At 44.1% G+C, this 70,493-nt stretch overlaps 3 protein-coding genes and 1 pseudogene across 5 annotated transcripts; 2 read left to right on the forward strand and 2 right to left on the reverse strand.

Moving 5' to 3' along the window:
* Nucleotides 1-10,064: 10,064 nt before the first annotated feature.
* GARIN1B (golgi associated RAB2 interactor 1B) lies at nucleotides 10,065-24,796 on the forward strand. 2 transcript variants are annotated; one of them, XM_066366160.1, is made up of 7 exons: nucleotides 10,065-10,310; nucleotides 11,382-11,566; nucleotides 13,320-13,572; nucleotides 16,551-16,672; nucleotides 19,896-19,939; nucleotides 22,792-22,959; nucleotides 23,700-24,796. In XM_066366160.1, exons 1-7 carry the CDS (start codon nucleotides 10,065-10,067, stop codon nucleotides 23,711-23,713), a joined length of 1,032 nt encoding a protein of 343 aa, XP_066222257.1. In that variant the 3' UTR covers nucleotides 23,714-24,796. The 2 variants fall into 2 exon arrangements, with proteins under 2 accessions (XP_066222257.1, XP_066222258.1); XM_066366161.1 differs by having other exon boundaries at nucleotides 19,902-19,939.
* Nucleotides 24,797-28,855: 4,059 nt separating this feature from the next.
* Nucleotides 28,856-29,838, reverse strand: LOC136392169 (Y-box-binding protein 1 pseudogene; annotated as a pseudogene).
* Nucleotides 29,839-32,806: 2,968 nt separating this feature from the next.
* Nucleotides 32,807-58,923, forward strand: CALU (calumenin). 2 transcript variants are annotated; one of them, XM_066362612.1, is made up of 7 exons: nucleotides 32,807-32,915; nucleotides 43,693-43,924; nucleotides 49,295-49,488; nucleotides 52,927-53,093; nucleotides 54,088-54,148; nucleotides 54,883-55,082; nucleotides 56,554-58,923. In XM_066362612.1, exons 2-7 carry the CDS (start codon nucleotides 43,704-43,706, stop codon nucleotides 56,656-56,658), a joined length of 948 nt encoding a protein of 315 aa, XP_066218709.1. In that variant the 5' UTR covers nucleotides 32,807-32,915; nucleotides 43,693-43,703; the 3' UTR covers nucleotides 56,659-58,923. The 2 variants fall into 2 exon arrangements, with proteins under 2 accessions (XP_066218709.1, XP_066218710.1); XM_066362613.1 differs by lacking the exon at nucleotides 49,295-49,488 and adding an exon at nucleotides 49,562-49,755.
* A 2,101-nt stretch (nucleotides 58,924-61,024) lies between these two features.
* Nucleotides 61,025-64,151, reverse strand: OPN1SW (opsin 1, short wave sensitive). Its single transcript, XM_066366162.1, has 5 exons — nucleotides 63,797-64,151; nucleotides 63,365-63,533; nucleotides 62,851-63,016; nucleotides 62,183-62,422; nucleotides 61,025-61,215 (listed from the first exon to the last, which is right to left on the reverse strand). Exons 1-5 carry the CDS (start codon nucleotides 64,149-64,151, stop codon nucleotides 61,096-61,098), a joined length of 1,050 nt encoding a protein of 349 aa, XP_066222259.1. The 3' UTR covers nucleotides 61,025-61,095.
* Nucleotides 64,152-70,493: the final 6,342 nt, after the last annotated feature.

Raw genomic sequence — 70,493 nt, forward strand, 5'->3', positions numbered from 1 at the left:
AGAATATGATATCAGAAGAGGGAAACAACCACAGAGGCTGATAAAGCTTCATAAAATTAATATTTAGAATGAAATCTAACTATAAATATTAAGGCTAAGGCCACTTATAGGAGCTGTAGTTTGAAACAACCAGACATATAACAATCTGGGAATATTCCAAAAAGGGGCAATTTGGGTTTTGCTCTGTCTCTGATTCCTGCCTGACTTAGGTTTAGTCAATTTCCCCATGAAGATTTAGGTTTTTAATTAAAATATCACTAAAATTTTAATTATCCCCAAACAAAACAGTTTTTGAGTATTAATAGCTGCAATAGTAACCAGAAACCTACCATGTGTCCAGGACAAAGAAATAGTCATAGATATTTTATTCTGAATTGCTTTTAAAGACTCCCTAAAATCTCCACAAAGTCTTCCACAAGGATGGAAAGGAATTTCTGTCACATCCATCCCTCCCCTCACTGCCATCGAAGGGCCGTATTTAGACACAAGAATAATGTGGCCACTAGAGGTATGGGATTGTTACACACGCATGCTCGGGACATGCCATTTGTAAATGCTTTGCATTTTTTAACGTGTCTTCATATCTACAATTTAATGTGATTCTCCTAAGTGTGCGAGAGAGCTGTTGTTATGACCTATACTTCTGAAAACCCTGAGAAAGAAGATACCTACTAAAAAGGGCTTCCAGTGACTAGCAGACTGGTGCAACCAGAGGGGCTTGGCCCTAGGGCTGTGACACAGCCATGTTGTGTCACAATTGAGCTGTTTTGCACTGAATAAAGTTTCCTTTTTATTGCACCCCAAACTAGGGGTTCCTGTTGGTGGTGAATTAGCGCCAACAACCTTTGCTTGATACCTCACAGATGAGAAAAGTAAAATCCAGAACAACTTTGCATGGGCCGGAGGGCAATGCCATCGGGGCCTCTTCTCACAGAAGTCCGTCCCCATTGTGTTCATTCCTGTCGGCCATCAACACTAACACTTGATTGCAGGCTCTGCCCAGCCAAATTGGTAAACCAAGGGTCCCAATGCAGTCTCCGAGATCTGATTCTTTCACAAGCCTGAGTAAGCAGAGCAGTTAGCTGCCACCAGGTGGCGCCACACAGCAACTGGACAGCCAATGAACGTATTGACTACACCACCCAGGCCCTGGCTGAGCCAGCTAACCCCAGGGATTTTAATTAACTTCATAAAGTGCCACACCACCCCGATTGACTATTTGGTACCCCACTTATCAATGTATAGTGGAATTTTATTGTTTCTGACTAGCCGATTCAATAAACTTTAAGAGGATTTTTTGTTACTGTATTCTGAGTACAAGCTTGATTAGATTTCATTATGACTTCTAACAGTCATGCAAAAGCACATATATTGGAATATATCTTTTTATTATACTCCTTTCCCTTTATAACAGAGTTGGGCAACCTACTGACTCTTAACATGTATAGGTGGGTTATAATCACTGAATTTTATTTCAAAATTGTAAAAGAGGTGTTACAACATATTTGTCATGAAAAATTGAGACCCACTATATTGCAGTATTGACCTCCTGAATACTGCCCTCTGGACTTTGATGGGACATTTTAGCCTCCTTTGCCAAAAGTATGTCCACTGTCTCCTACTCCTGCCTCACACGGGACTGCTCCTGGAGGCTCCTTTGCACCTTCTCCTTAGCTCTCAAGGAAGCAGGTCCCAGAGAACATCACCTGTGCCCCAATACAATGCCCAAGTGCCTTTTTCCAGGGTTGTCATGAGACGTCAGTGAGATGAAAAAGGTAAAAGGTGACCATGGTTAATGGGATGCTTCTGTTAAACTGCCTCTTCAGCCTGGCCAGGTGGTGGTGCAGTAGACAGAGCTTCAGGCTGGGATGCTGAGGACCCAGGTTCAAAACCCCAAGGTTGCCTTGGGCGTGAGCTCACCAGCTTTAGCCCAAGGTTGCTGGCTTGAGCAAGGGGCCACTCGCTTTGTTGTAGCCCCTTGGTCAAGGCACATATGAACAAGCAAGCAATGAACAACAATGCAGCAATGAAAAATTGACGCTTGTCGTTGCAACCTGTTTTTTGTTGCAACCAACACTTCAGTTGTTCATTGATTGCTTCCTCATATGGGCCTTGACCGTGGGGCTACAGCAGACCGAGTAACCCCTTGCTCAAGCCAGCGACCTTGGGTCCAAGCTGGTGAGCTTTGCTCAAACCAGATGAGCCCATGCTCAAGCTGGCAATCTTGGGGGTCTCGAACCTGGGTCCTCCGCATCCCAGTCCGATGCTCTATCCACTGCGCCACTGCCTGGTCAGGCTGACACTTCTCATCTCTCTCACTTCCTGTCTATCTGTCCCTCTCTCTGTTTCTGTCATAAATAAATAAATAAATAAATAAATAAATAAATAAATAAATAAATAACAGCCCTGGCCAGTTGGATCAGTGGTAGAGCATTGGCCTGGCGTGTGGGAGTCCCGGGTTGGATTCCCAGCCAGGGCAAACAGGAGAAGTGACCATCTGCTTCTCCACATTTTTCCCTCTCCTTTCTCTCTCTCTCTTCCCCTCCCATATTGGAGCAAAGTTGGCCTGGGTGCTGAGAACGGCTCCATGGCCTCTGCCTCAGGCGCTAGAATGGCTCCGATTGCAGCAGAGCAACACCCCAGAGGGTTCGAGCATCGCCCCCTGGTGGGCGTGCCTGGTGGATCCCGGTTGGGCGCATGCAGGAGTCCGTCTGTCTGCCTCCCCTCCTCTCACTGAATAAAAAAAAAAATAATAGTTGGAGTTGTTGGAGAAATTTTGTTCGGAAAAATACAAAAAATAAAAATAAAAATAAAAAACAAACTGCCTCTCAAAATTAGCTGGGTTTGTATTTGTTACTTTAGTTAAATATGTGTCATAAATTTTTGTAGGCAATTTGAAAGAGTTTGATCAAAGCGGTTTCACGTACTAAATGAACGTTTTGATGAGAAGTCTTTTAGAGATCCTGATGCCCTGTTTATCATTAGGGAAGGTTATTCCTGGAGATGAGTACTGAGGTTTAGCTAGCTCTTCCCCTGGTAAGAGAACGAAAGCTTGGAGGTGGTCTTTTTGTAACAATCTGGAACGGAAGAAAGGCAGGCTGAGTGTGGGGAGGGGTGCCTCAAAAGATGTGGTTAAAGAAGTGTTAAGCAAGGTTAATCATCCAGGGAAGGGTGAAGAATGCAACAGAAGTTAACATGAGCAGAAGGAGTATTGAGAGGTAATAAAGATCCTGCAAGATTATTTTTTTTAAAAATGGAAAAGAAAGATTATTCTGTATTTACCGTGGATGCCAGAGGGTGTCTCTGTGACATAACCTCTTTGCAAAGGCTGATGATTATCTACCAATAGCCTTCATCCTTAAATAATAAATAGAATTCCAAAGTTTGGATTGGTTCATGGCCACCCAGCTAAAAGCTACAGTGCCCAGCTTCTTTTGTTGCTGGGTGTGGTCATGTGACTGAATTCTGACCAATAGGATGTGAACAAAGAATGATTATGCCATTTCCAGGCCACGCCCCTTAAAAGGAATGCGTGTGCAGTCGCCTTCCCTTTCCCCTTCTCACTAGGCAGGTTACAAACATGATGGCAGGAGCTGGAACAGCCACCTTGGAACCCAGAGGTAGAAGCCATATGTTGAGAATGGCAGAGACACTACCAGCTCTGGACTACTATGTAAGGGAGAATCAAACTTCTGCTTTGTTTAAGTCACAGTATTTTGGGGTCTTTTGACAACCTGGACTATATTCTGAGTAATATAGCTTCATGCTATACCTATACCTAGAACACAATACTTCTGCATGTGTTCTTATTTCAAATTTTATGTATTATGCTTTCCTTTTTAAAATTTAAATTGTTAGCTAGTGGCTCATCTAATTTTCCTTTTTTCAAAAAACCAGCTTATAGATTTATTTATTCTCATGTAATTAGAGTTTTAAAATAAAGATAATTTTTGCTAACTTCACCATTGAGTAAATTTCTAGCCATTTATGGAATTATTGGGTCATATCCTTTCCCCAGCAACATTCTTTCTACATTGTTCTATTGTCTTATATGCCATCTACAACTGCTGAAAAGGAGTCTGAAGCCAGTCTCATTTTATTATTCCCCTTGGTAGATTGTCTGCTTCTTCTAGCTGGATGTCTGTAGTAAGGGGCTTATTATCATAAGAGTTTGGAACTTTCTAAGACCTATTCTGGTCTCAGTGGCTTCTTTGCTCAGTTGACCTGGATTCCTGTTCATTTGCAAAATTGTGTCTTTTTGTTTCAGAAATGGTTTTTTTCTTTTATGTGTTTGATTACTTTTTCAATTCCATTTGTTTCCTCTTCATCAGGGACTCTACCTATCTGTTCGAGCAACATAAATGTCTTACGTTCCTTCCAGTCCCTACATCACTCTGCCCTTCTTCACTGTGTTCTGTGTGATAGGCTCAAGCCCGTTACCCATGTCACTGACTCAGTTTTCTATCATGTCTACTTTATTTCCTATGAATTCTAATGTTGCTTTTAGATATTTCATGGGTTTTTCTTCTATTTCTTTCCTTATCTTCCCAAATCTCTTTTCATCTAATTTTAGTATCTTTGATTTGTTTGTTTGTTTCATAGGGTTCTATATTGTATTTAATTTTTTTTTTGTATTTAATTTTCTTGAAGGGACACAAAAGACTCTTTTTAAAGACTTTATTAGCTGACCAGGTAGTGGTGCAGTGGATAGAGCGTCAAACTAGGATGCGGAGGACACAGGTTGGAGACCCCGAGGTCGCCAGCTTGAGAGCGGGCTCATCTGGCTTGAGCAAAAAGCTCACCAGCTTGGACCCAAAGTCGCTGGCTCAAGCAAGGGGTTACTCGATCTGCTGAAGGCCCACTGTCAAGGCACATATGAGAAAGCAATCAATGAACAACTAAGGTGTCGCAACAAAAAACTGATGATTGATGCTTCTCATCTCTCTCTTCGTTCCTGTCTGTCTGTCTCTATCTATCCCTCTCTCTGACTCTCTCTGTCCCTGTAGAAAAAACGAGAAGACTTTATTATACCTTATTTTTCTCTCCATAAGACACACTTTTTTCCCTCCAAAAGTGGAGGGAAAAATGCCCATGCGTCTTATGGAGCAAAAAATACAGTATTTTATTAAATATTTTAACACACCATTTGGTTCAGAATATTTTTTTCTTATTTTCCTTCTTAAAACCCTAGGTGTGTCTTATGATCAGGTGCGTCTTATGAAGCGAAAAATATGGCATTTCCTGAATTTATTTTTTTTATCTGATATGAATTTTTATATGTATTTTCCTAAGTGACATTCTTTGGGATCCCATGGTAGCTTCATACTAAGAAATCGTGATTATTTTAATTCAAAAATAATCACTTGTATCCAGCAGCCCTATAGATATAATTTCTGTTTCACAGGAAATATAGGTGCTAAAGAAGCAAACTAAATACCACAAGGAATCAGCCAGAAAAATCTGGAAGGTGGGACATTCTGTAGGACAACTGACTCAATCACTTCTACTAGTAAGTGTCCTAAAAAAGGAACTGTACTAGATCAAAATAAACATGGGGGAATACATAGTCCTGGGTTGGGTGTTGATTTGGATAAAGCATGTACAGGAATAATTGGAGCCCTATCCAGTTGGCTCAGTGGTAGAGTGTTGGCCCAGCATGTGGACGTCCCAGGTTCAATTCCCAGTCAGGGCACACAGGAGGAGCACCCATCTGCTTCTTTGCTCCTCCCCCTCTTTTTTCTCTCTCTCTCTCCCTCTCTCCCCCTCCTACAACCATGGCTCTGTTGAAGCAAGTTGGCCCCAGGTGCTGAGGATGGCTCCATGGCCTTCTCCTCAGGCACTAAGAAGAGCTTCATTGCTCAGCAATGCCCCAGATGGGCAGAGCATCACCCCCTAGTGGGCTTGCTGGGTGAATTCCCCTCAGGGTGCATGCAGGAGTCAGTCTCTCTGCCTCCCCTCCTCTCACTGAATAAAAAATAAAAATAATAGTTGGAGTTGTTGGAGAAATTTTGATATGGCCTGGAATTCAGAGGAGATGAAATGGAAGTACACCAAAACACAACGGTAAAGAATGTTGGCCGAATAAAACAGGTTATAAAATGTTATAAAACATTTTTTAGAGTATGATCTCATTTTGGTAATACACATAGGTGGTTGTTACAGTGATATTTTCTGGGAGGTAAGAATATGATGTTTGTTTTCTTATTCTTTTTAATTAATTAATTTTTTTAGAGAGAAAGAGTCAAGAAGGGAGAGAGAGAGGAATGAGAAAGTTGCGGCATGTTAGTTCTTCATTGATTGCTTCTCATACGTGCCTTGATCAGGGGGCTCAAGCCAAGTTAGTGACCCCTTGCTCAAGCCAGTGGCCTTAGGCTCAAGCCAGCAACCTTGGGATCATTTTGATGATCTTGTATTCAAGCCAGTGACCCCGCACTCAAGCTGATGAGCCATTGCTTAAGCTGGTGATGTCAGGGTTTCAAAACTAGAACTTTAGCATTCCAGGTCAACAGCTGAGGATGGCTCCATGGCCTCACTTTAGGTGCTAAAATAGCTTGGTTGCCAAGCAATGGAGCAACAGCCCCAGATGGGCAGAGCACTCTGGTAGGGAGCTTGCTGGGTGGATCCCAGTCGGGGTACATGTGGAAGTCTGTTTCTCTGCCTCCCCACTTCTCACTTTAGAAAAATAAAAAATTAAAATAAAAAAATTTTATTATATTTTTAAGTTTATTTATTAATTCGAGAGAGAGAGAGAGAGACATTGATTTGTTGATCCACTTACTTATACATTCATTTGTTGACTCTTATATGTGCCCTTACCGGGGATCAAACCCACAACTTTTGTGTATTGGGATGATGCTCTAACCAACTGAGATACCAAGCCAGGGCTTTAAATTTTATTCTTTTATGTTACAGTATTTTTTATTGTGGTAAAATATACATCATAAAAAAGGTACTATAGTAACCATTTTTAGGTTTACAGTTCAGTGGCATTACATACATTCACACTGTTGTGCAACCATCATTACAACCCATTTCCGGGACTTTGGCTTCTTTCCAAACCAAAGCTATGCCTGTTAAACAACTCTCAATTCTTCCTTCCCTCTTGTCTTTTTTTAAAAAAATAATCAATTTATTTATTTATTTAATTTATTTATTATTTTTGTATTTTTCTGAAGTGAGAAGGGGGTGCAGACACAGACTTCCACGTGCACCCGACTGGGATCCACCCGGCATGCCCACCAGGGGGCAATGCTCTGCCCATGTGGGGTGTTGCTCTGCTGCAACCTGAGCCACCCTAGCGCCTGAGGCAGAGGCCATGGAGCCATCCTCAGTGCCTGGGCCAACTTTGCTCCAATGGAGCCTTGGCTGCAGGAGGGGAAGAGAGAGATAGAAAGAAAGTAGAGGAGAAACAGATGGGCGCTTCTCCTGTGTGCCCTGGCCGGGAATCGAACCCAGCTTCCACATGCCAGGCCGATGCTCTACTGCTGAGCCAACTGGCCAGGCTTGTCTTTTCATTTTTAAAAGTCTCTAAAATTGTACAAGCTTTAAACACAAAACCTGGGTCCAGTCCCAATTGACGACCCTCAGATATGCTGCTCACTCCTGAGCAATCCTTGGAAATGATACCTGAGTTTCCCAAAGTGACTTTAGCTTCAAACCAACTGACAATCAACACAGTTTAGGAGACTGTCACCAAAATGTTCATCAACCAAATGTGCAAAAGACAAGAATTGTGGCAGCATCAACATCACTGAATTACATGGGAAGACAAAGGCAGTGAGTTTCTCATATTATTGGAATATATAGTTATACAACTTTCACCAGAAGCTAAACTTTTGTCATTCTTAGGGTCCTAATTTCTCATAACTTAACCATAATTTCTTTACTGCTTAGTATTATTGATAAATAGTACCATCATTTCCTGTAAAATTGGTCCAGAAGATTAGATAATAGTTTTATGTAATTGTATCAGCTAGTTTTAAGCCTGGCTTAATATAACAGAAAACCCTAATTTATTTCTCTCATACTTAAAAGAAGTCAGGAGGCACACATTCAGACTAGTATGCTACTCTTGTGATCATCAAAGAACTGGAGCCCTTCTCCCTTGCTATGCTACCATCCTTAGCATCCTGCTTCATGACCCAAAGGGCTGCTCAAGCTCCAGCCATCAAGTCTGCATTCCAGTCAAAAGGAAAAAGCAAGGAGTGAAAGAGAGCATTCCTCCATCCTATAATAGTTCCTCACAGAAATTGCACCTAACACTTGAGCCTACATCTTTTTTTGCCAGAACATAGTCATGTGTATTCATTGCCATCATATTTGTACTGTGCGTTTCTGGGGTAATGTAAACCACAGGATGTGGTCTCTCACCCCCTCTTTAGAGAATGTTAGCATGGAGGGCATTTTTCCCACATGGTAAACATGAGGAATGTGGGTGCAGAAGTTGCTTTACCAACCAGGGAGCTGTTACAGGTGCTCGAGCAGGAGCACAATAGAAATGACCAGGTGAGCCGTGACTGGGTAGCTCAGTTGGTTAGAGTGTCATCCTGATACACCAAGGCTGCAGGTTCAATCCCTGGTCAGGGCACATACAAGTACCAACCAATAAATGCATAAATAAGTAGAACAACAAGTCAATGTTTCTCTCTCATTCTAAAATTAATAATTTTTTTTTTTTTTTTTTTTTTAACGGAGGCAGAGATAGACAGGGACAGACAGACAGGACTGGAGAGAGATGAGAAGCATCAATCATTAGTTTTTCGTTGCGCGTTGCGACTTCTTAGTTGTTCATTGATTGCTTTCTCATATGTGCCTTGACCGCGGGCCTTCAGCAGACCGAGTAACCCCTCGCTGGAGCCAGCAACCCTGGGTCCAAGCTGGTGAGCTTTTTGCTCAAGCCAGATGAGCCCATGCTCAAGCTGGCGACCTTGGGGTCTCGAACCTGGGTCCTTCTGCATCCCAGTCCGACGCTCTATCCACTGCGCCACCACCTGGTCAGGCTAATAAATATTTTTAAATAAAAAGAAAACAGAAAAAGCAACAACCAGATGAGGGGGGCTGATGGACTCAGATGACCCCTGACCTCATGACCTTTCAGCCTTCTACCTGACTTAATATTGAAATACCAAAATAAATCTTCAAGCTTGTCCATTGCATATATTTGTTGTCAAATTGTTTTTTTAAATTGATCACATTTGACCTTGATGGTCAATACATTAATGAACTCTGAAATGTTGTCTAAATCAGGGTACAATTTCTCCCTGAAATGGACTTGAATAGTGGTCAGTCGGCTTGGTTCTTGGCCCCTGCTCTAGCCACCCCGGGACTTGGATTCTTTCTTCCTCTGGCTCAGGAATGAGGACACTGTCACTCTGAAAGAGGGAATGGCTTGCTGATCCAGCAGAGCTGCTTGTCGGGGTTCTATTCGTCCCAGCTGGCACCACCACTAAGCCAGCCTCTGGGTAAGAAACCAATTATTCTACCGCTCCTTCAGTTTGACCTCCTGAGGGACATAGGCCTGTGGAAGTAACCAGCCGGCAGTAGCAGACAGAGGGGCACCTATAACTCCTTCCATAACCAGAAAAAGCTATTGCAGATACACCAGGGTGTGTGGGGGCCACATTGTGCAAAGCATGGGAAGGCTGGGTTTTAAATAAACAGTCCTGAAAACTCTTTGGCAAGTGGGTTGCATTAAAAGGGAGCATTGAAAGGCAGGGAAGGTATTTTCCTCTTAGCAGCAGAAGGAGCTTCCCAACTGCCTTCTTTTCTTGCTTTCTGCCTGGCTCCCACCTTCTCAGAAAGTTCTGGGGGAGCCATGTCCTTGGGGTCCAAGGAGGGCTAGAGAATGTCAAGGCACAAACTAGCCAGCAAAGCACCCTAGAGGAAAAGGGAGGCCCCTCTGCATTTCCCTTTCCTGCAGTCTTGTCCTGGTTTTTCATGACGTCATCCATTCATCATTGTGAGCTGATTGGCAGTCCCAGGCTTTGGGCAGCTGCCTAAGGCCAAAAGAGCAGAGAGAGAGATCCCAGGACAAATGTGCAGCAAGCCCCTGAGCATGTACGGAAATGTGGCCATCAGTTCCACCTAGAAAGACTTGGTGGAAATCGAAGACAGTAAAAGTCACAAGATCTTATCCAACTTTTTCTTCCCTGGATGCCTGGGAAGAATTCAGGGGCCTCTTGCCTGTGGATGGAGAACCAAACCCTGGAGTGGACCTGGGTGTGGAGGAGGGGCTGCTCTGCCAGATGGTTCATTCTCCAGAATTCAACCTGTTTCCTGACTCCGTGGTGTTTGAAAGCAACTTTGTCCAGGTACTCCGGAGTCACTCCGCTAGCGTCCCTTGACTCTTCTAAACCTGTTCCCAAGATGTGACCAGCTCCTGTCCCTGGAACGGGATGGAGTGCAGTGAGAGCAGAGGCAAGGAATGGTCACAGCCACCCCCATTTGACCGTGGCTTTGCAGAGCCCCAGGCATGGCTTCTCCTGCAGTAGTTGTCACCCCCAGTGAGAGAGGCCAGGTGCTCTCAGCTCTGAGTGGAGGACCAGGTATTAGAATCCAATTCACTTCCTCCTCCAAGCTGTCAGCCCAAAGCGGACGATCAGAGAGGCAGTGAAACTAGACGCCCTTTGAGGGTTTGGAACAGAAATGCCGATTTGTGAGAAAGCAGAAGCTGGACCCCCAAAGAGATCTGGGCACAGTGCAGTCCACTGCTTTCTCATCAGGGGGTATCACTGTGCAAGTGACCTGGATACCCTGAACCGCAGTGTCTTCTGATGTGAAAGGCGTTGGGCTGACAGGAGGATTATACGCAATCATGGGAGGCAAAGACCTTAGTACAGGGGCCTCCAGTGCATTCTTATGCCCCGGCCCGGGCTCACAGACCTCAGGAGTTGCAAGGGACCTTGCAGTGCAAGGGCCCCTCAAAGAAGGGTGAAAGGGTGTTTTTCTAAGAAAAGCCAGGAAACAGTCTAGGGAGGATTCACGGAAATGTGACACATGCCAGGGAACTCCTGGGTCATAGTTCATGTGGGCAGCTGCTAACAGTGGGTAGTGTAAATACTCTGACAGTTGTTAACCAATCTAAGTTAAAACTGTGGTTCGTGGCTATGATTTTCCCTTCCAAAACCAGGGGACACTTACCAGTGTCCGGAGATATTTTTTGGTTGTCACAGCTTGGCCGGGGTAGAGGGCAGCGCTATTGGCATCTTGAGTAAAGGGCAAGGATGCTGCTAAACTTCTTAGAAGGCACAGGACAGCCCCCAGCCCAACAAAGAATTACCCTGCCCGCAGTGTGAATATTGCCAAAGGTGAGAACCTCTCAGCTGAAGCCATGCTGCTGCTTCTGCCAAATGCTCAGGCTCTGCCCATGGGCTGTTTTGCAGGTTAAAAGGGGCAGGAACTGGATTGACATCTACAAAGCCTCCTACACCATGGCCCTTGGGGTGACCTCCTCTGTGCCCTGCCTGCCCCTTCCCAACATCCTCCTCATGGCCAGAGTCAGATGGTGCCAGGGGCAGAGCCAGACATGGAACAGACCATCTAGAGCCCCAAACATCATCCTGAAGAGGTAAGCAGCACCCATGGGAATGCAGGGCTAGCGGGGGGAGCGTGTGTATGTGTGCACGTGTGTGTGTGTGTGTGTGTGTGTGTGTATGTGTGTTTTAATTGATTTTGTTAGAGAGAGAGAGAAACATCAATTTGTTGTTCCATTTATACATTCTTGTGCATGCTCTGACCTGGGAACGAACCCACAATCTTGGTATATCGAGACAATGCTGCTCTTAACCTGGCCAACGCAAAGGCTGATTTGTGACTAAACTCAAGGTGGGAGAAAGCAGAGAAGTCATCAGCAGTGACATTAATCTTTTTAGACAACAGTAACCTGAGGCAGGGGGCACACTGGAAGCATCTTGGTCATGTGGGGTGAAGGGAGGCATTGTATGGACAGGGATGGGGATCCAGTCTACACGCTCCTTTTTCTTCTTGCTGCACTTCCCCCACACCGAATTCTTAGTGAATCTCTGCCAAGGCACAAGGCAGCAGTGCAACCCAGCAGAAGGAGCTCAGGTTGGTATACAACTAAAGAGACGCATATCATGCTTGAGTGGTAAGTTACTTGCTACATCTCAGTTTTCCTACCAATGAAATGAGTGGAACTAGATGTCATTAGAACCATAACATGTAGTGACATTATGCTTGTCTAAGATGAAACAGCCCTACTTAATGTTTAGGTCTCTTCAGGTAATCTGTACAATATTCAAGAATCTCTAGAATTTTCCAGAAATCCGGGTAAACCCTTCACGTCTTCTTATTGACTCAGTGATCAGCATCTCCATTATGTTTCATTATAGCAAGTACAGTCCAGCCCCCACTGACTACTCCTCAACTTAAAGCCAGCTCCCCAAACCCTAGCTCCTTTGGGAAGAGAAACTGAGGCAATAGTGTCAATGACTGGACAAGCTGGACAGTGGAGCCAACTCTGGCAGAGGAGGGGAGCTCCCTTTGTGCTATCAAGAAGGCAACTGAAAAACCCTTTGACCGCAGCTACCTCACCCCTAGGCTGTCTCTCTCAAGCAAGATCCTGGGACACCAGCATGAAAATTATGGCAGGATGGGCGGAGGTTAAAATGCAGGTTTCAGAGACACACCCCAGACCTAAAGATTCTGAGGAGTAGCTTCAGATGGTTGCATTTTATTTTATTTTATTTTTATTTTTATTTTATTTATTTATTTATTTTTTGTATTTTTCAGAAGCTGGAAACGGGGAGAGACAGTCAGACAGACTCCCGCATGCGCCCGACTGGGATCCACACGGCACGCCCACCAGGGGCGAGGCTCTGCCCACCAGGGGGCGATGCTCTGCCCATCCGGGGGGGGGGGTCACTCTGCTGAGACCAGAGCCACTCTAGCGCCTGGGGCAGAGGCCAAGGAGCCATCCCCAGCGCCCGGGCCATCTTTGCTCCAATGGAGCCTTGGCTGCGGGAGGGGAAGAGAGAGACAGAGAGGAAGGAGGGGGGGGTGGAGAAGCAAATGGGCGCTTCTCCTATGTGCCCTGGCCGGGAATCGAACCTGGGTCCCCCGCACGCCAGGCCGACGCTCTACCGCTGAGCCAACCGGCCAGGGCCCAGATGGTTGCATTTTAAACAAGCTTTCAGGGTGAATAGACTCTCCCTAAAGTTTGAGCACTATTCTGCTAAGCACTCGTTTCTACCCCCCCCCCCCCCCACAAGCCTTGAAGGAGACACTCCTCAGTTTAACGAAGACAGGGTTGGACCAGAAGTAATGGGGTTGTCAATGTGTGTCTTCTCTCCTACCTCCAGGATTTTCCCGTTGAAGTTTGTGGAGCTCCAAGTCTGTGACCAGCTGCAGCGCATCCTGCGGTTGAGGACGGTCACAGAGAAGATCTACTATCTAAGACTCCACTCTGACCATCCCGAGACCGTCTTCCACTGCTGGATCCGACTTGTTCAAATTCTGCAGAAGGGCCTGTCCTTCACCACCAAAGACCCTAGGATTCTTGTCACTCATTGTCTGGTGCCCAGTAAGATCTGCAGCCCCTCAAGAGACTCTGAGGTAAGGGGGCACCATCGCCACCTCCAGCCAAGGCCAGAGCTGAGGGGTAGAGTTTAGGTGGGTTGGTATGTGAACACCGTGTGAAGATGATCCCTGCCTTTTATTGAAGTATAATGTACAACCAACTGGAAGAGTCACCCATTGTAAGTGTATAGTTCAACACTTCCAGTAAATGTATAGAGTTGTGCAACCATCACTACAATCCAGTTTTAGAGCATTTCCATCACCCTTAAAAAATTCCCTTGTACCCAATTGCCATCATTCCCTATTCCTATTTCCTGCCATAGGCAGCCATTGGTCTGTTTCCAGTCTATATAAATTCATATTTCTTAAACATTTTATATTAAAAAAACCTACAATATGTAGTCTTTTGTGTCTTGGGTTTTTTTGTTTTGTTTTGTTTTGTTTTTTTACCCAATGTCATTTTTTCAGGTTCACTTGTATCATAGCATGGTACCAGCTCGGGCAGAGTAAAGGGCTATCAATCAGAGTCACAGGCTATCGATAATTTATTCCTTTAAGTTGCTGAGTAGTATTCCATTGTATAGATATGCTACATTGTGTTTATCCATTCAGCAGTTGATAGACATTTGGAAAGTTTCATTTTTAGCTAATATGAATAATGCTGCTGTGAACATTTGTGTAGACATGGTTTCCATTTGTCATGGGTAGATTCCAAGGAAGGAAATTGCTGGGTCATGTATTAAGCTGATCTTGAAACTAGCAAACTGTTTGCAAACTGGCTACACCATTTTAAAACATTACTATCATCAATGCATCAGTCTTTCTGTTTTTCCACTTAGTTGCTCACTGCTTGCTTTTTGTATGTGCCTTAACCCGGCTGCGGCGACCTGAATGTTCCAGGGCAACACTCTAGCCACTGCGCCCCCACAGGCCAGGCCTAACAGGGATTTTTGTATCAATAGATGCCCTTTATCAAGTTGAGGAAATTCCCTTTTATTTCTTATTTATTGAGTTTTTTTTTTAAATCAGAAATGGGTAATGAATTTTGTCAGATGTTTTTTCTGCATCTATTGAGATGGTCAAGCGGTTTGCTCTTTATTCTATTAGTATAGTGTGTTACATTAATTGATTTTTAGATGTTTAATCAACCTTGTGTTCTTGCGATAAATTCCACTTGGTCATGGTGCATATGTATAATGCCTTTTCTATGTTACATGATTCAACTTGCAGTGTTTTGTTAAGTATTTCACATCTGTGTACATTAGAAATAGTGGTCCATAGTTTTCATGCACTATCCTGACTTTTGATATTAAGGTAGTACTAGCTTCACTGAATGATTTGGGAAGTGTTTCTTCTACCTCTATTTCCTGGATTTATGAAGAATTGGTATTATCCTTTAAGTACATAGTTAATGGAATTCACTCACCAGTGAAGCCACCTGGGCCTTTTCAGCCCAGGCTTGCAGGGGTCCCCAAACTTTTTACACAGAGAGCCAGTTCACTGTCCCTCAGACCGTTGGAGGGCCGCCACATACAGTGCTCCTCTCACTGACCACCAATGAAAGAGGTGCCCCTTCCAGAAGTGCGGCGGGGGGCCGGATAAATGGCCTCAGGGGGCCTCATGCGGCCCGCGGGCCGTAGTTTGGGGATGCCTGCTTAGAGTGTGATGTAAGACTGACTTGAGCTATGGCATCAAGTCCATGGATTTTTTTTTTAATGAAGTGAGAGGCAGAGAGGCAGAGAGACAGACTCCTACATGCACCCCAACCGGGATCCACCTGGCAAGCTTACCAGGGGGTGATGCTCTGCCCATCTAGGGGCCCCACTCTGTTGCTCAGCAACCGAGCCATCTCAGCACCTGAGGTGAGGTCATGGAGTCATCCTCAGCATCCAGGGCCAACTTGCTCAAACCATTCTAACCATGACCGCAGGAGGAGAAGAGAGAGAGAGAGAGAGAGGAGAGGAGGAGTGAAGAAGCATATGGTCGCTTCTTCTGTGTGCCCTGACCAGTAATTGAACATGGGACTTCCACACGCCAAGCCAATGCTCTACCACTGAGCCAACTGGCCAGGGCCAAATGCTGGGATTTTTTTTTTTTTTCGTATTTTTCCGAAGTTAGAAGTGGAGAGGCAGAGAGACAGACTCCCGCATGTGCCTGACCGGAATCCACCCGGCATGCCCACCAGGGGGCGATGCTCTGCCCATCTGGGGTGTTGCTCCGCTGCAACCGGAGCCATTCTAGCACCTGAAGCAGAGGCCATGGTGCCGTCCTCAGCACCCGGAGCCAACTTTGCTCCAAGGGAGCCTTGGCTGCGGGAGGGGAAGAGAGAGACAGAGAGGAAGGAGAGGAGGAGGGGTGGAGAAGCAGATGGGCGCTTCTCCTGTGTGCCCTGACCAGGATTTGAACATGGGACTTCCACACGCCGAGCCAACGCTCTACCACTGAGCCAACTGGCCAGGGCCAAATGCTGGGATTTTTTTTTTTTTGTATTTTTCTGAAGCTGGAAACAGGGAGGCAGTCAGACAGACTCCCACATGCGCCCGAGCGGGATCCATCCGGCATGCCCACCAGGGGGCGATGCTCTGCCCATCTGGGGTGTTGCTCCATTGTGACCAGAGCCAGTCTAGCGCCTGAGGCAGAGGCCACAGAGCCATCCCCAGCACCCAAGCCATCTTTGCTCCAATGGAGCCTTGGCTGTGGGAGGGGAAGAGAGAGACAGAGAGGAAGGAGAGGGGGAGGGGTGGAGAAGCAGATGGGCACTTCTCCTGTGTGCCCTGGCCGGAAATCGAACCCGGGACTTCCGAACGCCAGGCCGACGCTCTACCACTGAGCCAAATGGCCAGGGCCAAATGCTGGGATTTTTATCTGTCGTCTTCATTGCTCTATCCCCAGTGCCTGGCACACCATTGACATTTAATTAAGAAAAACTCTTTAGAGTCTGGACAATGATATTCGGAAGGTACAGAGACCCTTGGGTCTTCACTGCCGGGCTTTGCCTTTTTTCCTCCATCTAGTTAGTACAGAAGAAACCCCAAGCCTGCCAGCTCAGCGAGAGCCTCATACAGCTGATGGCCAAGGAGGAGAATGAGGCCCTCTCTCGGATTTTTGCCGACTTGCACCAGCACAACCGGTTCAGGTACATGACTTAAACCAGGCCAGCCTGACGTCACTTTCTGTGGGGCAGATGGTCTGGCTGCAAGAGCCAATCACCAAGTAACGTGGTTAATGAGCTCAGGGAGGGACATGAAACCCTGCTACTCAGGATCCAGTGTTCCCCCTGACGTGGGGGAACCTTTCCCCAGTTCTCTTTGCCTAGTCCCTTTCTCCATGTAGCAATCATAGCACACTTGATTTCAGAGGAAAAACTTGATAAAAAATTAAAAGTAACAGTCTAATAAGAATGAGTTAGTATAAAAAGAAAAAAAACAAATATATTAGAATTCACAAGCAGAGGCTAATAGAGCAAAAAAATTTTTTGTTTTTTTGTATTTTTCTGAAGTTGGAAATAGGGAGGCAGTCAGACAGACTCCCGCATGCGCCTGACCAGGATCCACCCAGCACGCCCACCAGGGGGTGATGCTCTGCCCATCCGGGGCATCGCTCTGTTGCGACCAGAGCCACTCTAGCGCCTGAGGCACAGGCCATGGAGCCATCCCAGCGCCCGGGCCATCTTTTGCTCCAATGGAGCCTTGGCTGAAGAGAGAGACAGAGAGGAAGGAGAGGGGGAGGGGTGGAGAAGCAGATGGGTGCTTCTCCTGTGTGCCCTGGCCGGGAATCAAACCCGGGACTTCCGCACGCCAGGCCAACGCTCTACCACTGAGCCAACCGGCCAGGGAATATTTTTTTTTTTTAAAGAATAAGTAATGCAGGTGAAAAAGCAAAATCTAATTTCTAATCCAGTTCATAGTCCTACAGAGAAACAAACAAAACATTGTTTAAAACACTGTCTATTCCTTTGGTTCCTTGACTTAATTACTTTGCTTCTGCTTGGACCTCATGGAGCATGTCTGGCCATTTTCTCAATGGATAATCTGTCTGGAAAGCTCCATTGTGCAGGCCTTTTTCTCCATGCCTGAGGAAATGTCCCTGTATGTATAGATGACTTAGAGTGTAAATTTTTTGTTTTGTTTTATTTTTGTTTCTTGAGAGAAAAAGAAAGTGAGAGAGAGAGAGAGAGAGAGAGAGAGAGAGAGAGAAGCATCAATTTGAAGTTGCTTCCACTTTAGTTGTACATTGAGCTTTTCGTAGGTGCCTTGACCAGGGCCATGCCAGTGTCCCCTTGCCCTAGCCGGAGACCTTGGGCTTTTCATGACAGAGACCTTTGGCTCAAGTTGGTGAGCTTGGGATCATGTGGACTATTTTCTTGCTCAAGCCCCCAACCCTACACTGAGGAGCCCACACTCTGAGCCAGTGACCTCTGGGTTTGGCATCTGTGACTTCAGAGTATCAGGTTGACACTTTACCCACTGTGCCACCATTGGTCAGCCCGGGTTTGAGTTTTAAGACTGGTTGGTATGAGAGAGAGAGACAGAAACTGAGAGTTGCTTCGATCACTGGGCACCACAACCACAGAGCAAAGATTAAGTGGGACCCAGGGTCCAAATGAACTTGATTTCTGGTTTTAAAAAAAAAAGTGAGAGCAGAAATGAACTGTAAATATCACCAGAAAGAGAAAAATGAAACCTCAAAGAAGAGGTTTTCATCACAACAGAGACCAGCAGTTCAGAGACAGACAACAAGAAGAAAAGTTTCTTTTGGAGTGTTGACTGTAAACTGAAAACCACAGAGAACGGTGCCCGAGTCACTGTGAGCCCATGGTCATTGCTTAACCTTCTAGGCCTCAGTCTTCAGGTCTGTAAATGGAAATTATGATTGTCCAACCTCATCATGATATTGTTAGGATTAAGTGAGCTCAAAAGCTTGAAGTGCTTGACATACTCCTTAGTAGATCTAGTGGCAGATTTAAGTAAACCCTCAATAAGCATTACCTTGTATTATTCAGTCTGCTTTGGGCTGGAAGTAGAAAAGTATTAACACAAGAAAAAACTGGTTAGTTGGCTGCTGTTAAAGAATTTATAGTGAGGTTGTCATTCTGCATATCATGTAGAAATCTATAATTAAGAAATTTTGTGGGTAAGATGTACTGCTGAGCTGGGAGTGCTGGAATCTAACAGAATGAGATATGTTGAAGTAACATTTTATCTCAAAATATTAAAAAAATTTAAATTTTAAAATAACCATTTGAAAGATGGCTTCTGTTTATATTCATTGGCCACAATTCAGTCATATGACCACACCTAGCTGCAAGGGAGGCTGGGAAATGCATTCTCTACCCTGCATGTGGCCAACACAGAATTAGTTTCTTGCCCTCAAGACAGAAGGAAAGAAGAAATCCTGGGGGCCTATTGGCACTCTCTGGCACAGACAGCTTTGAATATTTCCAGAAGGCCAGAGGAGCCTAGAACCTAAAGGAGAAATGGGCAACTAGCCAGATAAAGGGTAAAGAACCTTATGTGGGTTAAGGAAGCAAATGAGTGTAAGAGTGAGGCTTCACCTTGAGGAAGAATCTTGGTGAGTTTGGAGAAAGGGAAGGAAAGCCAGTGTGGGAAAAGGGGTGGGAATGGAAGGACATCAGTAGACGTGGCAGGGACCGAGCCAGGCAAGACCTGGGAAACCATGCAAATAAATTTAGACTTTAAGTGTAATGGAAGCCTGAGCGCCAATTTTAGCTGGGAAGTAACATGATCCAATTTACATGTGGAAAAGGCTGTGCTGGCTGTTGTAGTGACAGTCGCTATGGAGAGAGGGGGAGTAGGAGTGGAGAGACCAGTCAGGAAGCTACAGCAACCCAGTCTGGGCTGTCACGTACAAAACAGACCAGAGGGATGTGAGAAACAGAAAATTTAGTTTACTCTACTGTTATCTCAAGAATTGCTTTGTACATGTTTAGTGTCTTGTCTTTACTCCCCCAGAATAAAGCCCTGACTTTTCTCCTCATTCAGGCAGTCTCTAGTCTGGTTGCAATCATAAAAGTTTTTGCATGTTGGCAACAATATGCCACTTACAACAAATAAAATAAATGGCTGAGACACAGGATGGAGCAGATGGAGCCACACCCACTGCGCTTCAGTAAAATCGGCACACGGGTTCTGCTCCCCACCACCCCTCCCCGTCCCACCTCCCCCACACCCACCCCATAGAGCCACAGCTGGCCTTTCTCAGGTTTCTGTCCGCCTTAAAAGCTTTAGTGTCGGGAAAAATATAACCAGAAACAAGATTTAAAATGAGACTTTCATGATTTATTTTTTTTTGTTGTTGTTCTTTTGACCTTTATTTCCCTGATCCTGAAATGGCTGGAGTTCCAGGAGCAACAAAAAGACCAAGCCCAAGAAGGACATCTCAGGTAAACAGGGTGCAGCACCTGTGTCTCGGAGCCCCTTCTGCCCTGCAGCTGTAGGAATGGGAGCCGCTCCAGCTCCGACCCCAGCTTTCCCAGATGTCAGTTCGTCCTGCCATACCTTAGTTTGAGATCTTCTAGGCTCTTTGGTCACCATAGTCAAGTTGGCATCAAATCCTACCAGTTTCTTTCTTTGAAATGTTTCATACACTTTTACTTCATGTCCACCCCCACAAATCTTACCCTAGCCCACCCTGTCACCTCTTGCCTGGACTACTTCAGAAATCTGCCCACTCACTCATTCATTTCCTCATTCAGAAACATGCCCTGAGCACTCACTTGGTCAGTGCCAAACACTGTTGAAGGCTTTGGAATCCCAATGAAGAAAAAGACACAGTACTCCTTCAAGAGGTGTAGAATTTGGCTGTCAGATGAGTAAATCCCCAAAGTATAAAACCTCTTCCAGGCAGCATTCCAAGCTCACGTCTGGGTCCTCCAGGGGCACAAAGACAGAGGTGCCTCACTTCTCCCAAGAAACTGTCCGAGAGGTCTAGGGTCTAAGCCAAGTCACAGAGGATGAGGACAAGGGGGCGGGTGGCAGGGGATGAGTCAGGCATTCTGGGAACAGCAGCTGGCTCCTCACTTGTTTCCAGGTTCTGGTTGACCCCAAATTGACTCATTTTGGCAAACATGACTCTACATGAGCTCCCCCCTCTTTTACCCATCTCATCTGGTCACTTTCTCCACCTCATTTAGGTGCCCTCTGCCTCATCGCCTTCTCCAGCCCAAGGCTGCTCTAGACACACGTTGGCTGTCCTTTCCTATGCCTTATTCACCCCCCCTCTCCCACTCCCCTGATGTACTACTCTAAATCCTACCTGCCTTTACAGTATGCCTCACAACACCTTTCTGCCCAGATGAATCTTTCTTGGTCATAACCTCTCTTACATTATTCCTTAAATGTTTCATAAGTTTCTATCTCATTTCATCAACCGATACTAAATTTGTGTGTGTGTGTCTCTGAATCACCCACAGTGGCAAGCACCAGGCTGGGAACACAGTAGGAGTTCAGTCAAGATCTGGGCACTATGCTGCTAATAAATTATTCCTCCAAATTGGCTCAGGAGGAGGTTTCATGTTATATTTAGAAAATTAAGAGGAGTATGTAGGTCCCAATACTGCCCATTTTCATCCAAACCAGGGATCACAAACTCAACTGTCTATAGTGGTATGAATGGGGAAAGAGTCTACATGGTATGAATCTAAGAAATGCTTGAGTTTTCTCTTAATTCTATCATAAGAAGAACAACAGCTGGGCTGACACTTGGTTTCAGCGATAAGGAGACAATAAGAAATGGCAGGGACAGTGGCATTGAGGGAGTGAAAGTTTCAATTAAAGCTTCAATGAATTGTTTCCGTGTTAGAACACAGGTCTGCTATTGCAGAAACTCTGATTTTTCAAGAGATGCCAAAAAGCTGGGTTTTTATGTGACGTGTCTCCCCCCCCCCCCCGCCATAAAATATTAAAGTACAGTATAGGTCAACATTTAGTGGGCAAACAAAACATATCTACAGGCCAATTCAGCCTGGAGGCTGCCAGTTCCCAGCCCCAGCTCTAAGCGGTGAACGGAGCTGACGCTGGCCCACATGTTCTCCAAGTCTGTGAGGCTTTGTCATGATGTATAACTGACAATAGAATAAACATCCATTTCTGTTTTTATACATACATTCACATTAACACACACACACCATGAGGTCAGGTCTGAGGAAAACAGAAATAGAGATTATTTCAAATATATTCATATATTTTGGGGACTTCAGAGAATGGCTAGATTTTCAGAGTCATAGGGTATCTGGTGTCACAGAAACAACTCCCAAGATGTCCCAGGTTGATTAATCATCCTGGACTCTCCTCAGACCTTTCCCTTTCCTGGGAGCTGAAAAACCCCATTTTCTCTTTGGGCCACATAGTGTACCGTTTCAGTCAGAAGGACAGTCACACCCCAGCCTGTTGAAACTTTTGAAGGAAAAGAGAAAAAGAGCTACATTTGAAAAACCCAGCATCCCAGAGCTTACCCATGTGGCTGAACTTACCTCCCCAGCAGCAGGTGGCGTGACCTCCTGGACTGCTTCCTGAACTTGAACGTGCAGACCGGGGGTCTTGTCAAAATGCAGAATCTGATTCAGGGGTTCTGGGTGAACCTAACACTGCACATTTTTTTTCTTAAAAAAATTTTAATTACATTTTGCATTCAACACTATCATATTAGTTTCAGGTCTATAGCATAGTGGATAAACGTCTGTATAGGTTACAAAGTGTTCCCTTGAAACTGTATTTCTAACATGCTCCCTGGTGGTGCCAAAACTGCTGGGCTGCGAGCCATCCCCTGAGTAGCCGAGGCCAAGTGGACCAAGAACAGGCTCTGGTGTAAGGCATCTGGGTTCAAGGCCATTGCCAGTTCAGCTAGCTGAGTCTCCTGGGAAACTTCACTCAGTTAACCTCTCCGGGCCACGTAGCTTCCCTCCTTTTATTGGCATTGCCTTGTTCACATGATGTAGTAGTAAAAACACGGGCTCCGGAGCCAGGCTGCCTGGCTTTGAATCCTGGCTCTGCCTTCTCATTACGTGGGCATGGGTAAGTAACTTAACCTCACTGGGCCTCAGAGTCCTCATCTGTAGAATGGGACTGTGGCAGTATTGACCTCTCAGGGTAGTTGTGAGGTTTGAATGCGCATGAATGTACTTAATTGTTTGGAATAGTGCATGACTCATAATAAGCACTCCACAAATGTTGGCCATAATCTGTGAGCCTGTTCTGTGAACTAAGTACAAACAAATTAATTCCCTTTTTGACCTAGAAAAAGGCACTTCCAGTGAAGACAGCATCCCTTGCACCTGCGACCTCAGTTGGAGGAATTCCTTCACCTGCGGAGAGTGGGAGAGAGAGAACCCCTCTAGGCTACAGCCCCTCTCCCTCCTCAGCACTTTGGCAGCCTCCACGAGGCCCCAGCTGGCCCTGTTCCTAGGTACGGTCATGGGATTAGTCTGGCGGCCTCCGCGGGGTAGAGCTGGAGTTTGACCTCAGGCATGGGTTCAGATCCTGCGGTCCAGTCCGGAGTTGGGGGTGCCAGTCACAACCCCCTGAGCCCTTTTTCTCTTGCCCTGTTCTTCTTTACCTCCAACTGTGCTGAGTGAGACTCTAATTATGGCACCTCAGGAGCCCCCAGGGGCCCTTGGGAGTTCCTACAAAGTGCCTTTAAGGGGACAGCCACTAGGATGACACTGTTGTCACTAGGGCTGCTTTCTCTGCTGGTTGGAGATGTGAAGGCTGCCTCTGCCTGGGCTCTTCCTTTGAGAAGGGAGGGCTAACTCTCCCTTTTTCCTTCCAGAGCTCTTGGGGAGCCCCAACCAGCTGCTGAAGTGAGAATGAGCTAGGCCAGCAGAGGTGGGGAGGAGGGGGTCAACCTTCCTGGTCCTTATCTCCAGCCCTTATCTCCATGCTCCCAGACCCAGCCAGCCAGCCATGCATTCCTTCCGCAAACATTCGTTAACTACTTCCTATGTGCCTCTGTCTGACCAGAGACAGGTAGAGCGGTTTAAGTTTTCTAAAGTAAAATATTATTAATAAACCACTAACTCTTACAAGATCCTTGTTATTAATAGTTGGCCATTTAAAAAATTAATAACACAAGTATCGTTGCACCTACAGATGACCCTTTTAGGCATGTTATATCTTACTGGATATTCTTCTGTTTTAAACTAACAGGAAATTCTATCTGAGCCACCCTTCCACACTGGGAAGGATCTAAGCAGCCCTCACCAACACTACTCCGCAGCCTTCAATTTTCTGAGGGACTCTATCTGGATGGAGAGAAGGAGGAAACTGTGACTAAGGAAAAACGAGAATCATCTCACGCTGGTAGCATCGCTTTTCCTTGGAGGCCCATCTGGGAGGATGGCTTCCGGTTGAGAAGCATTGTTCCAGCCTGTCACTTCATGATCTCGCCCCCACACATCACCACCCTTCACCTCCACTCTCCCATCAGGCAGGCACAGGAAGATACGCCCTCCGAAGATCCAAGACAGAGAGACGGGAGGAAGGAAAGGGCAGCAGGACCAGAGGAGAAAAAAATGGAGGTGACGAGGAACATGGAGGGAGGAAGCCAGTGAAGGAGTGAGACACAGAGAGGTGGTGAGAGAAGGCACCAGAAGAGACTTGACAGAGAAGTTCAAGAGGAACAAGAGAAGAAACACATCTCTGGGAGATGCCTCAGCAAGCTTTTATTTATCTAATTTAAAACTTGAAAGTAAGGCCATATACTGAAAAAGAAATGTTTTCTTCTTGGCTCAGACTCCTCTGGACAAGTAATGAGGGGTCAGATATGAATTCTAGTCAAGAACCTCTCCATTTCTCTTCCTGCCAGTCTTTCTTGTGAGTCCCTCTTTTCTGATTCAAGTTTTGGACCTTCTTCCTTAGCCCATTTCTTCGCTTGGACTCGCTAGCCTGGCCCCCGTTGTGTTCCAAGTGCACGTTTGGGTTTCAGACTGCACAAAGGTCCTACAAGACAAGGTGTGTGCGAGAGGGGAAATCTCTCCTTTTTGTTCAGACCTGCTCAATTGCCTAATGTCCCAGCCCTACAAACACTGGCTCAATTTCTTTTGCATATGACACACCCTTGAAATGTCATCACCCTTGTTAGTGCTTATTAAGTTATCGATTCTAAACAGAAGACATATATGCTCAAAGCACAGGTATAATTAGAGCTTCATAATTATAGATCAAGAGAGTCATTAAGGAGTGTCTGTCAAATGGCCCATGGACCAGCCTCTTTTGAAAATGTGCAGTATTTCACACTAAATAAAAACCAGACTATGAGTATTTCAGAATGGCTGCCCAGTCTTCCAATTGGAAAGTGTTTTTGGACGTCTTGCTTTGACTTGAGATTTCCTAGGAGGATCTTTTTCTTCACTGAAGTGGTTTTCAGAGTGAAATTGTTAGAAGGCTAAGAAGTGAGCTCCTAGATCACTGTCACTCTTTCTAAGAATGAGTCAGATTCTAATTCTTGGTGATTTCGATATTCACATAGATGATTCTTCCCATGGTCACTGTTCCTTGCACTGCTGCCCAGTGGTTCCATCCTCCCTGCTCCTCAGCCACTGGTTCCCCTGATTTTACCCTAGAGTTTGTCAATAACTCTTCCCCGATCCATCATTCCCATTCTCCAGCTATATCATCCCCTATCTTTCCCCCTCAGTTCAGTAATCTTTCAGCCCAATCCTACAATCTATAACTCCCTCTGGGTTTTCACTGTCTCTCACTTTCATCATGTCCTCATTCCTCTCACCTCCAGCGTTGATTCCATGATGAATCATTATTATTTATTATTATTTTAGGAGAGAGAAGGGGAGAGAGTGAGGCAGACTCCCAAATGCACCCTGACCAGAATACACCTGGCAACCCCATCTGAGGCTGATGTTCGAGTATCGAGCCATTTTTAGTGCCTGAGGCTGATGTGCTTCAGTGGAGCTATCCTCAATTCCTGGAGGCCATGCTTGAACCAATCGAGCCACTGGCTGTGGGAGGGGAAAAGGGAGAAGAGGGAGGGGGAGGGGAGAAGGAGATGGTCACTTCTCCTGTGTGCCCTGATCAGAAATCAAACCCAGGACATCCAAACATATATGTACCAATTACTCCCAAATTTATATCTCTAGTCCAGACCACTGTGAACTCCAAAGATACGTATTCAGCTGCTTATTCGAAATTTCCATTTGAACATCTGATAGGCATCTTAACATATCTAAAACTAATTTCTCAATATTATCCTTCAAAACTTGCTTCTCTTAAAGTCTTCTCCATCTCAGTTTTCTAGTTCCTCAAAACCTTGAAGTCATCCTTTACTACTCATTGTTTTCTTCACCCCATTTCAATCCATCAGGAAATCCTTTTAAAATACTTTGAAAATATACTCAGGGCCCTGGTTAGGTAGCTCAGTTGGTTAGAGAGTTGTCACAATACACCATGGTTATATATATTCAGAATCTGACTCTTCTATTTCCTGATCTCCTGATTATTGCAAAAGCCTCCTTAGTAGGCTCCTTGCTTCTGTATTCAACTTACCCAGTCTAATGTAACCCTTTTAAAATCTTAGATCATGTCACTTCTCTGCTTCCTCTCTGTATTAGGGTAATGCTAGCTATGTAAGAGATAAAACCCCAATATAGCAGTAGCATAAAATAACCACTAGAAGTTCATTTCCCACTCACGAAGTCTAAAAAGCGTGCTCCTGTGCAGTGAGTGGCTCTTTAACAGGAACCCGGTTTCCTTCCATCTTGTGACTCTGCCACCTGTGCTACATGGCTTTCGGGGTGGCCACAGAAAGAGAAAGAGCACGGAACAATCACATGTGGCAGGTTTGTACAGCCAGTACTGCAAGCAGTGGACACCACTTCTGCCTTGGTTCCTTTGACCAGTGCTCAGTCACGTGGTCACACTGAAAGGGAGGCTGGGAAATGTTGTCTAGCTGTATTTATAGGAGATGAAGAGGATAACAGTTTGGTAAATAGGCAGTCTCTTCCAAACCATCTTATTCATGATAAGAACCAAAGCCCTTACAATGGCCTAAAGGCTCTACACAGTCTCCCTCCTCCCCTGACCCCATACCTGCTACTACTCTCTAACCTCATGTCCTCCCTTTGCCTCCCCTCCCCTCCCATCCCCTCTCCTCTCCTCCCCTCTCCTTTCCTCTCCTCAGTTATTGCATTGCAGCCATGGTGGCTTCCTGCTGCTCCTCCAACACCCTGAGCATGCTTCAGCTCAGGGCCTTTGCCCCCGCTGTTCCACTTTCCTGGAATGTTCTTCGCCACCTTCCACCGTTCACTCACCTGTCACCTTCATGAGCCTCCCTCCACCCTTTCTAAGGTTGCAGCACTCCTGACAGTCCCTTTTCTCCTCCCTGCCTGATTTTATTCCTTAGCACCTATTAACACTTTATTGTATATATTTTGCTTTTTAAAAAAATTTTGCTTATTGGTTACATACCAGCATAGATGCACCAGAGATAGTTTAGTCCATTTTGGTCACTTCTATATCCCCAGTGCCTAGAATAGGGTCTGGAACACAGGAAACAATATGCTCATTTGTGGGGTGAATGTTTGGAGCACCCAGAAGAGGAGTTGGGATGCTTAAACTTGAACATCAGCCGTTTCAAGTTGACATCATTCAGTGTTCTCAGAGACAGAATCTAGGACTGAAAGGCCTTGGGTGAAGTGTAAGGAGTGTCAGCCACCCAAGTCCTTTTCCTCCTCTACCTACCTTCTCTCTCTGGTGCCACCAGGAAGCTAATCTGTTTTTCTCTCCTCAGAAATCTCATTTGTTTTCATGGTTTTATCAGCTGTCCTTGGCCAATGACCCTTCTAAGTACTGTACGTCCTCCCCCCTATTGGTTCTTCTCTTTTTTTAATTTAAGACCTGTTTTTTTAAATTGTTTTATTATTATTTTTATTTATTCATTTTAGAGAGGAGAGGGAGAGACAGACAGACAGACAGAGAGAGAGAGAGAGAGAGAGAGGAGAGGAGAGACAGAGAGAGAGAGAAGGGGGGGAGGAGCTGGAAGCATCAACTCCCATATGTGCCTTGACCAGGCAAGCCCAGGGTTTCGAACCAGCGACCTCAGCATTTCCAGGTCAATGCTTTATCCACTGCACCACCACAGGTCAGGCTATTTAAGATCTTTTTTAACAGGTCTTTTTTTTTTTTTTTTCTTGTGGGAGACACAGAGAGAGAGGGAGAGATAGGGACAGACGGACAGGAAGAGAGAGAGATGAGAAACATCAATTCTTTGTTGCAGTTCCTTAATTGTTCATTGATTGATTGATTTCTCATATGTGCCTTGACCGGGAGGCTACGACAGACTGAGTGACCCCTTGCTTGAGCCAGCGACCTTGGGCTCAAGCTGGTAAGCCTTGCTCAAACCTGATGAGCTTGCGCTCAAGTTGGCAACCTCGGGGTTTCGAACCTGGGTCTTCCGTGTCCCAGTTCGATGCTCTATCCACTGCGCCACCGTCTGGTCAGGCTTAACAGGTCTTGCAGTTGTTGACTCTTGAAAAAAAAAGTTGTAACCTGACCTGACAGTGGTGCAGTGGATAGAGCATCGGACTGGGATGCAGAGGACCCAGGTTCGAGACCCCGAGGTCGCCAGCTTGAGCACGGACTCGTCTGGTTTGAGCAAAAGCTCACCAGCTTGGACCCAAGGTCGCTGGCTCGAGCAAGGGGTTACTCGGTCTGCTGAAGGCCCATGGTCAAGGCGCATATGATAAAGCAATCAATGAACAACTAAGGTGTCACAACGAAAAAACTGATGATTTATGCTTCTCATCTCTCTCTGTTCCTGTCTGTCTGTCTCTGTCTATCCCTCTTTCTGACTCTCTCTCTGTCCCTGAAGTTGTAAACTTTTATTACAAATTAAAGATGGGTTTCTTAAAAATCTCAACGTAACCAGATGTGAAACAACTTAAACACCTTTAAAGTCATATTGAGAAAAACCTAGCTTTAAAAAAACAACAACAACAGGGCCCTGGCTGGATAGCTCGGTTGGTTAGAGCATCGTCGCAAAGTGCAAAGGTTGTCAGTTCGATCCACGGTCGGTCAGGCACATACAAGGACAGTTCTATGTTCTGTTTTTTTCTCTCTCCCTCTCTGCCCCCCTCCTCCATTCCTCTCTAAAAATCAATCAACAAAAAGAAAGGGAGGGAGAGAGGAAGGGGGGGAGGAAGGAAAGACATTTGTCATTACCAAAGGAAATGTCTTTAGGTAAAAATAATAAAAACCCATGTTGCACAGATAATGCAGATAGTTCTAGTTTTCTGGTCAACTGGCAAAAAGCAGACACTTAGTGTCTTCAGCTCCAATCTTTTGTTCGTTTCTTACTGCTGGAACTTCATATTCATTTCTTGTTGGATGAGTAACCAGATGATGGTAGAGAAGGTAAGCCGGCACTTACTCAGCCCTCCCTGCTCAGCCTCAGCAGACGAATTCTCAGCGGGTGGATCACTGCTTTTGTCTCTCTGCCTTTTTGTGGTTTAGGGTTTTCTGGGCGTCAGGGTCGGTAATTGAAGTTGCAGTGATACCGACATTGAGGGGTTGCTAACCTTCCCTCTCATCTCCTTGATTGTCCTTAACTTCTTCATTGTCTTCCTCTCCAAGCTGTGTCTGGGGAGGAGGGCCCCTGGAAATCGTGGTCTGTACCCGATACATACTCTGTGCCACTGTCTACCTTGTTCTGCATCCTAGTTGTCGGAAGCCTCCATCACTTCTCCCTGCTCAGGAGGGCTGGAATACTGCGGTCGAGGCCCACAGGGCCTCCGCAGGTAGTAAGGTGGGACCCATGGCCTGCCCTAAGGGCAGTGCTGGTGATGTTGGGCCTGACCTTGGGGTGCACTCTCCGATCCCTCCCTCTTTCCCCACTCTCCCTATTCTGGTAATTCTGTGCATCTTGCCAGGAGGACCCCCGCACGTGGACAGCATCTCTCCTGGCTGTGGTCCGCTGCACGTGTTTCCTGCCTTGCACTGGAGCTCCACCCGGGCCTGTGCATTTGCTGTCTCGCACCTTTCCTCCAGCAGCAACGTCAGACTCCACTGTCTCTCTGTCAACACTGCAGAGATACCTCCTGGGGCTGTTCTCCGTGGCAGTCTGGTGTACAAGTACATCCTCCTTGGTGTCGTTCCTGTTGAGGAAGCCACGCCTATTTCTTACATGGAACCATTTTACTGTTCCCTAAACCTTCGTCAGGATAACCCTGACCCCACTGATGGGAGGCTGCTGGGGCACTGCCGGGGGGCGGGGCTTGGAATCGGCAACGCTGAGGGTGGGGGCACAGGGCTGCTGGGTCTCAGCCTGACTGCTCATGGTTTGTGGTGACAGTGACGGAGATGGGGCAGCTGGGGCTCTTCCTGGGGTGTGTGTGATGGTAACTACCCCGGGGTGCGGGGGCTGCTCAAGGCTCTCCCGATCCAGATCAAACTCTTGGTTCTTTCTTTTTAGATGTTCTGCTGTCATCTTGTACCTACCATGTCTTGAACTCGGCTCATTTCCCTCATTGTCCACTCATCTCGCTCATTCTCCCGGTTTCTTTTTCTTTTCTTTTTTTTTAAATGAATTTTTTTAATTTTAATTTTATTTTATTTATTCATTTTAGAGAGGAGAGAGGGAGAGAGAGAGAGACAGAGAGAGAGACAGGGGGGAGGAGCTGGAAGCATCAACTCCCATATGTGCCTTGACCAGGCAAGCCCAGGGTTTCAAACCGGCAACCTCAGCATTTCCAGGTTGATGCTTTATCCACTGCACCACCACAGGTCAGGCGGTTTCTTATAACATTACATTTTTTAGTGCTCTTTTTTCATTCAAGCAGTCACTAAATCCAGAATTTGTTATTCCCACTTTAAATTTATTTTCTTGTATGTAAGTGGTCCTCTCCATTTCCTTGCTCTGCCTAGGCCAGTTCCTTATCGCCAGGAATATCGGGGTCGGAGAGCCCTCCTCTGGCAGATCCCACCTTAGCCAGCCTCCTGTAGGACATGTCCCAGATGGGTGGCTCTCCCACTAGGCTGTTAGGTGGGGGCTGGCCAGTACCTACCACAGTGCCTGATTTCAAGGAGGCATTTTAAAAATAGTTTCTTAAAAACCTCCTGACACAGCCTGTTCTATAGTTAATCCCCAAAAGAACTACTTGAAACCTCACTTCACCTCCCTCATAGACATAAGCTTAGAACCTTCAAAAGAACCACAATCCCCATTGCCTTCAGATCCGACTCCTAAGATTATTAAGACCTTTCATTACCTATAGAAATTTACCATCTATGCTTTCTCTTCACAGCCTTCCCCCACCTGATTTTTTTTTTACCTCCCTCATTGCCTGCCTGGCCTGAAAATTTACCTCCCACTCTGTTCCCCACTTGCCCTTGTTCCTGTTACTACTCTTGTGAACATTTCATTCCAGACTTCAATAGTCTAGCCTGAGTCAGACCTTCTTTGCAAGCCTTCTCTGGCTACCACAAAGGATCACTATCCTTTGCATTCTAAAAGCATTAGTTGTCAACTTCTAATCTCAGCGTTTAAAAGTAAATTAACTTGTTTTGTGTTTAACTCTTTCATGAGCATCTACTTGTCTCAATGAGATTTTAAAGTACAGAGGCTTTATGTGCTAAGAACACAGCAGGTTTATATTCCATTTGTCTTGCAAACATAGTAACCCTCATTTAATACTTGTTTTAATTTCACAACATGAAAATGAGCAAGTGACTAATTTTCTGTGTTTCTATCAGGGACATGCATTCTGTTCTCTTAACATTACTGAAGCAGTAAACAGCACTATAGATATAAAAGGGAACAAGGCAGATCTCCATCCTAGAGCTTAGTGTGGAGGAGGACATTTAGATAAGCAGAATTTTATACCAAAATCTGGCAAACTGTACTGAAGATAAAAGCGCTACAAAGGCCAAAAAAAATTTTTTTAAAGGGAAGACTTATTGCCTAATGAGATTAGGAAAAGCTTCTAGAGCTAACATCTGAACAGGGATGTCTACGAACTGAAACTTCTACTGTCATTCATAAGGTAGAAAATCTGGAAAACGCACTCAGTCCAGGCATAAGAGGCTGCTTGAAGATGCAAGACCATAAAGAGGTGAAAGGGCAGGCTGTTAGGGAACATGATGCTAGACAGACAGCAAGATATGTGAAAAGGAGTGGTGCAGATAAAGCAGAAGGATACACTAGAGCCAGCATAAAGAGCCTGCCATAGGCTACCGCACCATGGAGGTAGTGCTAAAAGCAAAGAAGTGAGAGTTGTTCAATACAGTTAGCGATTGATACTGTCGACAAAAGAAATGGTCAAACCTGTAAAGAATTTTTATGTATTTATTTGAGCCAAACTGATGACAATTGCAGGAAAGCAAAATCTAAATGAATTGAGAAAATGCTCTGGAGAATGGCAGTTTTGCAGCTTATTTTATGCATTAGAATAAAAGGCGGAGATGTAAGGAAGGTTACATGAAACCCCTTGGGGTAGATGAGGGTGGTGGGAGAAAGCAAAGCTGGGAAATCTCTAGGTAAAAGGCAAGATGGAGAAACGCGTCTTCTAAATTGGTGGGTTCAGAATAGTCAACATTTAGGACACACAGAGATGGTATGTGGGGAACAAGATAACAATGAAGATCTCTGTGGTCTCCTGCTCTGGTGTCCACAGTTGTGCATGGGGTGGCGGGGGGGGGGGGGGCAATAATCTGGGAAAGATGGCTTTGAAATTTCCAAGGTATGTTATCTTAGATGCAAAAAGATAAGAGGCTCACTTAAGGTAAAGACTGAACCTCGTCAAGGAAGCTACAGGTCTAGAACATGACCACCCACCAAGACCCACCACTGTTGGTAATTTTTAAGTTCAGACCACCCTATGTGGTTACTTTCCATTTCTGAGTTTGTAAGGCCCTCCAGGCCGGCTTCACTCTGGTTTAGCATACAGCCCCTTTTTCATTCACAATACAGTAGGATTAATTCAGCCCTAAAATGCTCTTGGGCAGGAAGATAGCCAGCAAGATAATCCAAGAAGCCCTGTGGAGAACCAGTCACGCGCTGGGAACCAGGACGTGGCAGACCGGCGGCCGCACCCACTAGCTGCTGGGTGTAGGGGCTGCAGCCAGCCATCCTCGTAGGAACCTGGACCGAAGTTGGGCGGGAATTCGGTCCACGCAACTAGGCGCGCTGGCGGGGACGTGGCGCTTTCCAGCCAATCCCGGCCACGCAGTTGTAGGACCAATGACTTCCCGGGAAAGCTCTGCGTCAGCTGCGGGTTTGTTGTTGATTGGTCGAAAGGCCTCCGCCAGGCAGATAGAGGCGGGGCGCGGAGCCGCTTCCGGTTAGGCGGTGCTTGCGCGCGTGAGCTGAGCCGGTGGGAGAACGGCGGCTGCGGCACCTGGAGCGCTACAGGAAAGGTGAGCAGGGAGGAGCGGGGCCGTTTTTCTGCAGCCTTGTCCTTTTTCGCTTTATTTTTGTCGTCAGGCCGAGCTTCCGGCGCGGCAGTGATGTCCCTCGTTTCTGGCCTGTGTTTCTACTAGTTCGGGGACCTGGGGCCTGAGCTGGCTCGCGACCCTATGGCCCTCGGCACGCAACCTGGGTCGGAGGCCGCCGCGCGCGCCTGGGGAAGGGGCTTCGGTCCCGGCGAGGTCCGGCTCCCGGCTTTACGTCCAGTGGGGTGTTCTTGTGCCTAGTTTGCCACGTCCTCGCCTTCCGTCCCTGGGCCCCGAGCCCTGGACTAGACGGTCCCTCTTGTTTGTCTCCTGAAGGTCAGAGGCCAGGGGTAGTGTTATTGTAACAACTCCCTTCCACCTTCCCCACGCGAGCCTGCCCGTGTCCGCCGACCCCGCCCCAAGGCCACAGCCCCAGAGCGCGGCGCATCTGCCTGGAAAGTCGTGTTCGCTGACACGGGAGACAAGAAAGCATGGAAACACTAGGTGGTCGTCTTTTTTTTTTTTTAATTTTAACTTCTTATAGTTTTAAAGAAAAGCCCAATGTTTTGAGCTTCCATGTTTAGTTGCATACTTAAGGCAGCCACGGGAAAAAAGTTTTTTAAGCTTTAATAAGAATCTATGTTTTTACCTTGTCTTGTTTTGCCCCTCGCCCCAGCGCCTAATCCCGGTTTTTAGCATGGTCCAAGTAAAAACCTAGTTCCCTACAACTGCCCCGCTTACGAGTACGGTAACGTAGTTGGCAGTTTCGAAAACGGCTTTTGTCTCAAGGCGACATCTCCTTGGGTCTCCTGATGAAACTTTCAGGGCCTTCCATCGCAATTCCTAAATATATAAACTCCCAGAATAGTGTCTTGAGAATTAAATTCCATTTACTTCCTGGTATGGGCCATAAAGTGAACATTAGTTAATAAGTCGTAAATAAGGTTGCTGGAAGGTAGAAAATTGTCATCTCTGATAAATTAGTCCTTGTCATAGAATGGAGCTTGACATAGGACAGAAGCGTGTTTGACCACATTCAGAAGACTTAGTTAACCAAGTACCGCATGGTGGCAGTCACTGAAGAACTTGTAGTACTGAATAGTGTGCAGATGCAGGTCTAGATCGATAACCTGTATGTTGTATTTGTGTGTAGAGAGGATGAGTTTGATTAGGCATAATCTGAGTTCTTCGGGGATTCAGGGGTCTTCAATAGGCTCCTTTAGAGAATCACAACTGGGAGAATCAGGAACTGACAAAGGTGGACTATGTCTGAGTGGATGGTACTCAGATACAACTTTGAAATCAACTCATCATTCTCAGTATGGTCAGTTGCTTCCATTCATCCAGTGTTATGTCAAGATACTTATTGATGGTGTTTTATGTACATTGCACCAGTATAGATCATCAGTATGTTGATATTGACAAAGATTTTTCTGTTAGGTGGGTGCACCAGGGTTGTTGGAAGGACAGAGTTGTAGCCAAGGGAAAGCCATTGGAGATGCTTTCTAGGCCATAAGGTCCTAGATCCTCTCTGCACTCTTAAATATGGATGTTGGTGTAGTAATTTTTGTGTTAGAGTTAAGACCGCTGAAAACAACACTATTGCCGGTTGCTGGCTGATGGCCACATCCGGTCAGGGGAATTGGGGGTTGGGGAACATCGGCAGGCAGGAACTATATTGCTGCCAAGTACCGGCCAACAATCCATTAAAATGTATTGGTATATAAAAAGTGCAGACAGTATTAGGGACTGTAGAAGAATAATTTATATTAGCTGAGATCCCTGCTTTCCAAAACGGTAGCATCTATAGGAAAATTAGAGACAACTTAAAGTAGCCTCCGGTAATTATTGTAAAGTGGTACAGGCAAGTTTTATAAAAGTTTAGAACAGTGATTTCAACTGGTGTGCCACAGAATTTTTAAAACATGTAGTACCTATTTTGTCAGTAGTACTGACCTCTTTTCCCTTAGATTACCAAATGAAAAAAATGACAACCAACACAATAGCCGTCCAGTATGAATGAATCAAAATTGTACCTATTTTTCTTTGTCAGATCAGTAGAAAATAATATATTTTTGGTGTGACACAGAAGTTTAGTAATTAGTTTGTGTGTCATGAAATGAAAAATGTTGAAAGTCACTGGTTTAGAGGAATGAATGAGCACAGATCGCTTCCAGCTGGAGTGATCATATGAGATAGGCCTTTCCATCTACAATTAAAACATTATTTATAGACATTTGGCACTGAACGAAGGTTGAGTTAAAATAACTACCAAATTATCAAGGATTGTATGCATGCTACATGTGCACAGCAGCTAGCAATCAAGGCTCTTCTCCCTTCATTTTGCAAAGCATTCCTATGGCAATTAATTATGTATTAAAGTTTTACTTTTTTTTTAATGCAAGGAAGCCCTTTTTAAAAAATTTTATTTTATTTATTCATTTTAGAGAAGAGAGAGAGAGAGGGAGAGAGAGAGACAGAGAGAGAGAGACAGGGGGGAGGAGCTGGAAGCATCAACTCCCATATGTGCCTTGACCAGGCAAGCCCAGGGTTTCGAACCGGCGACCTCAGCATTTCCAGGTCGACGCTTTTTCCACTGCGCCACCACAGGTCAGAGTTTTACTTTATTAATTAAAGTTTTGCTTTAGTTACAGAACTAATGAGGCATGAGTAATAGAAGTTTGTCATTCTCAAGCTTTTCTTCTGTAGCCAAATTTTATACTTTTTTTGTACTCCACTGTCTTCTAAAGGTATGCCCTCACACAAATGATTAAAATGTATAAACTGTAAATTTACTCCACAAAACAAACATTGAATAAATGATTTGTCATGTCATAACTCTTATCAAATTATAAAGGATGACATTACTACTTAAATATGATAATCTATTGGTGGTACTTGTTCCAAGGTTTGTAAGTAAAGTATGTCAGATAGATAACCAAAGAGCTTTAATTTCTAGATTTCATAACATGGACCTTGGTATAGTTAAATTGCTATCAGGCTGCCTTGCCCCCCCCCCCCCCCTTTAACCTCACCCCCCTATAATTTAAGTGGACACTTAAGTAGTGAGATTCTGCTTTTGCTGCATTATAGGGGAATGCCTTTTCCCCCTGAATATCCAGCTCAGAGAACTGGAATTTTATCACCACACCCATTTCTCACACTTGTTAACATTGAGCAATGATTGGGTCTTTGGTCAACCAGAATAACCGGGATCACTCAGTGCTAATTGTTTTGAGAAGCTGAATTTAATCCAGGCATCTAAATTTCCCTGAAACAATTTAAGTGTTCTGTGACTAACAGATTATTACAAAAGACTTTTCAAGGAAATTTTTGAATGAGTAATACAAACTGATTCTTAAAGCTCATTGTTGTTATTGAAAGAAATTCAAGCTATGTCATTAATCTTTTCTTCTTATAAATATACTGGAGCAATTCATGGAAATAACTTTAGAACAAAATTATTGATGACACTGTAAAAGGATGATAGGCAATTGATATCTTTTCTAGCCCTTTTGCTTGTGTCTCTAACATGGAGCTATCCAGCAGAAATATACTACAAGCCACATATGTAATTTAAGTTTTCATGTGAAAGTTTAAAACAGGTTAAATTAATTTTAATTTAATCCATCTGATACATACAAAATTCCCTTTGTTTGCTAGTACAGTGTAGTACTTATACCACATTTTAATTTACACTAGCCACGTGGACAGTGCGAGTCTAGATTTTTTTTTCAAATATTAGATGTTACCCTTGATAAAGGAGGGACAGTATTTTAGAGAACAACTTACAGGTCATTTGAGAAGTGGGAAATGGGAAGATGTTTTTTTCACAACCATTGATTTATCTACTAGATCATGTGGTGGAAGCTTATACAACCAAGTCCTTCACTTATGCATATCATATATCTTCCTAACATCCTGTTAACCATTGATGTGTAGCTGTGCTGATGGGAGCAGAAAGAGCAGGATCATTTGGTTCAGTTTGGTTGAAAAGAGAAAGATGCTTCAGAAATAACTGCACTGGAGTTCTTCAAATGCCTGTGTGAAAAGTGGTTTATACTCTTCTCACATCTTCCCACATAAAATGTCTTGCCTTGAGAAATATCTTTTGTTTCTACCTGAACATTTTTATATGTGTTTGGATTTAGATAAATCTAGTACAGTTTTTTTTATTGTCTGTAACCATAAAACAAGGAGCCTTTTGTTAAAGTTTCTAATAGCTAGGAATTGGTATATTTGTGGGCACATAGAGTGGAGCTTACATATATGTATGTATGTGTATATATATGTAAATTTTATGTGCAATATGTTACTTAATATATATATTAAGTGCAGATTTCTCATTGCCCACTGCAAAGATGAAGGTAGGATCATTGACTTTGTCCATCAAGTGGTCCTTCATGATCCTACTAGGCAGTTTTATCAGTGGTAGATGACAGATTTCAGGGTGACAGTATGTTGTGAGGACGCAGCATGGACAACTCCTAGAGACTGTGGGTGAAGGAAAGGGAAGAGCAGGTGGAGTCTGGGAAGGAATGACTTGGGATTGTGGAGACCTGCACAGTGTTGACTGATGGAAGGGAGAAGCATATAGAAGGGTGGGACTGAAAGTTTGAAAGAGGGGGCACAGAAAGAGGGAGGGATAAATAATAAAACCAGATCACTTGGCTTTTACTGTGGAATTCTCTTACTCTGTATCAAGATGCTAAGCCTAAAACTTAAATGTACTTTTTCCCTTTAAATCACAGTGCACCAGTCTGTTACATTTCTTATGTCACATGTATCAAAACTTTGTGCAGTATCTTTTCCAGGCCTTGATAATGTTGCAGGGCTTCAGCATTTATTAATATTGTAACATTTGAGGTTTGCTAGTGTTGTTAGAGTATCATGCAAGAATTGTTATGGTATTATGTTCTGGGAATGTATTTAATCATTTATAAAATTTTTCTTAATCTGAAGTCCCCTTATTAATAGGTAGGCATAAGGAAAATTCTCTGTTGCAGTGACTCGTGATTTTACTTGATTCTGTAAGCCTCTAATATTATAGAAATTATTTAAATATATCGCAGAATATCAACAAGAAATATATAAATTGCCTGACTAGGCGGTGGCGCAGTGGATAGAGCGTTGGACTGGGATGTAGAGGACCCAGATTCGAGACTCCAAGATCACCAGTTTGAGCACGGGCTCATCTGGTTTGAGCAAAGCTCACCAGCTTGGACCCAAGGTCGCTGGCTTGAGCAAGGGGTTACTCAGTCTGCTGAAGGCCCACAGTCAAGGCACATATGAGAAAGCAATCAGTGAACAACTAAGGTGTCGCCATGAAAAACTGATGATTGATGCTTCTCATCTCTCTCCATTCCTGTCTGTCCCTATCTATCCCTCTCTCTGACTCTCTGTCTCTGTAAAAAACAAAACAAAACAAAAAAACAAACAAAAAAGAAATGTATAACTTGTTACTTGTCTTTTAAGAGTTTTATTTGTCTCCTCTCTCCCTCCCTCTTTCTCAAAAGGTAATATAGAGGAATGTGAGCTCATTTACAAACAAGAGATTACATAATAATACAATATTAAAGTTCTCTCCACCCCAGCCCACCGCTTCTCTCTTGAGTGTAGGGGTTAAACAAGTAGATGTTTATCTTCCCACACCATTTTTATGAATGAATATTTTATAACATATAAACAACCTGGTGAGGTAGTCTGGTCTTGGTTTTCACATAAATGGAGATCTTGACATTGCTTTTGCAACTTGGATTTTTGTTTTCTTGGATTTCGTTTTGGTTGGTTTGGGAGTTATTTTGGGTAGAGGGGTTTTTTTTTGTATTTTGTTCACTTAAAAGATCGTGGTAAGTTCTCAGTTCAGTGCATATAGATCCACCTTATTCTTTTTAATTGCTATGTAGTGTCCCATAATATAGATTTATTTATTTATTTTCAGAGACAGAGAGAGGGATAGATAGGGACAGACAGACAGGAACAGAGAGAGATGAGAAGCATCAGTTCTCTGTTGCAGCACCTTAGTTATTCATTGATTGCTTTCTTATATGTGCCTTAACGGGGGGGGGGGGGGGCTACAGCAGACCAAGTAACCCCTTGCTCGAGCCAGCGACCTTGGGTCCAAGCTGGTGAGCTTTGCTCAAACCAGATGAGCCCGCGCTCAAGCTGGCGACCTTGGGGTCTCGAACCTGGGTCCTCTGCATCCCAGTCCGACGCTCTCCGCCTGGTCAGGCCCATAATTTAGATTTAATGTGTATTTAGTAGTTCCTTGGTTTAGTTTGTTTTTCTTTTTTAAAATTAAAATTTTTTTAATTATAGTTAATATTTAATATTATATTATTTAGTTTGAGGAATACACCATAATGGTTAGACATTTATATAACTTACAAAGTAATCCATAAGTCTGGTACCCACCTGACACCATACAGAGTTATTATAATATTATTGACTATATTCCCTATGCCAGTGGTCCCAAACTATTTTTGGGCCACGGACTGGTTTAATGTCAGAAAAAAAAATTTTTTTTTTCATTTTTCCGAAGCTGGAAACGGAGAGGCAGTCAGACAGACTCCCGCAAGCGCCCGACTGGGATCCTCCTGGCATGCCCACCAGGGGGTGATGCTCTGCCCCTCTGGGGCGTCGCTCTGCTGCATCCAGAGCCATTCTAGTGCCTGAGGCAGAGGCCACAGAGCCATCCACAGAGCCATCCCCAGCGCCCGGGCCATCTTTGCTCCAATGGAGCCTCGCTGCGGGAGGGGAAGAGAGAGACAGAGAGGAAGGAGAGGGGGAGGGGTGGAGAAGCAGATGGGCGCCTCTCCTGTGTGCCCTGGCCGGGAATCGAACCCGGGACTCCTGCACGCCAGGCCGACGCTCTACCGCTGAGCCAACCGGCCAGGGCTAATGTCAGAAAATATTTTTATGGACCGGCCTTTAGGGTGGGACGGATAAATGCACAGAATAAAATTATGCAACCGGCATGAAAACTGTGGTATTTTTAAATATAATTGTCAAACTTACGAGACAAGCATCAAGAGTGAGTCTTAGACGGATGTAACACAGGGAATCTGGTCATTTTTTAAAAATAAAACATCATTCAGACTTAAATATAAATAAAACGGAAATAATGTAAGTTATTTATTCTTTCTCTGCAGACCGGTACCGAATGGCCCAAGGACCGGTACTGGTCCACAACCTGGGGTGTTGGGGACCACTGCCCTATGCTATACTTTACATCCCATGACTGTCTTGTAACTGCCAGTTTGTACTTCTTAATCCCTTTTGTTTTCTATTTTTTTATCATTCTGAACTATATCATGAACAACTGTGTACAGGTGTCTTTATATATAAATTTGAGTGTTTTGATCAGATAATGTGAAACAGAATATTAATCCACTTTTATGTTGTAATTTTTTTTTCCCCCCCGAAGCTGGAAACAGGGAGCGACAGTCAGACAGACTCCCGCATGCGCCCGACTGGGATCCACCCGGCACGCCCACCAGGGGGCGATGCTCTGCCCCTCCGGGGCTTCGCTCTGTTGTGACCAGAGCCACTCTAGCGCCTGGGGCAGAGGCCAAGGAGCCATCCCCAGCGCCCGGGCCATCTTTGCTCCAATGGAGCCTTGCTGCAGGAGGGGAAGAGAGAGACAGAGAGGAAGGAGAGGGGGAGGGGTGGAGAAGCAGATGGGCGCTTCTCCTGTGTGCCCTGGCCGAGAATCGAACCTGGGACCCCTTGCACGCCAGGCCAACACTCTACCACTGAGCCAACCGGCCAGGGCTTTATTTTAGTTTTAAAAAATGTTTCCATTGACTTGAGTTGGGAGAAGGAAGGGAGGGAGAGAGAGAGAGAGAGAGGGAGAGGAACATCAACTCTTTGTTACTCTTAGTTGTGCATTCATTGGTTGCTTCTTATTTGTGCCCAGAACAGGGATTGAACCTGCAACCTTGGAACATTGGGACAAAAGTCTATCCTCTGAGCTTCTCAGCCAGGTCTATAATTTGATGCACTTTTAGAAACTTTAGCTGAGTTCTAACATTGATGGGAACAGCTTAGGAGAAGTGCCACCTTCTTCCCCGCTCTCAGGTGTCTCCAGGTTTTGCTTTCACCTTGCTTCCTTTCATGGGTTTCGTCAGTCTTAACAACCATCCATTTTGAGAAGGTGCACTTGAGAAGCGACTGCCTCCTGTTACCTCTTTTGCTGTGTTTCTGTTTGTCTTTTTGGCGCTGTCCTTTTTGCTTTCCTTCTACTTTTAAGGAATCTTGATATAACATATTCATCATTAACTGCACTTAGCATTTTTTAGTTTATTGAATCCAAAGGACTCTATAAATCCAAGATAATACAATGTAACTTCCTTTAGTTACTAAATGGGGTTATAACAAAAGTGGATACAATGAAATGTTTAAACTATTGGTATATTTAATTTCCTTATCCCCTGGCACAATTCACTCTTTATTCTAGTTCCCAAACTCTGAGGCAGGATCAAGCATATGCAGTCTTTTTAAAAAGTATACTTTCAAGTCAGATTTTTTTAAGTTATTACTATTGCTGTTTGAGAGTTTGGTGAGAGAATACTGGCTCTTAATCTGACTTTTTTTTTTTTAAATATTAATAGTTAGAATTTACATATAAGATGTGAGCCCTTAGACTAGACTGTTCCATTATTGACAGTCTGGAGAAGGTGAAGTCTGTGATTCGTTTAATCTACAGCTTTTAGGACAAGGTAATGCATTTAACTTACATGTGATTCAATGTTCCTCTGTACTGTAACCTTGTGTTAGTGTCCTAGGGCTGCTGTAACAAATTACCACACACTGGGTGGCTTAAAAGGACAAATTTATTCTCGCCTAGTTCTAGAGGCTAGAAGTTAGAAACCAGCAAGTTGGCAGGGCTGCCTGGAAGGATCTATCCTTCACTCTTCCCAGTTTCTGGTTTCTGGCTTATAGGAGCATCACTCCAGTCTGTGCCTCTTCTCATAATGTGGCATTCTCTTCTCTGTGTCTGTGTCCAAATCAGCCATTGGATTGGAGCCCACTCTAATCCAATATGACCTCATTTTAACTTAATTACATCTGCAAAGATCCTTTTCCACAGAAGACCACATCCCCAGGTACCAGGGATTAGAACTTCAGCATATCTTTGGGGAGTGCTATTCACCCACAAGTTTCATGCCTATTAACCACCTGTCCGTCTAGGAAGGGAGCCATTGGTCCTAAAGGGAAATGAGAATGTGAAATTGCATTACTGCAGGGGAGAAAGTATTCAGAATTTGTGTTCTGATGAAGGATTAATTAAAATATGAAAGCCTGGGGAAATCTTCCCCTTTGATTTTTAATTTTACAGTTTTTTCACTAAGACTTTAACCTCTCTGGACAGTACCCTGGGGTGTCTGTAGAATGTGCCAAATAGGTTACTATCCTGAAGGTTCTCTGCAAGAATCACCTGTGACTGCAGAGATTCTGAAGGTATGGAGTAGGGCCTTGGAATCTGTACTTGAACAGTACCCCAGGTGGTCCTTATGCCTGGAAAAGTTTAGGAAACACAATATATGAGTGATAAAGCAGTTATTCATCACCATACCATTGGATTGGTTTGCTCTTGCAAGGGATTTGAGATCAAGCCTGGACATGGGAGTGGCTTGTTGCTATAGGGCAGGACCACTGCTCAAGTGTTCCACTGGCTCCCAATCTCATGGTCATCCGAATCGACTGAGAAGCATTTGAAACTATAAATGCCTACATTCAACTTCAGAAATTCCAATTCAATAGGGAAAACTTTTTCAAAGCTTCCTAGGTGATTCTAATAACCAGCCACATTTGAAGACCAGACCATTGATGCATCACAAAAAGTCAAGTGTTGGAGACAGCAGGTCTGGATTTGAATCTTGGTTCTTTCACTTTTAAGTTTTACGAACTTGGGCAAAAGGATTAAAGTTCTACTTTGGTGTTTTTTAAAGGGAGATTGCTTACAAGGTGGATGTTTTAACTATAATTCCTTGTCAGCCTATAGTCAGATGAAGGAAATCAGTGAAAAATTTTCACTGTAATACTGGAAAGTCTGTTATTTTTGGATAAGTAATATTTAGGATAATAGCAAACCATTAATTTAACTGGGTGTGAGCTTTTTTTATTATTATTTTTTAATTCTTTAGATCTTATTAATTCATTTTAGAGAGGAGAGACAGCGAGAGAGAGAGAGACTGAAAGAGAGAGAGAGTGGAAGGGATGAGCAGGAAGCATCAACTCACATATGTGCCTTGACCAGGCAAGCCCAGGGCTTTGAACCGGTGACCTCAATGTTCCAGATCAACACTTTATCCACTGCGCCATCACAGGTTAGGTGGGTGTGAGGGTTTTTTTGTTTGTTTGTTTTTTTCCCACAGAGACAGAGTGAGAGAGAGGGATAGATAGGGACAGACAGACAGGAACAGAGAGAGATGAGAAGTACCAATCATCAGCCTTTCATTGCGACGCCCTAGTTGCTCATTGATTGCTCTTTCATATGTGCCTCGACCGTGGGGCCACAGCAGACCTAGTAACTAACCCCTTGCTCGAGCCAGCGACCTTGAGTCCAAGCTGGCGAGCCTTACTCAAACCAGATGAGCCCGCGCTCAAGCCGGCGACCTTGGGGTCTCAAACCTGGGTCCTTCACATCCCAGTCCGACGCTCTATCCACTGCGCCACCGCCTGGTCAGGCAAGGGTGTGAGCTTTTAAATTTAGTAAGCATAATGCCTCCTGAATTAACTACCTTTCTTTTTCTTTAAGCTCTGATTAACATGGACCTGCGACAGTTTCTTATGTGCCTGTCCCTGTGCACAGCCTTTGCCTTGAGCAAGCCCACAGAAAAGAAGGATCGTGTACATCATGAGCCTCAGCTCAGCGACAAGGTTCACAACGATGCTCAGAGTTTTGATTATGACCATGATGCCTTCTTGGGTGCTGAAGAAGCAAAGACCTTTGACCAGCTGACCCCAGAAGAGAGCAAGGAGAGACTTGGGTAAGGTGTCAGCTCTCAGGGGGCGAGTTCACATAATGACATCTCTTTAGAAATCAGCTCATTCTTTTTTTTCCTCTGGATCATTATGCAGTAATGCTGTGTTGTACTACATTTTATGAAAGCTAATCACAGAATTGCTACCACTAAAATTTAATTGAACACTTATTTTCATACATTTCTCTATTGAATAACAGTTTTTACCTCATTCTACAAAGCAAAGTCATTTTTGTGTAAAAGTACCAAATATTAAAGAACCCAGCTTGATCACAAAGGAACATTACATGGTAGGGGGAAGGGGAGCATTCTAATTCCTGTCCCTTTTGATTTTTAAAAACTATTCATAACCTATATTCACTGTTGCCCAATCCAAGGCTTTGAGTGGATAATAAACTGCAAATTAAATCTCTGGACTAATTTCTGTAAAGTTCTTGATTTCTGAGAATGTTCTTCACTCTCTTTGTTTTCATTCTCAGATATTTGCTTAATTAAAAACAACCAAAACAAACCAACTTTGCCTTTTAGAAGATTGTAAAGGTAATGGTCTTAATGTCAGCGCTGAGTCGCTGGGCCTTGCATGGTTGCATGGCTCTCTAGGCAAGCATCTTTTTACCTAAAGCATTGGTTTCGTACATCCCAGTTGATTATTTCTATCTAATTGGGGATCTAAGAATGTTTTTGGCTCTTCCAAAACCTTGCTTTTTAAGGAAATGCGGGTTAATTTAACTACTATTTTCTCCTCAGTAATTACAGTTGGTGTTACTTTCTGAACTACATTCAAGAGACTTGTTGGAAAGTTGTACCACATAGGAACTTCCAAAGATATTTTGCTGTCGTGGGTAGTTCTATGATTAGGAGACATTACAGGGTTTGCTTTGAATGATACTTCAGGGCAAATTTATTTAATTCTTTCTGTAATAGTTTATTCTTGAATACTAACAAATAATAAAAAGACTTTGCTATGTAGAATGAGAAACTATACTAAAATATTTGAAAGTAAATAGAGAAAATAAATATATAAAGGAATCAGTCTTTTGTTAGGTTGCTTTTCTAACTTTGAGAGACCATACTCACTTTTAATTTTAATCTTACAAATGTGCTAACGTTCCCAGCTGAAAACAGAGCTGCATGCGGGAGTTCTCGGTCTTCATGTCCTGCTATTAATAACGTGCATGTCCCACCCACATTTTGTCTGCCCATCTCTCTTCACAGAATCACTCTCAAATAATGACGTGCCCTTAGGTTTGGCGTCAGTCAGGGTCTTCTGGCTCTGCTCAGGTAATGCAATAGCTCTGCTCGCATTACTCAGTAGAAAGGAAATATTGAAAATACTTTCTTCTTTCATCAGTAAATATCAGAAGTTGCACATATGAGGGGACTCTATATTTGATTAGAATAAGATCATATTTTTTATGGAATATATGAATGAATCAGGTATGATTTGCTTCTCCCAGATTTTGGAGATAGTGACAAATATCCCATTTGTAAGGTGACATATACTGTTGGAAGCAAAAATTCCTGGTGAACTTTTTTGTTTATGTAACTTAATCACTGTGGCATTTCTAAACACTGTTTTGGTAGGTGACTGTATACCAGATGTTGGAAATGACAGATTCCTCCTCTTTTCCATCTATTTTAGAAGGCAAGTCATTATTAGAGACAAAATCATTGTGTATATCTGTACTTGTAAAAATTCACTACTACTTAAAATCTTTAGTAGTAATATCTAAAAGACCACAGAAGCATTTTAAAACAGTTTTAACATAGTTTTAAGTTTGTTTTTTTTTTTTCTTATTAAGAATGTTGACAAGTAGAATTTTTTTTCTTATGTGTTTGTTCTCAGCATTCTTACCACCTTCCTCAACGAAGTCTAAATATCCTTAATTTTCATTTACGTGTCCTTCCAGTGAGGGTTTGAGATAGTGGTTGTTAGCGTAAAAAAAGAAATTCTCACCATTGACATAGAAATGAACTAGGGCAGTTCATCATCCTTTTCTGGGTCCTAGCCCCAGTCACGTTAGGAGTCTAATGAAAGCTAAAGACTTGCTCAGGAAAGTGTACACATGAATAGATATAAAATTCTGCATGCTGAAAATTTCAGGACAATTACGAACCCTACTGAAGCCTACTTATAGACCCGGGTTCTTAAAAAAAAAACAACCAAAGGATTTGTTTTATGACTTGAAATGTAGGGGCATATGTTACTTCTTAGAAATAACATAAAGTCTACTAAGTGCATTGTGTTTGTCCTGGAATAATTAATTGAGTGGTGTCATACCAGCATCTTTGGTGTTCTCCAGTGTCATAGCAATACAACACCTTTAGCTTCAAAAATTTACACAGGCTTTTAAAGATCAGACCTTAGAGTAGGGGTCCCCAAACTTTTTACACAGGGGGCCAGTTCACGGTTCCTCAGACCATTGGAGGGCCGGACTATAAAAAAAACTATGAACAAATCCCTATGCACACTGCACATATCTTATTTTAAAGTAAAAAAACAAAATGGGAACAAATACAATATTTAAAATAAAGAACAAGTAAATTTAAATCAACAAACTGACTAGTATTTCAGCGGGAACTATGGGCCTGCTTTTGGCTAATGAAATGGTCAATGTGCTCCTTTCACTGACCACCAATGAAAGAGGAGCCTCTTCCGGAAGTGTGGCGGGGGCCAGATAAATGGCCTCGGGGCCGCATGCGGCCCTCGGGCTGTAGTTTGGGGCCGCCTGCCTTAGAGCTTTGTGTCCCAAATAGGATGTGCCCACTTCCAGTATACTTTCACAACTGCCTGCAGGGTGGATGGCCAGTGAGATTAGAATGGCTTTTATATTTTTGTTTTAATTTTTTTTTCTGCTTTTCTTGCTTTATTATTTATACTTCCATGGCCTCTTGGAAAAGTAGACTGAGGCCAATAAAATTAGCTGGCCCAGGTGAACAGAGGACAGTGGCTGGGGAGCCTGGCTTTCATATTTTTAAATAGTTGTGTTTAAAAAAAGGATGCAGCTAACTGTATGTGGCCATCAAAGTCAGAAATACATATATACTGTCTGTCCCTTTTCAGAAAAAGGTTACCGTCCTCTGGATTAAACCATTGGGGATATTTCTATTGAAGTAAACTTCATTCAGTCAACTTCATTGAGAAAGCTCATCTTGAACAGTCACATCTTTTTTTAATCTGAGTGATCCTTCTTTTTAGACTACTTACAGTAGTTAAAATTTTTCTTTTGGGAGTGAGAGGAGTTCTGATAACTTGCCCCCCCCTCATTTTTTTTGAATGGTAGTTAACACTCTTGATAGTCAATACCATTTTGACACAAGCTGGACCCTTTATAGATAATTCAGAATTTTTTAATACTGGTGTAACATAGTGGCCCTGGCCAGTTGGCTCAGCAGTAGAGCGTTGGTCTGGCTTGTGGAAGTCCCGGGTTTGATTCCCAGTCAGGGCACACAGGAGAAGCGCCCATCTGCTTCTCCACCCTTCCCCCCCCTCGTTTCTCTCTGCCTCTCTTGTCCCCTCTAGCAGCCAAGGCTCCATTGGAGCAAAGTTGGCCTGGGCACTGAGGATGGCTCCATGGCCTCCGCCTCAGGCACTAGAATGGCTCCAGTTGCAATGGAGCAACACCCCAGATGGGCCGAGCATCGCCCCCTGGTGGGCATGCCGGGTGGATCCCAGTCGGGTGCATGTGGGAGTCTGTCTGCCTCTCCCCTGCTTCTAACTTCGGAAAATACAAAAACAAATTAAAAATAAAAATAATCTGTATTTGTATTGACATTAAAAAAATACTGGTGTTAACCTAATTTGTTTTAGTAGTTATAACTGTCCAGGGTTAAAGTTGCAAATAATGTTTTTGTCCTATGTTCTTGTGGATAGAGGAAGGTATTCAAGAGGTGACTTCTTACTGAATTACCTTTTCTATCATTTTAAATCAAGAGCTGCAAGATTACACATTGTCTGAAGGAAAATGCCTAATTATGAGATTTAAGTTATGCCTAACACCATATCAACATCAAGGTGAATCTCTTCTCATAGCGTTGCTCATATTCTGATTTTAATTACTTTCCAGTGTGTTCATGAAATGTACACAGACTGGGAAAAGACATTATTTGCTATCAAGTGAGTCTTTTTTATTTTTCAGTCCTGCATTTAGTAGAGCCTGGGAGTATGCTACAATTTCAATTCTGTTACAAGTTTTGATTTAAAGTTCCTATTCCAAACTGGGCCACTTACTTGTGTGACTTTACATATGTTGTCTTAGCCTCTAGGAGTAGGTGATTGCATCTTTAAAACAGGAGTTTTCAGCCTGACCTGTGGTGGCGCAGTGGATAAAGCGTCGACCTGGAAATGCTGAGGTCGCCGGTTTGAAACCCTGGGCTTGCCTGGTCAAGGCACATATGGGAGTTGATGCTTCCGGATCCTCCCCATCTTCTCTCTCTGTCTCTCCTCTCTTTCTCCCTCTCTGTCTCTCTCTCCTCTCTAAAATTAAAAAAAAAATTATAAAACAGGAGTTTTCATATCATGTGCATATTTTGAAAACCTTAAATTAAGACAACAGATGGAGAGAAAAGCCTGTGAAGGATGAAGTGTACTGATTCTTGAGCTTTGTGGTTCTGATTTATCATCTGCATGCTAACCCTTCGCTTATTAACATTCTCATACCCAGAGATGCGTCCTTTCCACATTATTCCTTCAGTTTCCTGGGTTTTGTGCTTACATGTGGAAATCCAATTTGACATAGTGTATAATAAGCTGCTGGCCATTTTTTTTTTTTTAATAAGCTTGCTTCTGTCTTTGTGGACCTGTTTTGTTTTCAAAGTAATTGTGACTTGAGGTATAAGTGATCCCAGATCTATTTTAGATATCTTTAACAAAAGTGTAATCTTTTTTTAAAAGAAACTGAATGTTTTCAAGTCTGGTTTAAATTTTTGAATTTTTAGAAAACCATGTCAATGGTTGTGATTATTTACCAAGAAATTGAGATTCTCCTAAAAGCAATTTTAAAAACAAATGTAAAGATTTGCATGTTGTCTGATACAAAGAGCGGAGAACCCAGACAGGAATGGATATTCACTCCTGAATACTGACGGTCCTGTGAAACCACCTCTGGAGGGACTGGCCAGCTTTGCTTTTGGATCCAAGTGAACCAGCCATGGACTGTGTGTGCCTTTATCCAGATGGCTCATCACAGACCACTGAAGGGGCACTTAAGAGAAAAATTTTCAGTTGCCTGTCTAAAAGATTTGTTTTAGGGACAATTTTTATTTCCATATTTTAACCTTGGGCAAGTACACCTGTGGTCACAGCACACACCTGGCTAATAAGTCCAGAGCCTTGTGTCCTTTTAACTCTGCTGGATTTCTCTGCATTTTCTACAGAAAGATTGTAAGTAAAATAGATGGCGACAAGGACGGGTTTGTCACTGTGGATGAGCTCAAAGACTGGATTAAATTTGCACAAAAGCGCTGGATTTTCGAGGATGTAGAGCGGCAGTGGAAGGGGCATGACCTCAATGAGGACGGCCTCGTTTCCTGGGAGGAGTATAAAAATGCCACCTACGGCTACGTTTTAGGTAGGTCCCTACTGTCTGGGGGAAAAAGCTTTGTGGAGCCGGCACCTTGAAACGTAACTGTTTTGTCTTGTAGAGTGATTGTAGATAAAATAGACGCGGATAAAGATGGGTTTGTGACGGAGGGGGAGCTGAAATCCTGGATTAAGCACGCCCAGAAGAGATACATATATGACAATGTTGAAAACCAATGGCAGGAGTATGATATGAATCAAGACGGCTTAATCTCCTGGGATGAGTACAGGAACGTGACTTATGGCACTTACCTGGGTAAGGGGCAAGATGTCAGCCTACAGAGACCATGATCTTGAGCCAAAGAAACAAATGGGTTACACAGTGAAGGAAGGGAAGAAACAGTTTATTTTCATCCATTGCTGAGCTGATTTCCCTTTATTTTATTAATTTTAAATTTGTGTTTCACGTATTTTTTAAATTAGTTTAATTTTGGTTTTCAAAGGTCTGGCATCTGTTACATCTTTAGCATTTCAGATATATTGTACCGTTTTTCTTTCTGTCATCCCTCGCAGAGACTCTTGGAGTAGATCTCGTTTAAAAGGCTGTGTTGTCCCCCACCAATACAAAGCAAGAGGCTTTGAGATTCTCTTGATAAGGTCACACTAAGATGTTGGGCCTGAAACTCAAACCAAATGAGAGCCCTTTGTAACTGTGAGACTAGGAGGAAATTAATCTTTCCTTAATAAAATAAAGATCAAATATAGCTTTCCTTGATTTAAAAAAACAACAACAAAACAAAACCATTTCAGTATGTCTGCTTACTGAAGTTTAGATATGAAAATTTCCCATTTGTTTTCTCTGGCACATGAGTTTATCGGCCTGCTTTGCAAATGCTTCAAGGCAAATAAATGTGACTTTGACTGTTTTCTGTTGATTTGGTAGCTGTGTGCTTGGGCTACCTATTAGTAATTTTCTTCTACTTATTACACTTGCCTGCATCTGAATGCTAGGTGGCGACCTTACTAAGTTGATGATTTAGGGTGTTTCTGTTAATGAAATTCCTGTACTGTATACATGGTTACAGTTTGAGGCAAGAACCATAAGTGTTGCTGCTTGCATTTTTATCCCAAAAGTTGGGCACATTTCTGGGTTAAAGCAGGCATTTTTCCACCCCTAATAGGCAATGAGTGTATAATGGAGTGTTTCCCTCACTAGATAACCAGCTGTCCATGTTAATTACAGGACCGCATGCGTTTCTTGTGAAGGGACTTTTATTTCTGTGTCAGCGTGCTCTCATTCCTGAGACTAAAGTGGCAGTCCCTCTCCGAGCTTGACACTTAGCCAAGAACCAAACATAGACTTCACCCAATTAAGAACACGTGTATTAAAAAGTCAGGGCAGATGGAGAGGCATTCGTGCTTGCTCTCTGACTGGGACCCAACACCCTCCTGACTTATTTGGAATTAATTATAAATACAAAACAAAGGGTACAAATGGTGTGTTAATAAATCTCAGCTCAGACCTAGGCACTCACTGTCTGCCCAAAACAAATCTTAAACTCTTTATATGATTATGTGCATAAAAATCTGTTGAAAGCTGTTAGCTCACTGGGCAAATGATTCATTGTAATGGATATTTCTACTGCCTGAGAGTCTGTATAAGCCGAGCACTGGCTGGAGAAGCCATGTCTTTATAAGGCATCTTTTCCTGGAGGCATGTGGGTAGACAGCAAACGGGGGGTGATGAGTTGTCTTACAGAAGTGCTGAGGAGTGTTTTGGGAGTGAGCTCTTGATTCAGTTCAGAGTTCAGATATAAATCATCCTAGCTTTTAATTAAAATCTGTCATAATGAATCTGCTCTCCACAAAAGGACCAGTCCCACTATCTCTGCCAAAAGTAAAATATGGGAAACAAGACCCACCATGCCAGTACCAAAGCTAGATTGGGAGCCCACCCAGGGCTGCGTGCGGCCAGGGCTCAGCACCGTTAAAGCTCTCCGAGCTGTGCTGACAGGCACATGAGTTTAGTCACTGAAAATAAAATTTATCTTCTTTACTCATCCATATGAACGCGCATGCTCTCAGGCCCCTTCGTGCCGGTCACCACGCCTTACCAAAAAGAGAAGAGGAGGGCTGTTTGCTCAGAATCTCCCCGTACTGTATAGTTGTCTTCTGTTACCTTTCTTATCTTTGTTATATAGTTGGTATATAACTTAGCATCTGAGAAAAGTGATTATTTTCCTTTAATTCTCCATCTTCAGCCTATTGGGACTTTGAATATACACACACAGGGTTCCCAAAGCCTTATGACTCAATAAGCTGTCTTACTGAATTTTGACCCTCAACGAAGAATGAAGCTTCAAGCTGCTCAATTCTCAAAATAAAGCAATAGCCTTTTGTATGTGTGTGAGAGAGAGAGAAAAAAAGAGAAAGGAAGGGAGAGAGATGAGAAGCATCAACTCGTACTTGCATCACTTAAGTTGTTCATTGGTTGCTTATCATATGTGCCTTGACTGAGGGGCTCAAGCCAGTAACCATAAGGTCATGTTGATGATTCTGTACTCAAGTTGGTGAACTTGGGGTTTTGAATCTGGGACCTCACTGTCCCAGGACAATGCTCTATCCACGGCTCCACCACCAGTCAGGTGCAGTAGTCTTTTATTTTTTTCAGCTGTGCTTAAAATATAAAAAGACTGAATTACAGTGTCAAGTTAGAGTGTGATGTTATTGTTAAAGGGACCCTGTATGTCTTTTTATAAAACTAGTACCATACTTTTTTTTATTTGGTCAATATGTTGCAGGAACAATCATTCCTTAACTTTATTGTGTCTTACTTTCAGAGTGGTGATATTCTATTGCTTGAATCCAAGTAGCCTACAATGAACTAGAAGGCCTTTGATACCTAGCTTCTTAATGGGAACCTAATGTTTAATAAAAATAGCAATAACCTTTATTGAAAGCCAACTATATGCCAAGAACTGTTCTAAGTACTTAACTTAGATTTATTTGCTCATTTAAACCTCATAACAGTCCTGTGGGGCAGAAACCATTATCTCCATTTTGCAGATGAGTAGATCGAAGCACGGAGAGGTTACTTGCCCAAGGTCACACAGCTAGGAAGTGGTAGAGTTTGGATTTAAACCCAGACTGTGTGACTTTAGAAGCACCACTGCCCCTCAGATACGACTAGCGACTCAAGCCCTCACATAGCCTCAACCCCCAGTAACTGTGAAGAGTGTAATGGGTTACATAGTCCAGGAGCCAAGGTTCCATGTTGAATGACAAACATTTACATTCAATTCAGACCTGACTTTGAGGTGTTTGATTACCAGAACTGAATGTCTACACTGCTGCATTTGTACCTATGTAATCAGGAGTTAATTCTTCATTGTTTGGTTTATCTTTCTTGGAAATTGATTTCTCAGCCCACACATTTTCTTATTTTCTGGAAGTCTTTTAAGATTTAACCTAAATTTTTGTTTTCTAGATGATCCAGACCCTGATGATGGATTTAACTATAAGCAGATGATGGTGAGAGATGAGCGGAGGTTTAAAATGGCAGACAAGGATGGAGACCTCATTGCCACAAAGGAGGAATTCACAGCTTTCCTGCACCCGGAGGAGTATGACTACATGAAAGATATAGTGGTACAGGTGGGTGAGAGTGAGGGTTCTCAACGGAAATGTGGTTCTCTTTTCGTTGCTTATGCTGTCTTTCTCCTTTTGCCTCTCCTCTGTATTTGGATGAATGACTTGCTATATACAAGTGCTCGCCAGATTTGAATCTAGGCACTGCAACTGTTTTTCTGTGATCAAGTCATTTACCTTTGGTGTCTTTGGCTTTCTCTTTAGTGTGACAATGCTTATCAGATAATATATTTTGCCATTTCATTGGTGGCTTTATATTATAAGCATGAGAGGGAAGTCCTCTATTTTTAAAAATATCCCATAACCAGCCTGACCAGGCGGTGGCACAGTGGATAAAGCGTCGGACTGGCATGTGGAGGACCCAGGTTCCAGACTCTGAGGTCGCCAGTTTGAGTGCGGGCTCATCTGGTTTGAGCAGGGCTCACCACCTTGAGCCCAAGGTTGCTGGCTCGAGCAAGGGGTCACTTGGTCTGCTGTAGCCCCCCGGTCAAGGCACATATGAAAAATCAATCAATGAACTACTAAGGAACCGCAATGAAGATTTGATGTTTCTCATCTCTCTCCCTTCCTGTCTGTCCCTATCTCTCCCTCTCTCTGACTCTCTCTGTCTCTGTCACACACACACACACACAAAATATCCCATGATCAGTAATAATCAGATACTGAATAATAAAAATGATACTGAATAATTCTCATAGAAGTCAATTAGATGACTTCAGCCTGACTGGAGCTGTCAGATCATCATGCTTGGTGGACAGTTCCTTGTTAAGCAGTGCCAGTGTTCTTTTAAGAAGACTCAGTTATTTTAGGTTGAACCATAAAACATTGATAGTATTTTATCATTTCTAAGCTAGAAAAAGAGTAGTTCCATATGATTTAATCATACACATAAACATGCATTTGTATATATCTGTATATTTTAATGAGTAATAAATAATTGCCAAAACTAATTCATCCAGATACTAACTTTAAAAATTTCTTTTTATTCTCTTCTGTGTAGGAAACAATGGAGGATATTGATAAGAATGCTGATGGTTTCATTGATCTAGAAGAGTATATTGGTAAGTTTGTTTCCAGCGTTTCTCTTAGAAGAGGCCAAGAAGCTTTGATGAATATATCCACCATAGTAACAGTTTACCCCATTGGTCAACTGTGAGCACCTCATTAAGCCAGACCAGTGTGAGGAATAGAGGGGTGTGGTACAGTGTATTTAACAGCACTGTCCCATCAAAAGGGAAATGTGAGCAGCGAGTGTAATTTTAACTTTAATAGCCACATCAATAAAATTAAAAGGTAAAATTGATTTCAATAATGTTTTATGTAAGCGAGCTTTATAGAAGAGGCAACATGGAAAACACTGTAAAATATGGTTGTATTTGTAATTGATTGGTAGACAGTTTGGACATATAACATACATTTCTCAAGTTTCCTTGAGAATGTATACCTTTCTGAAACCAGCGGTTGAGTTTAATTAGTTACCTTTGAGTAAAATGGAATATGTTAGTCTTTATCTATCTTGATGCTAGTCATCACCCTTTATTTCTGTACTTTTTAAGAGATAAGGACTCTCTTTGTTCTCACAGTACTCAAAATCAACAGCTGGAAATATTCTTGTTGCAAGATCAATTAAGTCTCGGGAAAATACCTTGTTTTATAAGTTCTCTGTGACCTAAAAGCCTTGTAACTGCAGTAAGGTTCCAAACATTAGGATGAAGAAAGAGGGTTAGACTAGATTAGCGTGGAACAGTCTGGAAAAAGGCAAACCCATGTTATCTAAGTATGTCTGTGCACACAGGTGACATGTACAGCCATGATGGAAATGCTGATGAACCAGAATGGGTAAAGACAGAGAGAGAACAATTTGTTGAGTTTCGAGATAAGAACCGTGATGGGAAGATGGACAAGGAAGAGACCAAAGACTGGATCCTTCCCTCAGACTATGATCATGCAGAGGCAGAAGCCAGGCATCTGGTCTATGAGTCAGACCAGAACAAGGTACGGCTGGCCAGGCCCAAACAATCGAGTAGTAATGGAAGTCTATTTCTAGGGGATTGCCTAAAAAATTCCTATTAAGGTACATAATGCATTTCTGGTCTTAATTAATCTAAGTCTGTCACATACCTAAAGTTGGCAGTTGAAAACTCACAAGGCAGAACTAGCTCCCTGATCTCAGTTTAGAAGTCCCTTTGCCCAGTACACACATCATTGGAAGAGTCCAGGCCTCAGGAAAGGGCTGTTGTATGTGATCTGTGCCCAGTACGCACTCTGGATCCCAGGAAATTTTCTTTGCTTTTTAATTTTCTTTGTTCTTTTACCTATTACAGGCTCATTGTGCCTAGTCAAAGCTGATTGTTTCCTCCTGAAATCAAATATGCTTTTTAAAATTAGGCCCTTTCTAGTAAGTTATAAATAAGCCTTTTCTGGAGCCTGTTCAAGTTGTCCTTGATCAGTTATCTGAGGCATTTGATGGTTCATTAAAAAAAAGTGGTGTTATCCATGTAAATTTGGGGATTTTTAGTACTCTGAACATTCTTTTATCTAGGCCAGGGGTCCCCAAACTACGGCCTGCGGGCCACATGCGGCCCCCTGAGGCCATTTATCCGCCCCGCTGCACTTCCGGAAGGGGCAGCTCTTTCATTGGTGGTCAGTGAGAGGAGCATAGTTCCCATTGAAATACTGGTCAGTTTGTTGATTTAAATTTACTTGTTCTTCATTTTAAATATTGTATTTGTTCCCGTTTTGGTTTTTTACTTTAAAATAAGATATGTGCAGTGTGCATAGGGATTTGTTCATAGTTTTTTTTTATAGTCCGGCCCTCCAATGGTCTGAGGGACAGTGAACTGGTCCCCTGTGTAAAAAGTTTGGGTACCCCTGATCTAGGCTAATCTTCAGTTTGAAAAGCAGTTTCTTATCCTCAAGTCTTTTAATGGTTATTCTGTTCTTGCTCAATTACTTCAGTAGTGGGGTTTGTAAGAAAAGGAAGCTCATGTAATCATGAGCTAGATAATATTTGAGATGAATGTCTGGGTCTTCATTGGGGTGTGTCTGGAATCTAATTGGTAGCTAGGGCACAATGGAGGCGGGGCTGTGTGCTTGATAGTACAGTCTCTTGTTGATCTAATTCACTCTGAAGTATTTTACCCAGTTCTTGACGACCCATATCTAGGAGATATCTCACATGTTGCTTGAAACGGTGTTTTCTTAAGAAACAAACCTGTATCTCTAGCATTGAGTTACTGAACTATATTATTTTTATGAAAAAGGTATTAATTGCTATTTTTCCCTCTCTTTGTGCATGTGTACAGGCCAGAGGGGTGGGGTGGGTAGAGTGAGGGTAGAGTTCACATTTAATTTACTAAGAATTAAAATCTTAAATCTCTTCAGACCATTGTTGATTGTTCTATAGTAGTATTTCTAAATTTGGAAAGGGAAATATATTTGCCTCATTTCACTCTTCTAATTTCAGGATGGCAAGCTCACTAAGGAGGAAATTGTTGACAAGTACGATTTGTTTGTGGGCAGCCAGGCCACAGATTTCGGGGAGGCCTTAGTACGGCATGATGAGTTCTGAGCTGCACAGGAGCCCACGTTTCTTCAAAAATAATTTATTTTTACAGCTTCTGGTTTCACATGAAATTGTTTGCGCTACTGAGACTGTTATTACAAACTTTATAAGACATGAAAAAACGTAACGAGAACCATCCATCCCTGTTCCTCCTCGCTTAGGGACTGGAGGACTACCGTGCTTCTGAGGAACAACTAATTAGTACACTTGTGTTTGTAGATTGACACTTTGTATTATGTGTAATATGGTGTGTTTATTTTTGTATTTGTTTTCTGGGTATGATACAAAGGATCAAGATCCTCAGCTCATACTTGTGACAGAAATTAGCCATTCACTCTTTTGCAACCCTTATCGTGTAATTTTTATAATTCTACTTAACTAATTTTTTAAAGCCTGAGATCAATAAGAAATGTTCGGAAGAGAGAAAAAAGAAAAAAATGTACCCCACAATTTCTACTTAGATAACAATCTTGCCTATTGAAAAGCAGATTTCATCAGTAGTAGGGGCCACATATCCTGTTCAGTTGCTACAATCCAGCAGCTGACCCTGGCATTATGTATGTGGGCAAGGACAGAGCCCTGTGCTGTAAGGAAGCTTGGAACAACTTGATTACATTCATCCTTTTTTCCCCCTCCCCTGTAGGACTAACTGTTGACTAATTTTGTCAAGCACAGCTGTGGTAGGAAGAGTTAGGGCCAGTGTCCTGAAAATCAAGTAGTGACTGTAGTCTTTTTACAGAGCTATACATAGAAACAGCTGGAAAGCTGAAGAAAGAATGCGAGTGTTTTCAGGGCACACGCTTCATTCTGGGTGTGCATCTGCTGAAGTGCTCGCAACTGTCTTGCCGATTGACTCACTGTAAGTGCCCTAGTGGGTTCGGTTCCCCTGTTCCCCAGGGGTCCCGAGGCGGTCATTGTGTTCACTGCAGTTACAGTGTGCTCCTTTCCAATCATGTCCTTGAAAGTGCCTTTAACAAAAGACATGGTCACTGAATGAGCATTCTCTTAAGACACCCTAAGATAAAATAAAAGAGAAGGTTATTTGCACGACCTGATATGAAAGCTTAGAACCTCCCAGTGGTGGGATTTTTTCTCTTCTCTTTCAGACAGTGGTTAAATAGCAGTATTAGGAGCTCAGTTACAGTGTTTTTATTTTGTGGGTTGGTTTCCAAAAACCACATGCTGCTGAATTTACCAGGGATCCTCATACCTCAGAATGCTAACCACTTACTACCAGGCCTGTTTCTGAGTCTGCTGGAGAGCCAGAGCTCAGACGCCAAGATGAGAGAGCCTACGGAGAGGGCTCTTTGGTTTGAGGACCATTGCTACCCTTCCTGCCTTTGACCTGCCACCCCCACTTCCCCCCACTGCCAAAATAAAAGTTCATCTTGGATCAACAGATCGCCAATCTTTATAAAAGAGGGATGTTGAAGAAAGAGCTGAAGAAACCGTCCTCTGTCCCCAACTCACTTTACCCCTATTTTACATAACATGAACTCTTGTCTTTTTGGTCCCTTTCTTACAGATGGGCCTCTTTTGAGAGAATTTATTGTATTCCAAGTTCTTAGCCCTCAGGTTACTAAGATAAATATGTATATCTAACCATTATTATTTCATATATCTTCTGGATAATACTCGGGTGGTGCTGGGTGATTATTATAACCTGAATCTAATGTATCCTTTGGTCTTCCTTGATCGTGTTGATGTGGGCTCCTTGGGCTGATGAAAAGCCAGGTGTCATGGAACTTCACCCCAACCTTTGCATTGAGCTCTTGAGAGTGAATACACTTCTAAGTTTAACACCAGTATAGGGGACATGGAAATACTCTGCCCTCCAGAGTCCCCATTTTTGTTGTTAAGAAGACCAGAGATAGCTAACTATGCCACCAATTTGGGCTTAGAGAGAACACATCATGACTGGCAGGAGCCTCGCAGCTCACTAGGGACAGAGAACCCAGGCCTTATGTAAAAGTCACACACTTAGAATGCAAACCTTCATCTGCTAGGACAGCAACTTCTGGATGCTGGGTGCTCAGCAGTAGGCATTGTACTCAAATCTCTAAGGATCCCCTGCATTATTTTTTTGGTTTAAGCCAAGCTTGGGGCTGGTGGACAGTCGCTGCACAACCACATCGTGTGTCCTGTGAATGCTGGCTCTCTTGAGTTTGGATGTTGGTTATTTTTTATGGAGTGTAAACCAAGTTTTATATTCTATAATGCAAACAGGTACCTATCTGTTTCTAAATAAAACTGTTTACATTCGTTGTGGGGTATGTGTGACCTTTATTCTCTCTTTCTTAGCGCGCGAGAGACAAGGGAGATAAGCATCCGCTTGTAGTTGCGGCACTTCAGTTAACTGACTGCTTTCTCATTCGGCCTTGGCCAGGGGCTCTAGCTGAGCCAGTGATGGTGGGGTCATGTCTATGATCCCACACTCAAACCAGCAATCTTGCAGTTTCAAACCTGGGTCCTCAGCATCCCAGGTTGATGCTCCAACCACTGTGCCACTGCCTGGGCAGGCTATTCTCTTAAGAAATGGAATGCTTGCTTAGAATTATGAGTGCTAAGCCTTGGTGGGCCAGGTAGCTCAGTTGATATGAGCATTGTCCCCAGTATGCCAAGGTTGCAGGTTTGATCCCAAATTGGGATACACACAAGTCAACCAATGCTTGTAAGAACAATAAATCAATGTTTCTCTGTAAAAATACATTTAAAGAATTATGAGTGCTATAAAATGTCACAGAAAACAAGTTTTCTAGATGTTTATTATACCTCCTCAACCCAAAGAAGTCACTGCTTTCTAAATTGGTTTATTTTCTTTCTGTTCCTAGAATCTAACATCTTCACAACAGCTGTAATCCTCTTCCCTTAGGCTATATCCATGTAACTGCTCATTACACAGTTGTCTAATACAACACACAAAACATTCCCACTTGTGTACATACTTATCTTGATTTTTATTTCCAAACGGCTCTTTTCAGAGGGTTGAGGTGGAGGGCATAAAGTATAAGGTAAAACAATTTTTTGAACATTTTGGCATCGCTTATAAAATGGTATTAAGATGTACAATTTTATTTTGAGAACATGAAGTGAATTAAACTTTAGTAAATACACATTTTTTTTTTTTTTTTTGTATTTTTCTGAAGTTGGAAACGGGGAGGCAGTCAGACAGACTCCCGCATGCACCCGACCGGGATCCACCCGGCATGCCCACCAGGGGGTGATGCTCTGTTGCAACCAGGGCCATTCTAGCGCCTGAGGCAGAGGCCATAGAGCCACCCCCAGCGCCTGGGCCAACTTTGCTCCAATGGAGCCCTGGCTGTGGGAGGGGAAGAGAGAGACAGAGGAAGGAGAGGGGGAGGGGTGGAGAAGCAGATGGGCGCTTCTGTGTGCCCTGGCCGGGAATCGAACTGGGGACTCCTGCACACCAGGCCGAGGCTCTACCACTGAGCCAACCGGCCAGGGCCAGTAAATATACATCTTTTTTTTTTTTTTAATAATTTTTATTTTATTTTTTTACAGAGACAGAGAGAGTCAGAGTGGGGGATAGACAAGGACAGACAGACAGGAACGGAGAGATAAGAAGCATCAATCATTAGTTTTTCGTTGCGCATTGCGACACCTTAGTTGTTTATTGATTGCTTTCTCATATGTGCCTTGACCACAGGCCTTCAGCAGACCGAGTAACCCCTTGCTCGAGCCAGCGACCTTGGGTCCAAGCTGGCAAGCTTTTTGCTCAAGCCAGATGAGCCCGCGCTCAAACTGGCAACCTCGGGGTCTCGAACCTGGGTCTTCCGCATCCCAGTCTGATGCTCTATCCACTGTGCCACCGCCTGGCCAGGCAATATACATCTTAAGACATATAGATTTAGCCAAATCAGAGGGGAGAGGGAAAGAAAATGCCTGGGATAACTCATGCTGCCACAGGGGCTTAATGGGGTGCCTGTCCCTGCCAAAGCTGGAGCAACTGTTGGCATATCTATGACAGATTCAAACTCATTGGGGACCTACTAAAGGTTTTGTTTCTTGGTCACTCCCATTTCTAAGGTGTTTTCTCAGAATTTGTCACCTCAGAAGAGAGCCCCAGTGGGAAAAAACATGAACTGAAAAGAAGATAATTGTTAGCCATACACTGTAAACACAGCCAGACTCCTTCCTAGTTGCCTTGTATGTAGAGATCAGTTCAAGTGCTGTGACTCTTGCCACTTGGGGGTAGAAAGGATAATTGTTGAGACAGCCTTTGATGTGCTCTGGGGTGGACCCAGATGGAACAGTAGCTTTGTAAGTAGGGAGTAATAGGAAAATAGAAAAGTGTTCCCCAAATTGTCATCGCTCCCATTCCCATCTGTTTTCTGTGTTGTTAGTAGTTTGGTTTTGGGCAAAGAAAGTAGAAATTTCCTTAAATGGAAAATCCAGTTGTTGCAAATAGTCCAGTATGGTGCCTTAGTTGGGGCCAACTCGGCTAGAAGAGAGAGTAGAAACCTCCGTTTTCTGGGAGCTGGACATGTCAGACTCATCTGTCATGGACTTCCCACACACCATCTCCATTATGCAAGCCCGGAACTGGAGGGAAAAGGCAGAGCTGGAAATACCTCCTTGGCAGACCAGTACAGAGGTTGTAACATCAGCAAGTGTGGGAAAAAAGACATCAACCTTTGTATCCCCAAAGTCTCCAACAATGCCTCCCTTACGCCCAGAATCTCCTCAGGAGGTAATGAGTATATCTTTCCAGTCCTCTCGTTGCTCCCGGTCTACAGTATCCCTACACACTCTGGCTGACTTGGTGACCTCGCTGTTGGGAAACCTCATTGACTAGCCTGCGTCCCAGGAGCACTGTCAGAAGCAGCTCTAGAGTAGATCCACCCACCCCTCTTCTTCATTCCTAAAAGGTCCTTCCAATGGGGAAAGGACTGCCAGTTCTGTTTTCATCCAGGTTTCACATTCATTTGAATCTGGGATTGAAGACACAAAAACAGTAATCCTCAAAGCAGAGCGTTTGTCCTACAAGACAGGAACTCGCCTGGATTCAGCTGCGTTTGGTTTTATTTCTTTCTTTTTAGCTCAGATTTGGGATCTGGGGGATTAGCCACCTGGTACCTTCAGATGATAAGCTGCTTTAGATTTTTATGCATGTGAGGTGATTTCTGTACTTTGCAAATGCTCCTGCGGGCTAGACGTTGAATGGGAAAGGACTAGCTCATGAATTGGAAGAAGTAAAATGTAGGGGAACTATGGAGCTGTCAGTTTTTCAATAACACAGAAAACCTTTTCACCTATCCTGTCCTTTGGAGCAACTTGATTTTTATGGCTCAAGTTCTGTCTTCCCTGGGTTCTCTGATCTGTGCGATGATCACAACTTCCTCCCTGTGCTTATGAAGGGCTCCCCAGACTACTAAGGATTCCTGTAGCTTCCCTTGTCCACGCCCAACCCTTTGAGCCTAGTCCAAGGTACCCTGAGCGGGAAGTCATCGGTGAGAAGAACCAGGTCTATGGAGAAGGGTATTATAGGAATGTAAACGGGGAACTTTACCTGCTTGTTCATAAAGCAGTAGATAATGGGATTGTAGACGCATGCGCTCTTGGAGAAGAAGGCAGGAATGGTGACAAGCCGTAAGTCTAGCCCATGGTTGCGGTTGTTCACCATGTACATGGCCAGGGCAGCATAGGGCACGTAACAGAGACAAAAGGATCCCACCATGACCACGATCATGCGGCTCACCTCCCGCTCAGCCTTCTGGGTCGAAGCTGACTCCTGCTGCTGGGCCGCAACCTGGGAAGAGCACAGAGAAAACATCACGAACTCTGCTCCCGACCCTCTGCTCCCAGATCTCTGGACAATTGTTTTTAACATGAGGACACCTGCTGCAACTGCCTCTCTTCTGTCCCAGTTTCTGGCCTAGTCCCTGTGGCTCTCCCTCCTTGAGGAAGGCAGGATGGAGGCGGCTCTCTGGTCTCTCTGGCATTGGAAGGGATCACATGCATGTCTTAACACCTATATTTGAGCAGGGATGACTGACTCCATCTTTTTCTTCATTCCATTTCATCATCTGCCTGCCCCCACTTCTTTCAGTGCTCGTAGCTATCCCCTCGACCCGGCTATGGCTTTTCCAGATGTCTTATGTTCTAGAACACTCACCCACTCTTCCCTGTCAGGAGGCCCCTGACCCCTCCTCCCTGACCCTCACAAAAAACACTCACAGCTCGGAGAGCCCCCAGCAGCTGAGAGTAGGAGAAGCAGATGAGGGAGAGAGGCACAACGAAGCAGAAGATGAAGAGGAACCAGGTATAGTACTCGCTGTGATATTTGGTGCCCACAGTGTACCAGTCGGGACCACAGGAACATTGCAGGCCCTCGGGGATGAACCTGTAAGGAACCGAACACTCACCCACTGGACGAGCGCTTGCTCATTGCAGGGGCTCACCATAAGAATTAGTGGAGCGAGAGCTGAGATTCCTGGATTGTGTTCATGGAGAGCCCAGAGGATGCCCAATGACTGGTCAGGGAGGGTTTTCTGTTCTCACCAGCAGAGAGCACAGCAATTCAAACTGCAGAGTAAACGTTAAGACTTGCCTCCCGCAACCCTTTCTCTCACCTACTCCACCAGTTCTTTGAAAGGTAGAAGTCAAAGATGAAAAAGGTTATGCCCAACTCTTTCCACCCCCACCAGCCTGAGCTCCCAGCCAGGTCAGCATCACTGCGCTGGGCACTCACCGGCTCCATCCAAAGAAGGGGGGGATGGAGACGCCAATGCCAATGGCCCAGGTGGCCAGGACCACCATCAGTGCGTGCTTGGAGCTGAAGCGGAAGCCGCCGAAGGGCTTACAGATAACAATGTAGCGCTCAAATGCCAGGAAGGCCAGTGACCAGCCTGTTACCAGACCTGTGGTGAAACATAAGGGTAACAGTTCACCCAGCTGGGCAGTCGGAGTGGATTACAGGACAGGGCGAGCACCAGGAGACAGGCTGGACTGATGGCCGGAGTAGAGTTTGGGACTCAGTGGGTCAAATTTCTAGCCTGGGCTTTGTACCCCAATATGCCCCAAAGCATGAAACTCCTCTAGACTCCTCTTTTCGGATACACTCTAGGTCAATAGCCTGGCCCAGTGTCCTTTGCCTCCCCCCAACCTCATTCTTCTGCAGTACCTGCTGTAGAGCCCAGGAAGGCCTCCAAAGCGCAAACATGGCGGCCAAAGATGAAGTAGCCCCGACAACTGGCAACGAAGACAGTGAAGACAGAGAAGATGCAGAAGAGGAAGCCCCCAAGGGACACATTGACCAAAATATAGTTGAGCGGCTGCCTCAACTTTTTGTAGCGCAGTGTGGCCACCAGAACTGTGGCATTGAGTGGTGTACCTGCAAAGAAGACAAAACCCATGAAGGCTGCCTGGAGGTGGAAGGCCCAGACAGGGGCAATGTGGTACTGCGGCCCATCCCACGGTCCCACTGAGGAGATGTTCTTGAATAGATAAAACTCTTCCTCCTCTGTCATTTTGCTCATGGATGTCCCCCACCCCCTCTGATCCCTCTTATAGATTATCCTTCCCCCCCACTTCTCCCCACCCTGCTGAGAAGCCCTCCCCCTCTAAGAAGCCACCTTTTGTTTCCCTAAATGAGCAGTGCTGAGCCTAAGCCTCCTAAGAATAAAGTTTGGGATTAGAGACCCCCAAACCCCCACCTAAACCTCATTTTGCAGCTCCAAAGCTGATTATGTGTTCTTCAGAGGATGAAAGATTGGGCTCAAGGAATCTGATGTGCAATATTGAATGCTGGAGTGAACAAGGGTCAGCCCACTGGGGCCTGGGAGATGCTGTCCCATGTTTAATAAAGATGCTTCGGCCATTTTTAATATCCCCCTAGAATGGAGCTCACAGGGCACTCCTCTCCGTTTGCCCTCTGGCACCACTCCATCCTTACAGGTGTCTGCTCCTCATCTGCCCCTTTGTGGAAGTTGCCCCCTAAGTCACCCTCCCCAGAGATCTTGGACTCTCAATCACCCTGGGGACCAGCCTTAGGCTGCAGGAAGGGACAGGGAACAGGGAATGTCCTCAGAGTGCCTTAGGAAACAGCCTCTGTGCGGGAGGGTGCAGGCCAACTTGACAATGCCTAGAGGTCTGTGGCCTCCCGGCTGCCTCTGCCCCTTCGTGTTGAGCCTGTCTGCCGGAAGAGTACACCTTTACTGCTCAGACATCCCAGCCAGGTCGAGGTTGGTTTGCTCACTGTCCCTCTCCCACCATGGTCATGCCTGTCCCTGTCCTTGGCTCAGCAGTGCCCAAGCTGCCACAGTCTTCCACTGTCTACTCACCCACGTCCTGCCCAACCTTCATAGCCTAACTCGCCAAGACCCCTTCTGCAGAGCCCACCCCAGTGGAAGCTGCCATCTCCACCTACACTGATACTCAACACTCAACACTACACTTCAGCCCTTATGACTGATCTTCCCCATCTCAGTAAGCTATAAACATGCAGATACAAGTGACACACTTTGCATATAGGTAAGTAAAAAGTGGAAGGATGGCTCTGGAATGGCAGAATTGTATGTATTAGATGAATCCTCCCCACCCATAGGTAAAAATCATAAACTCTGGACAAAATATGGAAAACAACTACTTGAAAGCATTATAAAGTACCCCAAAACTGGCAGAAACAGAAAGAACTCAACCTTTCGATGAAAGGAGCCATCTCCATCTACATTTATTTTTTATTTATTCATTTATTTTTAAAATTTTATTTAGATAATTTTAACAGGGTGACATTGATCAATTAGAGTACATAGATTCAGAGAAAACATCTCCAGATCATTTGGACATTTGATTATGTTGTATACCCAACACCCAAAGTCAAATTGTCCTCCGTCACCTTTCATTTGGTTTTCTTTATGCTCCTCCCCTTCCTTCGCCCCCACCCCATCTCTCTCCTCCCTTCCCCTCCTTCTGGTAACCACTGCACTATTGTCCATGTCCATGAATCTCAATTTTGTGTCCCACCTATGTATGGAATCATACAGTTCTTAGTTTTTTCTGATTCACTTATTTCACTCAGTATAATGTTATCAAGGTCCAACCATGTTGTTGTAAATGATCCGATGTCATCATTTCTTATGGCTGAGTAGTATTCCATAGTATATATGTACCACATCTTCTTTATCCAATCTTCTATTAAAGGGCTTTTTGGTTGTTTCCATGTCTTTGCCACTGTGAACAATGCTGAGATGAACATGAGGCTGCATGTGTACTTAGGTACTAATGTTTTTGAGTTATGGGGGTACATACCCAGTAGAGGGATTGCTGGGTCATATGGTAGTTCTAGTCTTAAGTTTTTGAGGAACCACTATACTTTTTTCCACAATCATTGTACTACTTTACATTCCCACCAGCAGTGAATGAGAGTTCCTTTTTCTCCACAGCCTCTCCAACACTTGTTATTACCTGTCTTGTTGATAATAGCCAATCTAACAGGTGTGAGGTGGTATCTCATTGTAGTTTTGATTTGCATTTCTCTAATAGCTAGTGAAGATGAGCATCTTTTCATATATCTATTGGCCATTTGTATTTCTTCCTGGGAGAAGTGTCTGTTCATGTCCTCTTCCCATTTTTTATTGGATTGTTTGCTTGTTTGTTGTTGAGTTTTGTGAGTTCTTTGTATATTTTGAATATTAGGCCCTTACCTGAGCTATTGTATAAAAATATCATCTCCCATTTAGTTGGCTGTTTGTTTGTTTTATTTTTTGTTTTATTTTGTTTTTACAGAGACAGAGAGAGAGTCAGAGAGAGGCATAGACAGGGACAGACAGACAGAAACGGAGAGAGATGAGAAGCATCAATCATCAGTTTTTCGTTGCAGCACCTTAGTTGTTCATTGATTGCTTTCTCACATGTGCCCTGATCGTGGGCTTTCAGCAGACCAAGTAACCCCTTGCTCGAGCCAGCGACCTTGGGTCCAAGCTGGTAGCTTTGCTCAAACCAGATGAGCCCGCGCTCAAGCTGGCGACCTTGGGGTCTCGAACCTGGGTCCTCCGCATCCCAGTCCGACGCTCTATCCACTGCACCACCACCTGGTCAGGCTGTCTGTTTTGTTGTCAGTTTCTTTTTTTTTTTTTTTCAGAGACAGAGATAGAGTCAGAGAGAGGGATAGGGAGGGACAGACAAGCAGGAACGGAGAAAGATGAGAAGCATCAATCATCAGTTTTTTGTTGCGACACCTTAGTTGTTCATTGATTGCTTTCTCATATGTGCCTTGACCAGGGGATTTCAGCAGACCGTGTAACCCCTTGCTCAAGCTATTGACCTTGGGTCCCAGCTAGTGAGCCTGCGCTCAAGCTGGTGATCTCGGGGTCTCAAACCTGGGTACTCCGCATCCTAGTCCAATGCTCTATCCACTGCACCACTGCCTGGTCAGGCTGTTGTCAGTTTCTTTTGTATTTTTCTGAAGCTGGAAACGGGGAGAGACAGTCAGACAGACTCCCGCATGCGCCCGACCGGGATCCACCCGGCACGCCCACCAGGGGCAATGCTCTGCCCCTCCGGGGCATCGCTCTGTGGCGACCAGAGCCACTCTAGCACCTGGGGCAGAAGCCAAGGAGCCATCCCCAGCGCCCGGGCCATCTTTGCTCCAATGGAGCCTTGGCTGCAGGAGGGGAAGAGAGAGACAGAGAGGAAGGAGGGAGGGGGGTGGAGAAGCAAATGGGCGCCTCTCCTATGTGCCCTGGCCGGGAATCGACCCGGGTCCCCCGCACGCCAGGCTGATGCTCTACCGCTGAGCCAACCGGCCAGGGCAGTTTCTTTTGCTGTGTAAAAACTTCTTAGTCTGATGTGGTCCCATTCATTTATCTTTGTCTTCACTTTCCTGCCTTTGGAGTTAAATTCATAAAATGCTCTTTATGGCCAAGGTCCATGAGTTTAGTACCTGTTTTCTTCTATGTAATTTATTGTTTCAGGTTTTATATTTAGTTCTTTGATCCACTTTGAATTAATTTTAGTACAAGGGGACAATAAAACTGAAGACTTTTCTTCTAAAATCAGGAAAAGATAAGGCTGCCCACTCTCTCCACTCTTATTCAATATAGTGCTGGAAGTTCTATCCAGAGCAATCAGACAAGAAATAAAAGACATTCATATTGGGAAAGAAGAAGTAAATGTTTCACTTTTTGAAGATGATATATATGATCCTGTACATTGAAAAATCCCAAAAACTCCACAGAAAGACTATGAGAAACAATAAACCAATACAGTAAGGTTGCAGGATACAAAATTAATATATAGAAGTCTATTGACTTCCTACTGCCACAATGAAACAAAAAAATAATCCCTTTTATGGTTGTGACAAAAAGAATAATATACCTAGGAATAAACATAACAAAGAATGTGAAAAAGAACGAAGCTGGGGGCATTACAATACCTGACTTCAAGTTATATTATAGAGCCACAATAATCAAAACAGCATGGTATTGGCAGAAAAATAGACAGTTAGACCAATGGAACAGAACAGAGAACCCAGAAATAAAACCACTTATATATGGTCAAGTAATCTTTGATAAAGGAGCCAAAAACACACAATAGAGAAAAGAAAGCCTTTTCAATAAATGGTGCTGGGAAAACTGGAGAGCCACCTGCAAAAGAATGAAACTCAACTGCAGTTTGTCCCCTTGTACCAAAATTAACTCAAAATGGAACCATCTACATTAATGAGATTTCCCCCAGGGAACTCAGTCTAAATGACAAGGGAGAGCTGGAACTCAAGCAGAAAGCCCTAGCTTTTATTAGCTTGAAAAGTCCAAGGACAGAGGCTGGGAAGTCCAGAGCAGCTGAAAATTGAAGGTGGGCTTCCTGCTATCAAGGAGGCCACAGAAAGGGAAGCCCGTGATCTGCATGTAAACTCCCCTCAAATGCTAGGCCGAATGCTGTGCTCTCCATGGAGCCTCTGGAAGGGCCCCGGCAAAGGGCGGAGCTGGTCTGAAGGCTGAGCAGAGGTGAGGGCTGCTACCCACTGCTGCAGAGTCTGAGCTTGCTTCCCACCAAGCTAAAGGAGCCCGACAAACACCCCTGCCTTTCCACCTGAAACTCCCACAAGGCCACACCTTATGACTAAAGTCTATGTTCATTGAATCCTGAGCTACAAAGGCTAGATGGAGACTTGTCAGCCACTTCTGAAAGACAGATGGTTCTACACACACACACACACACACACACACACACACACACACACACTGCACATAGACACTCACCCACAGGTAGGATTTTTAGCAGAGATCCAGCTAAGGGTCCAGGAATTGGGAGACCACTTGGCCTCCACCAGTTTGCCTGAGTCAGCACAACCCTTGCCCTGAGCAGGCCCTTAGGACCAGGCCAGAGGCCAGCCCTGAAGGCAGTGCTGGAAGTGCCTATCCCCACTGGGTACACGGCCCCTGAGCTGAGTCGAGTTGAGTCAGCCTCAGCTGTCTGCAGGGCTCTGCTGAGGTGCCCACCTCTGCTAATGGTTTTGATAGGAGCCTGCGAGGTCAGCCCCTGGGCTTGGGCTCCCATCCAAACTAATGTAATTAAAAGACACCCCAGGCCTTTTCCTCCATGGTCCAGGCCTTTTTACTCCATGGTCCAGAATGGGTGGCCGCTCCTCAGGCCTCTCCTGTTCGGACACCCTCCCAAACAGTCCCTTCTCACCCCAGCCCAGCCCACTTCCAAGTTAGCGGCAACCCAGTCCCAGCTAAGAAGGGGCATTATAAGTCTATTTAATATATATAGTGCCCTTTTCAGGTTTTAAGTCACTTTGTTAATTTAAGAACATGATAATAGCCCTGGCCAGATAGCTTAGTTGGTTAGAGCGTCTTCTGGAAGTGCAGAGTTGCCGGCTCGATTCCTGCTCAGAACACATACAGGAACAGATCATGTTCCTCTCTCTTTCTCTCCCCCCCCCCCCACTTCCTCTTTCTCTGAAATTAATAAATCAAAATTTAAAAAAGAAGAACATGATGATACATTAAGGTTTCACAGAAGATCATGTTAGGTATACCATATTTCCCCCATGTATAAGAAGCACCCTTCTTTGAAAAATTTGGGGTCTAATGACTGGGTGCGTCTTATACAGTGGTTGTAGTTTGTTTGTTTGTTTTACTTGCATTTCTCGCTTTTTTTGTGCAGATGAGGAATTGTATGAATTTTATGATGAATAAAATTTCAGTTCAATGACTTTATGTAACACATTTTTTTTTTCAAATTTCAGGCCCCAAAATTAAGGTGTTTTTTATACATTGGGAGCATCTTATACATGAGGAAATACGGTACTTAGACCAGCATCCCCAACCTCAGCACCACGGACATGTCTGATCAGAAGGTCCTTTGTTGTGGGGCTGTCTTGAGCATTACAGGATGTTTAACAGCCTCCCTGGCCTCTGCCTGCCAGGTGCCAATAGCAACACCATCATCCCAGTTATGAAAACCCAAAACGTCTCCAGACACAAAAGTCCTCTGAGAGGCAAACCCACCCCCTGTTCCCCGCCCCTCTTGCTGAGAAACCATTGGTTAGACTTAGACTTCTAAGTGCCCAGGACTGAATGGAAAACAGTCAAGAGAACAGTTGACTTCCTGGTCACTCTAGCTGTCCAGAAAAAAAGAAAAGTCCTAGAAAAAGAGCATATTTTCTGAAGCATTTCAGCTCCCCTCCCCCCATTTTCTAGAAGTTTGTTCCAAGAATAGTTTATATCCAGGAATAGTTTAAGGGAGGCATGAGGGACTATCAGGGCTATAAGAGGAAATCATGCATCAAATATAGGAGCAAAAGAAGAAAGAGAAACAACAGAGGAGAGAGTTCAAGAGACAGGAATGACACTGAAATCTGACCCCCCTAGGAG

This window comes from Saccopteryx leptura, chromosome 2 (genome assembly GCF_036850995.1).
Source record: "Saccopteryx leptura isolate mSacLep1 chromosome 2, mSacLep1_pri_phased_curated, whole genome shotgun sequence".
Classification (NCBI taxonomy): domain Eukaryota; kingdom Metazoa; phylum Chordata; class Mammalia; order Chiroptera; family Emballonuridae; genus Saccopteryx; species Saccopteryx leptura.

Excerpts from the sequence above, each read along its gene's own strand:
- GARIN1B (XM_066366160.1), top strand. The coding sequence starts at position 10,065 with ATGTGGCCATCAGTTCCACCTAGAAAGACTTGGTGGAAATCGAAGACA. Across the intron at positions 13,573-16,550 it reads GCCCCTCAAGAGACTCTGAG|TTAGTACAGAAGAAACCCCA; the intron begins GTAAGGGGGCAC and ends TCCTCCATCTAG. Across the intron at positions 16,673-19,895 it reads CACCAGCACAACCGGTTCAG|TTCCAGGAGCAACAAAAAGA; the intron begins GTACATGACTTA and ends AAATGGCTGGAG.
- CALU (XM_066362612.1), top strand. The coding sequence starts at position 43,704 with ATGGACCTGCGACAGTTTCTTATGTGCCTGTCCCTGTGCACAGCCTTT. Across the intron at positions 53,094-54,087 it reads TGAAAGATATAGTGGTACAG|GAAACAATGGAGGATATTGA; the intron begins GTGGGTGAGAGT and ends TCTTCTGTGTAG. Across the intron at positions 55,083-56,553 it reads ATGAGTCAGACCAGAACAAG|GATGGCAAGCTCACTAAGGA; the intron begins GTACGGCTGGCC and ends TTCTAATTTCAG.
- OPN1SW (XM_066366162.1), bottom strand. The coding sequence starts at position 64,151 with ATGAGCAAAATGACAGAGGAGGAAGAGTTTTATCTATTCAAGAACATC. Across the intron at positions 62,423-62,850 it reads TGCTGGGGGCTCTCCGAGCT|GTTGCGGCCCAGCAGCAGGA; the intron begins GTGAGTGTTTTT and ends TGCTCTTCCCAG. Across the intron at positions 61,216-62,182 it reads ACTGCTTTATGAACAAGCAG|TTCCGGGCTTGCATAATGGA; the intron begins GTAAAGTTCCCC and ends TTTTCCCTCCAG.